Source organism: Giraffa tippelskirchi, chromosome 13, assembly GCF_054371585.1.
Source record: "Giraffa tippelskirchi isolate mGirTip1 chromosome 13, T2T-mGirTip1v1.2.pri, whole genome shotgun sequence".
Taxonomy (NCBI): domain Eukaryota; kingdom Metazoa; phylum Chordata; class Mammalia; order Artiodactyla; family Giraffidae; genus Giraffa; species Giraffa tippelskirchi.
Window position 1 is genome coordinate 16,114,526 of NC_137287.1, and position 56,426 is coordinate 16,170,951.

A 56,426-nucleotide genomic window follows, 5' to 3' on the forward strand; every position below is an offset into this window, starting at 1 on the left:
ACTCTACCCCAATTAAAAAAAAGTGATTCAAACGTGCAGTGAAGTTTGAGAACTGTATTTACCAAAGAGGATCACAGCAAGATCCCACCCCACAAGCTCTCCTGACAGTGCGGCCTTGACGCTCCCTCCATCAACTGGGGGATATAGGACTCTTTTCCTTCCGAACATGTGAGGACCTCTGCAATCGCCATGACTGATAGACCGTGGTGGAAGTGGTATTTCCTGAAACACCAAGTGCTTGGACCTTGTTGTTGTTGGTTCTTGGACTCCAGCCACCCTGTTGTAAGGAAGTTCAAGATAGCCCACGTGAAAGTCAACATCGAAAGGTCACGTGTTATTGGTGGTCTGACCTCTGGTGCGGCGGAAGTCCCAGCTGAAAGCCATCTCCAGCCTCCAGACATGTGAGTGGAGGGAGCCTAAAGAGGTAGGATCACCTTCAGCAACTGAATCTTCTCGGATGAGGCCTGAGATATTGTGCAATAGAGACAAGCCACCTCCAACTCCTGACCCGCAGAATATCTGGGTGCATAACCAAATAGCTGCTTCATACCATTATGTTTGGGGATGGTTTGTTGTTAGACCAGCCTTACTTAGAGTTTCCCCAGATCCATTCCAGATCCTGCCTGTAAACTTGGCTGTGACCTGGGACAAGTTATTATTTACTCTGTATTTTCATTTCCTCGACTGCAAACACTCACCTCCCAGAATGGTGTGGTGTGTTTTTTTGTTTGTTTGTTTGATTGATTTTTGGCCAAGCCTTGTGGATTTCGGGATCCTATTTCCCCGACCAGGGATGGAACTCATGGCCCCTGCAGTGGAAGCATGGAGTCTTAACCACTGGATCACCAGGAAGTCACCAGAATGGTGCTTTTATTGTTATTTTTTCTTTTGCTGCTTGAGGGACTTTAGTTCCCTGACTAGGGACTGAACACTGGCCCTCGGCAACAAAAGCAGTGAAAGCACACCTAAAATGGTTTGAGGATGCAAGGAAACTGTTTTTCAAGCACTTGACAGGGTACCCAAAAAAAATCTTAAGAAGGCAGCAGAGTGACAGCTGACAGCATGGGCTCCGGGCCCAGACTCTGTGGGTTCAAGTCCCAGCTCGCACACCATCTCTATCTGACCTTGGTCCAGTTATTTGACCTTTCTATGCCCCATATGTGAAGTAAGAGTGCTGATAACATTCAACATAGCATTATGGCTGTGACTGGGTTAATGTAAAATACATAGTAAACATCATGTGAGTGAGCTATTAAAACAAGGGTACAGCCCACATAGCTCAGGTGTGCAAGAAATGAGATCTGTCTGCTGTTTAACTGAATTGATATTTCCTGTTCTTTTTCTGCCGGCGGCAGGTGTTTGAAGGGGTCAGTTTGCCATTGTTTCCATGCCTTCTCCCAGGACTCCCCAGGAGCAGAGTTGAGAAGCAGCATGAATCCGCGTGGCCTTGGCATACCCTGGGTACATTGGAATCTGCCAAGACGTCCCCCCTTCTGCCTTCCTGTCCTTTCTGCCTGCCCTTTACTATCAGCCACACAGCACCTGCTCTAGTCTGTGTTCTCTGGGCCACCTCCCGCAGCCTTTGTGTCACACTGGGGTGCAGGGGCACTGCTGAGGTCTGTCCACCTGGAAAACGGGGTACAGTTCCTTCCATACCTCAGATCTCACCAAACTCTTCAGAACCATCAGGTCAGAGGAATCCTTTCTCAAGGACATGTCTGTTCAAAGATCTCCCTCTGTCCTTTCCAAATTGCCTCCTTCTTCCTTAACTTGGGGAGTATTTTATTTTATTTTTGGCTGTGCTGGGTCTTCACTGTGGCACACAGGGTTCTCTAGCTACAGCACGTGGGCTTAGTTGCCCCATGGCATAGCAGATCTTAGTTCCCCGACCAGGGATTGAACCCGTATCCCCTGCATTGGAAAGGGGGGTTCTTAATCACTGGACCACCAGGGAAGTATTTTAAAATTTGCCCGCTCCCCACCCCACCCACCCTGCTATTGCGTCCTCATGATTCTCTGTGCCTTGAATCCCCTGTGTTAGTCACTCAGTCATGTCTGACTCTTTGCGACCCCATGGACTGCAGCCCGCAAGGCTTCTCTGTCCGTGGGATTCTCCAGGGAAAAAGCGTGGATTGTCATTCTCTTCTCCAGGGGATCTTCCCGATCCAGGGATCGAACCCCGGTCTCCTGCGTTGCAGGCAGATTCTTTACCATCTGAGTCACCAGGGTTCTACCAGGAGTCCCCTAAGGCTGTTGAAGCAAAGAGGAAACTTCAATGACATCCCTTCTCTGTAGCCATGAAAGTCCACACTGATCAAACAGTGATGGGATGAGCATAAAAAGAAGAGGAAGAAAACTCCACCTGGATTTGTAGGGAAAAAAATGTCGACAATCACAATGACTTTTATTATCATACTGAATATTTACCAAAACCCTGTGGGAGGGAAAAGACCTGGGTCACGGGTTCACCAACTGTCAAGGGCTGAGCCAGGAGGAGACCAGGTGTGCTAACACCCATACCCAAGCTTTCTAGAGAGTTCTGTGGTCTTCAGGGAGTCCAGGGGGAGCAAGCTAAGAAGCAAGAGCACCTCACTCCCCTGAGGCCCTGTGCAAGCAGCCAGCCTGGACAGAGGAGACTGCTCCCCAGAGGCTGGACCAGGAATCCAGGTCTCTGCCAACCAGAAGCACTTTCTTTTCTTTGTAAAACAAGGTTCTTTTTGCTTCTCTGAGAACAAAAACAGCTGATGCTGTGGAGGCGCTACGGTAAAGAAACTGCCTGCCAATGCAGAAGACCGGGAGATATGGATTTGATTCCTGGGTGGGGAAGATCCCCGGAGGAGGGCACAGCAACCTACTCCAGTATTCTTGCCTGGAGAATCCCACGGACCGAGGAGCCTGGCAGGCTACAGTCCCTGGGGTCGCAAAGAGTGGGACATGACTGAGCACCGACTTAGCACATACCCACGCTGTGGAATCAGAAGATGACCCCTCACCTCTTGTTCTGTCCTCTTGACTGAACACATTCTCTTTCCAACTTTAGCAAAACACTGGAGTTATAAAATTAAGCACTTTGTGAAATGTTCGCACCAGCTCTGTGCAGCCTCGCCCTGTTATCTCTCTTTTGGAGAACAGTTGGGAGAGTTGTTAACTGCTTAAGGAAAGAATTATTTATTCCTTCAGCAGATATTTCCTGAGCTAGGGAATATTCTAAAAGCTACAGATACAGTGGTCAACGAGCTCTTTCCTTTTGGAACTTGTTGTGAGGGGCGGACAAACAAGAGGAAAAAAGCATGAATTTCACTGTGGCTTGTCCCTGGTGGCTCAGACAGTAAAGAATTCACCTGCAACGCAGGAGACACAGGTTTGATCCCTGGGTTGGGAAGACCCCCTGGAGAAGGGAATGGTCCACTCCAGTATTCCTGCCTGGAGAATTCCATGGAGAGAGGAGCCTGGGGGGCTATAGTCCAAGGAGTCGCCTCAAAGAGTCAGACACGACCGACCAACTAACACTTTCACTTCTATGCAATTTAAAATACCTTGGGTCTTCCCTGGTACCTCAATGGTAGAGAATCTGCCTTCCAATGCAGGAAACACAGGTTTGATCTTGGATTCAGCAAAATCTCACGTGCCTCAGAGCAACTAAGCCCATGTGCCACAACTTTTGAAACTGTGCTCTAGAGCCTGGGAGCGCAACCACTGAACCCTGGTGTGGGACTTCCATTGTGATACAGTAGTTAACACTCTCTGCTTGGATGTGGCATTCTAGGGCCTCAAACACCTGTGCCTTAGCATCAGCGTCCTCCGGTTCCTCTGCTTCAGAGCTGGCACCTGGCACTAAGTAGGTGCACAATTTCTGTAATATTCACAAATCAGTGCATCAGACATAGTCTTGATTAGGTGCTTCCCTGGTGGTTCAGTGATTGAGAATCCACCTGCTAGTGCAGGGAACATGGGTTCTATCCCCAGCCTGGGAAGATCCCACATGCTGTGGGGCAACTAAGCTCGTGTGCCACAACCACTGAGCCCACGTGCCTACAGCCCGTGCTTCGAGACAAGAGAAACCACTGCAATGAGAAGCCCTCGCATCGCAACTAGAGAGTAGCCCCTGCTCGCCACAACTAGAGAAAGCCTGAGTGCAGCAACAAAGACCCAGCGCAGCCAAAAATAAATTAAATATATATTTATAAACTGTGAGCATGCTCCATTTCTTGGAAGTGAACTGTCCACTTACCAAGGGGCTCCACATGCAGTGCTCAGGATTAAGTAACAGATACAGCAGTCAGGGGTGGTAGAGACTTCATGGCAACTGCCAGGTGAGGGGCCCAGGGTCGGCCTCAGAGGGTAGGGCTGCTGGAGGACTTGGTGTCTGTCCAGAGCCCGCTGTCTTTCTCAGACACCTGGCAGGGCCTGGCCCAGGGCTCAGCCCAGAGTCAGTCTTCATTCCAAGTTCTCTCCATAGGGAGGCCTGATGAACCCTCACCCAAACTAGGACGTGAGTTCCAACCAGTGGTGCTCAGATCCAAGGCTGTCCACCTGTGGCCCAGGGCCTGCTTGGCTGGCTGTCTCCCAGAGACCGTTGCTTCAGGCCCAGGCTCTGCTCCAGAGAGGCATGTCTCTGGTTTCCAGGCTCCTTTGGCCTGGGGACCCCCATTTGCACTCCATACCTGTCCAAACTTCCCAAGCTCTAACTGCAGCCTCTTCTGTTCTTTCCTTACTCACTCTCTCTTTTTTATATATATATAATTTTATTTATTTATTTTTGGCTGTGTGCTGGGTCTCCATTACTGTTCAGGCTTTTCTCTAGTTGCAGTGAGCAGGGACTACGCTTGGTTGCCATGTGCAGGCTTCTTGTTGTGGTGGCTTCTCTAGTTGTGGAGCACGGACTCTAGGCGCCCAGGCTTCAGTAGTTGCGGCACGTGGGCTCAATAGCTGTGGTTCCCAGGCTCTGGAGCACAGGCTCAGCAGTGGCGGTGCACGGGCAAGACATGTGGGATCTTCCCAGACCAGGGATCGAACCTATGTCTCCTGCACTGGCAGGCGAATTCCTTAACCACTGAACCACCAGGGAAGCCCTCTTCCTTACTCTCTTCTTGCAACTCTCCTTTAGCCTTTCTTTGCCCATTGATAACAATCATCCCAGAGTATTTATTAATGACAACTAGTGTTTCCTAAGAGCTTGTGGAGCAGGCCTTATACTACTATTAAGAGCTAAAACCTACAGCCTTACTATGTGCCAATCCCTGTTCTAAACACTTTACAAACAATAGCTCATTGAATCCTCTAAATAGTCTTATGAGTTTGGATTATTTTCCTCACTTTGTTTTCCTTTGGGCTGCGCTGGGTCTTTGTTGTGGCGCGGGCTATTTCTAGTTGCCATGTGGCCTTCTCTTGCTGCTGCGCAAGGGCTTCTCCCGGCAGTGGGTGGGCTTCTCTTGGGGAGCAGGGGCTTCCCCTGGAGTTCGTGCTTCTCTAGTTGCCCCGAGACATGTGGGATCTCAGTTACCTGAGCAGGAATCGAACCTATGTCTTCTGCATAGAAGGCAGATTCTTAACCGCTGGACCACCCGCGAAGTCCCCTTTCCTCACATTAGAGATGATGAAGCTAGGCACAGAGAGGTTATATAACTTGCTTAAGCTCACACAGCTACTCAGCAGCAGTGCCAGGCATTTATGTGTATAATTGTCACTGCTGTCCTAGCTGGCTGGCAGGAGTAGCGTCCTCACCTGGTAAAGGAAGCAAGCACAGGGAGGTTTCCTGCCTTGTCCAAGGTCACCCTGGAAACTCTTGGAGCTGCAAAAGGTCTGTCTGACTCCCCAGTGGAGCTTTGAGCCTTGAAACCCTCTACCTTCCTAATTTTGCCTTCTTGTTTGGGCTGAGAGGTGGGCAGGGCTGGGATGGCGGGCCTCATGTTCCCGATGGGGAAACTGAAGCCCGGAGTGTTTGGCCAGAGTGGAGTGGGGACTTGTGTTGGGACTTTTCACCCCCAGGCTGGTGTTTTTTCTCTGCAGCCCTGCCTCCTGGGCTTCGAACTCTTCCTTCCTGGCACTCAACAGAGCTGGCTTTCCCACCTCCTCACATTCCGCGAAGCTCAATCTTCCTGCCCCTGTATTCATACGTCATTTTCATAGAATGTCCAGTGATGAACGTCTTGTGGATGGCAAGGTGGCCCCTGCACCCCCTTTCTCTCAGCTCTCCCCACATGCCTTACATGACCTAGAGAGTGCCCCCTATGGGGAAAAAAAAAACAGGAGGGACTGAGGGTGAGAAGCCTTTTTTTCTTGCTAGACTTCTCCCACCTACCCCCAGGGTTGGTTGTAACATAAGAGATGCACCCAAGGTGGGTGGGAGGGGGCGTGGCACTCAAGCCGCCTCACTGCTGCCTTGAGCACAGGGCAGGGCGCTGCGACCCCAGTCGTGTCCAACTCTTTGCAACCCCAAGGACTGTAGCCCACCAGGCTCCTCTGTCTATGGGATTATCCTGGTAAGAATACTGGAATGGGTTGCCATTTCATCCTCCAGGGGATCTTCCCGACCCACAGATCGAACCCACGTCCCCTGCGTCTCCTGCTTTAGCAGGCAAATTCTTTTACCCCTGAGACCTTGCAGAGGAAACCATAGATGTGGCGAGGAGCAAGGTGTATGTGTACAAGGAGTACAATGACCAGAGCTGGGATGTAGAGCTTTATTCACCTCTCCTCTCGCGAGAGCTGATGGGCGCTGTGCCTAACCTCTGGGTCTTATCACTTGTGTTTTGAAGATGGCAGTGTGACCCCAGCTCCAACCTGGCCTCACCTCCCTCCTCAGTCTTCCTGCCTTCACTGAAGCCCATCTTGGTTTCACCAAGGGGTTAGTTCCAAACCTTGAAGCTGACATCATGGGGCACAGGGATTCCCCTGGCCAGCCCAGGCTGAAAACGAGGGACTTGAGTTCCAGTCTTCATTCTGCCACTGATCTGCTCTGTAATCTTGAACAAGACTTCCCCGCCCCGATTCTGTCCTGATGTCACATCTGAGGCCTCTAACTTCTGCTTCCTGAACTCAGGATTCCCATGCAACCCCATGGAGTGCCCCACATGGTCAGAGCTGTAACAGGGTTTGGAAAAAAAATCAGAAAAATTGGCGGATGGTTCCTTTCTCTCTCTCTGTTTTTTAATCATCTGGGTTTTAATTTCTCTATGTAATCATAGTGGCAACATTTGAAAATTGTTATCACTTTTCAATGAGGAAACTGAGGTCCAGAGCAGGCTAGTGACTCACCTGAGGTCACCAGGAGGATTAGCTGCACATCAGAGTCTAGAGCTCTTTCCAGCAGTTGTTATCCCTCACCACATCCCTTCCATTTCCTGCTGGCCCCAGCCCAAGCCTCAGCCCACCAGCCAAGATCCACTTGTGGAAGCTGAGGCCCAGGTGGGCAGACACAGGTCCATCCTTCAAGGATGTGGGCAGAGGCTGGCACTGCCTTCACTGGCCCTCTGGCTTTTTGCCAAGGATCTGCTAAGATCCCTCCCAGGGCCAGTGCCCAGCAGCCCAGGTGCCTCCTTACCCCCTCAGTACCTGGCTGAAGCCTTGGCCAGACTGAGAGAAAGCTGGCTATGAGACCTCAGGGCTTTGCTGGTCCCAGACCTTCTGTTTCATGCTGGAAGTTTACAGCTCACCAGCCATAAGCAAAACCTGGATTAGACACTTGTTGGCAGAAGACAGATTGGTTCAATGATTTATTGAGAACCTGCTCTTGTTAGCTATTGAGGATGCATCAGTGCATAGGACAGGCAAAAATTCCCATCCTTGTGGAACCCATATTCTAGTGCCTGGAGACAGAACCAAAAAAAAGAGACAGAGAGAGAGAATGTTCAATATCTAAAGACATTTGATATCTAAAGTACTATGCAGAAAAATAGTACAGGGAAGGGAATAGAGAGTTCCAGGGGCAGGGTCACCTTTTATCAGGGTAGTCAGTGAAGATCCTATTTGTGAAGGAGAGATTTGAGCACAGTAGTAAGGAGAGAGTGAGGTTTGCACACATGAAGCAGAACAGCAAGTGCAAAGGTCCTGAGGCAGGATGTCTAAGAGCCAGGAGGAGGCCAGTATGGCTGGAGAGGTATGAGTGAGGATAGAGTGGGCAAGACAAAGAAATCTGAGATGTCCACTGGAGACAAGATATATGGCAGGAGGGGATGAGCCATTCAGGGAAGAAAGCCCATGCCGAGGGATCTGGGTACAGGAAAGGTTGGGGAAAGGGACCTCCAGAGAAAGCAGTGAGGGCATTCTAGGCTGAGAGACCAGCCTGTGCAAAGGCAAAGAAGTAATTAGCGGAGCAAGAAGAGGGCTGGAGGGAGGTGTGAGGCTGGAGGAGTCCGCTGCAGCCAGATTGAGAAGGAGCAAGGGCCGGGAGGTCCCAGGGAACACAGAAGGTTGGGAAGGTCAGGAGGTTGTGGTCAGAGAGTGGAAGATGGGGTATGAGGTTTGAAAGGTAAAGCGGCTCTGGGTGATGGCAAAGAGTCAGGAGTGGCTGTGATTGGGGAGGGGGCGGAGTGTCCATGCCTCCAGGACAACGGCAGGGCTCAGGGATGTGAGGAAAACCAGTCAGGGCCTTGTCAGCATCAGTCTCAAGATGGATGGGACCCGACAGGGAGGAGCATCAGTTGCCTGGGATGTGGGGGAATGGGCTGCCACCACTGGGGGGCGCTGCAAAGGAACCTTGTCCTGGCTAGGCAGATGCCACCCGCCCTTCTTTTCCTTCTCTTCCAGTGGCCTTCTGCATGGTTCCTTGGCTGGTGCTGATACTTCCCTGGGAGTTGGTCCCTGGTGGCCCTGTGCATGGGCACGGCTGAGAAGGCAGGGTATAGGAAGGGGAAGCCCCTTTGGTTTCTGTAACACAGCCGGGGCCCAGCAGGGAAACCCCATGGGTCCTAAAAGGAAAGTGGCAGCAGTGGGCTTGGGGGAAGACCAAGAAACCCCATCTTCTCCTTGAAGATGGGAAATCCAGGGTGGGGCTGAGGGCAGAGCAACGCTGGAACGGAGATCTGTAACCAGCCCTGACAGCCGTCTACAGAGCAGAAACACCAGGGCAATTCAGGGACCTGGCCAAGCCCTGACCCTGACCTCACAGAACCCCAACCTGGCCATGGGCTGAGCCCTGACTCTGCTCATTCACTGAGCTCTCAAACCGGCCCAAGCCTGAGCCCTGACCTGAGTCACCCAAGCGGGCGGGACATTGGCCGCAGACTGAAGTTTGTGCCCCGTCTGGTCTGAGCTCTGAGCCCAACCCTGACTGGTCCCATGCAGGGCCCCCACGTCATTGATAGCTCTGACCCCAAACACAGACAGAGCCAGGGCGTTGACCCCAGATGAAGTTCCAAGTCTGGCCCTAGACCAAGTCCTGATCAAAGTTATAGCCTGAGCGCTAATCCTAGATCTGATTCTGGCTGAAGTCTGAGCTTGGCCCTGAATGAACCTGTTCTCATCCCGCCCTGACCCTGACTACAGACTGAACCCTTGACTCTTCCCAGACTGAGACCCTGCCTCCTCACACAAAGCCCCATCCCAGCCACCCACTGAATCCTGACTTCCCTGGCACTCCCTCGCTCAGCTATCTGGTAAACCAGGAGAGCATAAGGATGACTCAAAACCCCAAGTCCCTCTAATGGGCAATCCCCTTACCTGGCCATCCGTCTTTTGAAGGACAATGGACTGGTGATGGCACTGGGATGGTGGTGACAAAGAAGAGAAACAGGAGGGGGGCAGGAGTCTCTGGGACCTACCAGCAAGCAGAGTGGGGCGGCTCACCCAAGAGTGGGGAAGTAAGGGGATGGCTGGACTGTAGAGTGCAGCAGGGAGTCAGGAGCTGAGATTGACCGAAACCCCAGCTTCCCGCCACCCCCACTGCACCTCCCACCCTCTCTGGGAAGGGAAATTACATTTCCCCATTTTAGCAAGGGGTGGTGATGAGGGAGGACTCAGTGAACACAAAGCCGAAAGTAGAAGCAGGACGGAAAGTGAAACTGAGCGCAGCCCCCAGTATAAGACTCCCCCTGCCCGGGAGATGGCTGTCCAAGGAGGCTGGGCCCCGCCATGGGCCAGATGGCAGGCGACCTTGGCTGGCGTGAGTTTAAGGCCAGGGCTGGGGGCAGAGGGGTGGGGGCTTGGCTGAGACTGGGCAGAGGATGGGTAAACTTGACCACTGTGGATGGGGGCCAAGGGCTGAGGGGCTACTCTGTGGCCAAGACTAAGGAAACAGGCTGAGCAACTAACACACACACACACACACACACACACACACACAAGGATATAGGACACAGCTGGCTGAAGGATGGGAATGAGATAGGCATAACTTGAGGAGAGGGGCTGGGGCAAAGGCTAGGGCTGGGCAGAGGGTGGGGCAGGTTGGCTGGCATGAATGAGGGGACAGGAATAGAAGAGAGGAAATTTGGTGAGAGCTGGGCTGAAGATGGGAAGACCTGACTGGCATGAATGAGGAAAACTGGGCAGGCAGTTTGACCAGGATCAGGGCCAGGCAGATAAACTAAGCATTTATTTGGGATGAATGAGCCCCTGCTCAGTCAGCTTGGCTGAGAACTGGGACTGGCTAGAGGAAGGACAGAAGGAGCAGGGGCCAAGGAGTCAGCAGCCTTACTGGGTCAAGGGTGTGCAGTTTGAAGCTTGGAAGGAGGTTCAAGCTACTGTGGGTGATTGAAGGACTCAGGTTGGAACCAGGGCTATAGGCATAGGAGCTGATGGGAGGGTCAGGGTAGGGACCAAGGGCTGGAAGATAGGGACAGAACCCTCAAAGACTGGGTCCAAAACCCCAGTATTGGCTGCAGAGGGGAAGGAGAAGCCAAGGGAAGGGTCTGGGGGCTTCAGAGTCCAAGCAGAAAGCAGGAGGTCAGCAGGAAATGGCACAGCTCCGTTCTGAGTGGGCAATATATGGAACTAGGAAGGACCTCACTCTGTCTTAAGTATCCAGGGTGTCAGAGTGGCCCCCAAGCCACGGAGCCTGAATGCTGGAGATTAGAGACAAGACCCACCATCTCTGGAAGTCCATGGGGGTAGCGGAAGCACCCAGAAGTTCCCCTTAGTCTTTATTGAGAGGACATTTCAAGGAGCAGAGCTCAGGGTTTGGAGATCGAGAACAGATAGGAAAGAGGCAGGGAGAGAAGAGGGAGTCAAGAATAGACTTCGACTTAGTAAGCAGTTTTGGTTTGGGTTTCGAGTAGAGTTGTGCAACTGCCTAGGGATTGCTAGATTTCCTCTCCCTGAAGAAGAAACTGCCCTCTTCCCAGAGCTCCAGCCCCACTGCCCCTCTTCCTTCTTTCCAGGAAATGCAGGGCAGGAGGCACTTTCAGAGATCAGCCCATCTGACTCCCCCATTTTACAGATGGGAGCCCAAGGCACAGAGATCAGAGGTGGCTTGCTCAAGGGAAGAACCCGATTGAGAAACAGGGCTGCTGCCTCCCATTCCAGGTCCTTCTCCCTCTCCTGGGAGCCCTGTTTCTCCCACACTGCAGAGTGATCTACCTGCCTTGGAGGAGGCTGGACCCATCTGTCTTTCTGACTCCCTGAGAGAGAGCCTTCAGCATCACCAGCCCTCCCCTGGGGTCCTGGTTCAGGCCATCCAAGCCGCCTGGCTAAGCCCGGGGAATCATTGGCAGAATAGACTGTGCCCACTGCGGTGGAGGTGGTGGCCTTCCTCTGAGGTCCCTGGGGAAAGCACTCAGGCTCTGCATTTGGGCCAACCTGGATGCCAGTCCTGGTCCGTTCACCCTCTGGCAAGTCACCCTCCATCAAGTCACCCTCCCTGAGCCTCACTTTGAGAATAATAGCACCCAGTCTGCCTCACACCCTTGTGCAGTTTGTGCCCTGAGGAAGACACTTGCCCAAGGGAGTTAGTGGCGATCAAGATGCAGCCCAAGCTTTGCTTCAAAAGTGGGCACTCTGCACCAGGCTGTGTGTACCTGGGGAAGGGGTATTTTCCTTTCATTGAACGGAGATGCATGCGTGCGTGCATGTGTGCCAAGCTGCTTCAGTTGTGTCCGATTCTGTGCGACTCTATGGGCTGTAGCCCCCCAGGCTCCTCTGTCCGTGGGATTCTCCAGGCAAGAATACTGGAGTGGGTTGCCATGCCTTCCTCCAGGGGATCTTCCTGACCCAGGGATCGAACATGAGTCTCTTATGTCTCCTGCATTGGCAAGCAGTTCTTTACCACTTGCACCACCTGGGAAGCCCACAAGAGATGCCATATGGTGTCTCAATAGCTCATTAGTGGTTTTGAGGGGTCAGTGGGATGACACATAGCGCGTTCCTGTAGCACAGGCTCAGAAAAGGCACGGTCCCTTCCTTCCTTCACCCAAGTTCTCCTCAAGCTCGCCCCTCATCTTGTCCACTCCCCTCCCCCATCTCTCCAGGGCTCAGCCTTTTGCTGCTCTTCTTGCTTCTGGCTCGAGCTGGTGTCTGGGGATTCCCGAGGCCCCCGGGGAGGCCCCCCCTGAGCCTGCAGGAGTTGCAGAGGGAGTTCAAGGTCAGCCTGCAGCTCGCCAGGAAGCTGCTCTCCGCTGTTCGGGTCCAGGCTCATCACTTTGTGAGTTTCCCTAATGCAGCTGGCTCTGGGGATGGGAAGATCCCCAATCCCTTGGACCCCCACTTACAGACCTTGTCCCATAGGCTGAATCTCATCTGCCAGGAGTGAACCTTGACCTCCTGCCCCTGGGAGAGCAGCTCCCCAACGTTTCCACGACCTTCCAGGCCTGGCGTGGCCTCTCTGTGAGTGGGGGACTGGTGAGGTGGGGCAGGCAAACTGGCAATAAGGCTGGTCTGGGTCCATGGAGATAAAGTCCACTGAATTGAAGATGGATTTGGGGATAAATTGGAGGAGAGCATCTGGATGAGGCTGGATAGGTCACTGAGTATAAAGATGAGGCTGAAATAAAGAAATGGCATTAGGAAGATTGAGAATGAAGCTGAGCAAGGACAGAGGCCGGAATGGGAATAGAACAGGATTGGGGATAGAGATTAGTAGGGAGGAGGCATGCAGTTGTTATGACGAGTGAGAATGGTGAGAGGTTAGGAATGGGAAGAGGTTGGAAATGAGTGGAAATGAAGTGGGAGACACAGTAAATCTGAGGATTGCTGGTGAAGATGGGAATGGAATAGGGGTGGGTAGAGTTGGAGATTGGATGGAGATCCAGTGACAGTGAGGCTGGACACATGGAAGAGGGACGGCACTGGGATAAGAACGGGAATAAGGATGGGAAAGAAGTTGGAGACAGAATAAAAACAAGCGAGAAGATGGAGCTGGGATGGGATGGTAGAGAGGGAATGGAATGGGGTTGTAGATAAACAGTGACAGGAGGATGGAGATGCGGTTAGGGGTCAGAGATGAGTTTGGGCATAAGACTGAAAATGAGGTTGGGAAAGGAGCTAGGATAGAGATCAGAGACCATGGAGATAGGAACGGTGATGAGCACAAGAAAGAAGTACGGATGGAGATGGGGTTAAGGATGAGAATAGATATGGAGGGACTTCCCTGGTGGTCCAGTGGTTACGACTCCATGCTTCCACTGCAGGGGGTGTAGGCTCACTCCCTGGTTGGGGAACTAAGATCCTGCATGCGTGGTGTGGCCAAAAAAAAAAAAAAGCTCTACCAAGAATAGATTTGGTGATGAAATGGAGACCAGAGTTGTGTTGGGGATGGGACCCAGAGAGAGATGAGGTGGGTTGAAAGTGGACCCTTGGCCTGCAGGCCTTTCCTGATGCCTCCCTCCCCTGCCACAGGACCCAGAACGACTCTGCTTCCTCTCTCTGACACTTCGTCCCTTCCATACCCTGTTGGGAGGGCTGGGGAGACAGGAGTTCTGGACCAGTTCAGAGACGATGCAACTTCAGGCCACGAGGTTGGATCTCCGAGATTTGCAGCAGCATCTTCGCTTCCAGGTAGAGTGTCCATCCACCCTCCTCCACCCCCAGAGACCAACACACAAAACTAAGGCTCACTGGCTCCCTTTTTTTTTTTTGTACTTTTTTTTCATTGGCTTTCTTTTAAAACACTGCCCCTGCCCAGACATAGGGTGTCTGGAAGGAGATGCTCTGTGTGTGTTTGCGTGTGTGTGAGAGTGTGTGTGTAGGTGCACTAGGCCCTGGCTCTGTCCCCCGAATCTCTGCCTTCTCTTGGGGTCTTGGTCTTAAATGAGAGAAGCCAGGACAGCACCTGGCATCAGCAGGTCCTGCAGCCAATTAGGTTCCTTTCTCTCTCATCCTCTGACATCACCAGATTTTCTTGAACATTTCAAAGGGAAATAGGAATTTTATCCTTAATAAAAGAACAGAAAAGGAAGACAGCATAAAAACTAACCAGATCACCTTTATGTCCACTTCTGATCCTAAGACGACCCTTGAGAGAGGACCTTCCGGCTCCCTGGTGGCCTAGTGGGACTCCTACTAAGCCTCTTAGGACTCCAGACTTTCACTCCTGGGGACCAGGTTCAATCCCTGGTTGGAGATTGAACATCCTTCAAACCCTGGACCACAACCAAAAAAAAGAAAAAAGAGAGAGAAAGAGAGGACCTTCCAGAACCCCCAGTCCCCAGGGCAATCCTGGGAGAGTGACAGCCTGATCTGTGAACTCCGTCTTGCCTTGTGACTTCCAATTTTTTTTTTGAACCAAAAAAGGAATCAGGCAGTTCCCATGAAACGATGACATCATGGAAGATGTGAAGTAGGGGTTGTCCAGGGAAATCTTAACCTTGTGGTCTCTGATGTCACTCTACACCATGGGGCCCAGAAAGAGATAAGGTTTCACTTGGGGTCCCAGGCTGGCCATTCTCTGACCCCCTGGGCCTCTCCTTGCAGGTGCTGGCTGCAGGATTCAACCTTCCTGAAGAGCATGAGAATGAGGAGGAAAAAGGACTGCTCCCAGGGGCTCTGGGCACCCCCTTGCAGATATCTGCCCAGGTATCCTGGTCCCGGTTCCTCTACACCTACCGGTTGCTACACTCCCTGGAACTTGTCTTGTCTCGGACCGTGCGGGACTTGCTGCTGCTCTCCCGGGCCGGGAACTCAGTCCAGGCCTTGGGGTTCCCCACACCCAGCTTCCAGCCCTGATGGAGTGACCTCTTAGCTGAACCCATTAGGACTTGAGGACTGGAGTCTGGGCCATCAGACAGCCTCCAGCTCATTTGCCTTAGACAAGGCACAACCCCATCCCAAACCCTACCCAATAACTTAAGGCCCCTCCAGTCCTTGTCAGATATTTATTTCTTAGGTATTTATTTATTGTTTAGAAAAATGAAGGTTTATTTATTGTTTTGGGGGCTTGCTAGTCATCCTCAGACTAGGCCACCATGCTGTCTAATAAAGCACTCCCACCCTCTCTCTGCCTTGGTTTCTTTCCAGAGAAGGGGTGCCTGACACCCCAAGGGGCCCTGGTGCAGAGGCTGCAGCTTTTGGCCACCCAGGACTCCTCTCTGCTTCTCCATTTTGGGGGTTTTTGGCCCACCTTCTCCCACTCTGGCTTGTTCAGCTGGTGGTTGCCATAGTAACCAGCAGAGTTCCTGGACTCAGCTCCCTTTCTAGAAGTTCCAGGCAACCAGCATGCTTCCCTTTGATTGCAAATGGAGCTCCACAGTCCCTCCTGACACTTTCCTCCAGGCTGGCTTCAACCTCAGAGGTTTGGTTCCTCCTCCACAGTGCCGAGGGCCTGGTGGGGGACAGGGTTGGGGAGAGCAAAGAGTGGCCGTCCGAGAGGGAAGGCCGTGGGGAGAACTGTCTCTGTCTTCACTCGGTCATCTGAGCAGCCAAGATAGATTTAGGAGGCAGGCAAGGCAGGCCCTCAGAAAGAGGCAACCCCAGCAGGGCAGAGGTCCGTCAGCCACACTGGAGAGGCAGACTCCTTAAGTTCATGGTTCTCGCTGGCATTCGGTTCTGTCTGCTCTATGGACGACACACGCAGCAACTCAGGCCTGGGGGGGTGGGGGGGCGGTGAAAAGGACTCATCCAAAGTGGCAAAGGGAGTCAGGCTGAGCAGGGTTCAACCCAGCCATCCCAGCAAGCCTTGCTCGGCGCCTGGCTCCTGGGGCCTCGAATCCTGGTCATTGGGGCTTTGGCTGGCCCAGCCGGGCTCGCAGTTCCTGCATCATGCCTGGATGTGCCAGGCCAAACCTGCAGATGGAAGACAGGCCGTGGGGAGCTGGCCTCCAGGTGCTGTCGGCCTCTTCCCCAGGGCGGCTGGGTCACCCCACCCGGTGCTCACCCCTGTCCCAGGGGACTTCTCCTGGCTGGCAGTGGAGTCCCTTCAGGCCTGGGGGGCCTTGGCTCCAGCAGCTGTTCTGGCTGGATTCTCTGCTCTGGGGCTGATGGCTCCTCCTCAGGTGAGGGGCTGGGAGGCTCCTCGGGTGGCTCAGGGACCAGGGTCCGTCGGAAAGAGGGCCGGGAGCGGCGCTGCGAGGAGCTGCGGGACAAGAATACCCGGCTCCTCGAGACAGAGACGTCCAGGCGGGACCCGGGGAGCAGGGCCTATAGGGAAGAGGGCACAGGGTACCACGGGGCCGGCTACCGCTTTCGGATTTTGCTCCGTCCCGCCCTGGACCCTACCCGGAGCGCTCACCTCACCCCACTTGCCGTGAGCATCCTGTCCAGCACTCCCGTCAGCCTGCCCTCGTGGTCCAGGCTCAGCCTCCACAGGGTCCTCATTGGTCAACTGGTCCTCCAGGCCTTGGACATCCTCCAGGCCTTGGACATCCTCCAGGCCTTCTGGATCAGTCTCCGCGGCCTCTGCCTTTTGGCCTCCGGTCACCCCGGCATCCTCCACGTCAAGGGGCCTTTGTGGTTTTCCCTCCTCGGGGTGCTGGTTCCCACACTGCCCCTCACCACTCTGCCCCTGCTCCCTCACTCGCCATCCCGCAGCCTCTCGTTCCCACAGTGCCTGCGAGCCCAAGAGAAAGTCATCCACCCCACAGATTCCTTCTGCCCCTGCTGATTCCCCCAGCCCCGCTGGTTCTCCCTCTGGCTCACCCTCCAGGGTAGCCTCAGGAGCCTCTGCTTGGCTACCTTGGTCAGGAACCTCCTCCTCGGCTGAGCCCTCCAGGCCAAACTCCTGCCCCCTTCTCTTCTCTCCCTCTGCAGCCTCCACCAGCTCCTCACCTCTGTGAGCTTCCTCTCTCCCTTCCGAATCCCTACCTCTCCCAAAGGCATCCCCAGCCTCTCTTTCGGGCCCTTCCCCAGGCCCAAGGGCCCCTCCATCCAAAGCTGCCTTATCCTCCACCATCTTGGCAGCCAAAGAATTTGCCTCTGGGCCCTCACTGCTCTGGGGGCTCACAGCCTCCGCTTCCAGCCTCCAGCCTCTCCTGGAGGTTCTGTCCTCCCCGCAGGGCCCAGGGGCCTCCACCTCCTCCTCTTGGGTTTCTCTGGTGTCTGACTCTCCCAGGAACTGGCTGGTCCCTGCTTCTGCCCCGTGCCTTCTGCCCTGCTCCTGGTTCTCAGCTCCCGGGGCCTCCCCCTCCTCTGCTCCATGCCAGGCTTCCTTCCACTCCCCACCTGCCTCTGGGATCGCTGGTTGTGCCAACTCTTGGCCTCCTGCAGCCTCCACCACGGATGCCTGGCCTCTTATAGCCTCCTCCTCCCACTCTTCAGCATCTCCTTTTTCCTCCTGGGCATCGTCGCTCTCCACATCCTTTCTTCTGTTTTCCCAAGCTTCAGCCACAGAGCTGTTAGGCTTCACATGCCCCACATGCCTGGGATATTCCTGCAGGCTCCTCTCTGTCTCCTCTCTGCTCAGGGCTAGAATGCTCTGAAGCGCTTCTTTACCCACCTGCCCTTCCTCAAGTTGCTCTGTTGGGGTCTGGGGGCCTCCCATCAGCTCAGGTTCTTGGCCTTCAGTGACCCTGTGCTCAAGGCCACCCCGCTCCCCCTCCAATGCTTCATCCCCTGTCTGAGTCTCTTCCTCCCCCCTCCCCTCACTGAACTGCTGGGGCCTGGCCTCTGGGGTTGCCTCCAAGTCAGCATCTCCTTTAGCCTCATTGGCTACTTTGTCCTGGGGCAGCTCAGCCTCTGCAGCCGAGCAACTCTCCTTCTGCTCCTCAGCCTCCTCTGTTTGTACTACCTCCTTGAGACTGGCTTGACCAGCCTTGACCTCTGAGTCTTGCCTCCCCACGGCCTCTTCCTCAGCCCTATCTGCCTGGCCCTCAAAGCCCTCCCTTACCTCCCCCACTGACCTCTGACCTTCCTCAGCCTCCCTCCCTGCTGCCTGGCCTTTGGCTTCTTCTTCCACTCTCCCGCTTCCTAGGACCCGGGTCTGTTCAGGGAACAGGCTCGCTTCGGTCTCTCTATTCTCATCCATCTCCTCCTCCTGGTCTCTCTTGGAGGTCTCCTCTAGGGCCCAGACTCTCCCAGTACCCACTGGGATCCTTTCTCCTGGGACTGCCCCATATTCTGTCTCCTCGACTCCTGGGAGGTCAGCCTCCTCCCTGCCCGAGGCTTCCCCATCCTCAGATTCTGCCCCTGGCTCCTGCGTCCCCTGTGCCCTTGTGCTTCGGCCACACCTGACCACTATCACCCCTTCTTCCCTCCCAGCCCCTTTGGCCCCAGGGCCCTGGATCTCCTCTGCGGCTGCCTCACTGACCACCTGCTCTGACTCCTTGCCATCCCCTGCCACCTTGTGCCCATCAGCACCGGCCTTCCCCTCAGGCTCCTTGTGCCAGGTCCGCTCTGACTCCACCCCTCCGGCCACCCCTGGCTCTGCTGCCCTGACCTCTTCCTCCTCCCGTTCCCATGTTCTCAGTGTCTCCTCTCTCTTCACTTCCTGCTCATCATGCTCCTGGCTCTCCAGAGCTTGGCTCCTCCTATCCTGACCAGCCTCAGACCCTGCCTCAGACTTCTTTCTGGCCTCCAAGGGGATACCTGAATCCCGGCATCTGATGGCTTCGGCAGCCTCCCAGTCCTCAGTGTCTTGCCTCTCCGCTTGAGACCCACAGGAGCTGCCTTCTCCCCGACCCCAGGTCTGTTCTGTGGCTGAGCTTTCCTCCCAGCATCTTCCAGTCTCTCCAGGCTGTCTCAGCCCTCCATTCTCCTTGCTTTGACTGCCTCCAAGACCCTCCAGGGCCTCCTGGGCTTCCTCTTCCACCTTCCCCAGGGGCCTTCCTGCAGCCACCTCCCTCAGTTCCTCAGCTGCACATGCCTCCTTCCTCTCTACAGTGGGGACTTCATCTCCTATAAGGTAGGAAACAAAGGTGCTGAGAGACTCCTAGAAAAAAAGAGGGAGGGAGACAAAAGGCATTAAGGGGAGGCCCAAGCCCTCTCCCTGGGGGCCCTGGGCCAAAAGAACTCAGGATAAGAAAGAGGAGTTCTAGGATCAGGGGGAAGGAGGATGATAGGATCTGCAGAAGGAGTAGGAAAGGGCCTAGATGAGAGGTCTGTGGATGTGTTTGTGGGGATTAGGGGACTGAAATCCAGAGAAGATTGGGCTAACAGGCTGCCTGATCCTAGGGAAGGAATCTGGGTCTGAGGAAAGACTCAAAGGGAGAAAGGAAGGTGAGGCCCCAGAGAGCAGGGTGAAAGTCTCTGGCATCTCTATGCCCCTCTCACCAGTGCCCCGCTCAAGGCCTGATGCAGCCCAGGGAGATGTAGCCGGAGGAAATCCATCCTGTCTGTCTCTGTCTGTGGGTCCAGAAAACTGATAATGACTGTCCCCACCCACCGAACCAGTCTTCCCCAGGACCCAAGACACTTCCTCTTCCCCTGTCTCTTCCTGACGTATCCCCACCCCAAGCCCTGCCCACAGATGCTTCCAGCGCACGTTGGGAAATAGGTGTCTATCACATAAGGAACTCAGATGTGCATTCGGACTTAGAGGGCAAGGGAGGAAGACCGAAAGGGAAAAGTGGGAGCCGGAGACCTCAGAATTGGGGTCTGCTAAGGCGGTATGGGGCAACTGCAGCTCAAGTGACTCAGGTCTTGTATTTACACCTCGGCCATTTCCGTCTCCCCCCAAAGCCACAGCCTCTCGGTGAGAGGAAGCTGGGGTTTGTGGTTCCTGTTTTGCCTGGGGACAAGGAGTAGGAGTGAGCAGGGGGCTGGTAAGAGCTCTGGTTTCTCATTTCAGGGTCATTAATGCTTCCCCAAGAGGAAGAAAGAGCTGGATTGGTGGCTCCAATGCCCATTTGCTCATCTGTAGTCATTCTTGCAAAACGAAACTTGGCTACACTTTGTATTGTGGCTATTCACGTCTACCTCCCACCTTCCTTTGAGTTCCTTGAAGGAGGAGGCCATGTATGACATGTTGCTGAGTTTTCTAGAGCCCAGTATCGGTAGTAGGATCCTGTTTTTCATTGGTTGAGTGATCTGGGGAGCAGACCAAAGGGGGTACATTTCAAACAGCAAGTCTGAGGGCCTGGTGGGGAAAAAGAGCTGGGAGAGATGGGCACTGACTGTTGCAAGCCCACAAGAGAGATTAGCAGGGGAAGGACGTGGTGAAGAAAATGCAGGATGCTGCTTTACCACCTAAAGGAAGGTAAGAGAATAATTGGTCCTTATTTGGGACTACATGAAATGACTTTAATCTACACCTCGTCCTCTATCCCCTCCCGGAGCCTCACTTTCCAAATTTTCAATGAGAGGAACTAGATGAGATTGCAGACTCAGAATCTCGGGCCTCAGAATCATTTTGTCTAAGCACCCTTAATGCAGGCAGGAATCTGCAGCCAGCTCAGCCAGCTCCCCTGCCCCTGGTGCTCTATTTCTTAATGCCGAGTTTCTAGAGTCACCTTTAGGTCTGATGTTGTATGATCATCAGTAGCTTTCCTTTTTTGTTTTCTCATCTGTAAAATCAGGGTTGAACTACCTTGGTTCTAAGATAAATTAAGAAAAGAGTTCTCTTAACCACCTTGGATACTGCCAAGAGATAATTCATGAAATCTTTTTAGGTGGGTGCTATCTTTACTTACAGTTTCTAAAGCAATCTAAAGGCAACAGATAGGAATAAGAATGATGCGAAGCCGCTGCCTTTGTTGTCAGCCAGAAACAGTCTGGGATAGCTGTGTGGCCATATTTGTTTCTGGCAGTTGCAGGCCGTGAGAGGAGCTGAAGCCGTTGGCAGCCATGACTAGTGCTGGCGCGACGTTCAAGGCCTTGGGCGCTGCTACCTAACATCATGGCTTTTCTTGCTTATCCTATGCACACCAGTTTTAAACCGGTGGTTCCAGGGTTCTCCCAGCCTCTATCTCTCCTACGCCCCGAAGCTGGGAAGATCTAAAACGAAGGCAGAGAGAAGACCCGGAAGTGGTGAGGAGCTTGAGGCACGTGATGAGGGACCCACCGGTGCTATCACGTGACTGTCTGTTTAAGGGTGCCGGTGCGAAATGTTCAGCTGCTCTTAAAGGTATAGGCTGCAGGGCCCCCTGCTTTAGAGGGCGCGGGGGCAAAGTCCGACAGCAGGGCGTGGTGGGGCGTGCGAGGGCGGGAGATAGAGCCCAGGGTTAGGGTCGTGGCTCGCGGGGCGTGAGTGCAGCGGAGGAGTCGGAGCTGGGACGGCAATGGGGCGTTGATCCCTCTTACCTGTCTCAGACCCTCATCCGTCCCATTGGAGCCAACTTTAAACTTTCACTGACTTCGAACTCCCGGGGGGACCAGAACTTGATGCCATGGGAGGCTGTGCGGGCTCGCCGCGGCGCCTTTCGAATTCCGAGGGTGAGTATAGCCGCCGACCCTCACGGGATTGACTTCCTCTGTCCTCGTAAGGTACCTGACAGGCTCGGGCGCTGGTCGGTCCCGGGAGAATATTCGTGGGACCATCGTGCACCTGAGACTGGAGTGGGGATCATGCCCTCTTTTTCTCCCCCTTTCAGAGGAGGAGGCAGACCCGGCACCTCGGCCTCCGCTGCAGGACAGTCAGGGCGCCCATTGGAAGAACGCGGTGGGCTTCTGGTGAGTGGCCTGAATAAGTAAAAAGGGGGTAGGAAGAGGGAGGCAACAAGAGGAAAGAGGAAAGAGAGTTGAGCTTCAGAAAAGGAGCTGAATTCACAAAATATTTTTGTTGTTTGTTGTTTTAGTCGCTAAGTCGAGATTCTTTTGCAACCCAGTGAATGTAGCCTTCCAGGCAGGCTCCTTTGCCGGCGGGATTTTCCAGCAAGAATACTGGAGTGGATTGCCATTTGCTTCTCCAGGGGATCTTTCCCACCTAGGGATGGAACCCACATTTCCTGCCTTGGCAGGCGGATTCTTTACCACTGAGCCACCAGGGAAGGTTTTTTTTTTTTTGCCCTGAGGTCAACTGTAAATTTTCCACATTTCACTCATTCACTTTCACCTTTTGGTCAGATCCGCATATCACCTGGAGGGTTATTTTCTTCTAGTTTTTACTACAATCAACTCAGCCTTTAAATTTGTAAATACGTGTATTTTTTAAAAGAAAAATGTAAGTCAGTATTCTGGATGGAAAGCCAGTATTTTCTTAATGCACTTTTGAATAAATGCATCACTAACTTTTAAAAGTCATCTGTCTACCTCCTGAAATCATTCAAACACTGAGTCTTGGGAGATAATTTTAGCATTAACTTAAACATCAAGGGGGCTTCCCCGGTGGCTCAGCAGTACAGAATCCACCTGCCAAGCAGGAGAACTAGGTTCAGTCCCTGGGTCGGGAAGAACCCCTGGAGAAGGAAATGGCAACCCACCCCAGTATCCTTACCTGGAAAATCCCACGGACAGAGGAGCCTGGCGGGCTACAGTCCAGGCGTCGCAGAGTCAGACACAACTTGGTAGTGTTTACAACAACAGCAACAAGCATCAGGGACTTGGGTAGCAGGTTGGATTGGAAGTGAGGCTTCTCTCTCTGAGCCTCAGTTTCTCAGCAGTAAAATGGGAGGAGCAGCAGTACCACTTCGTAGGCTTGTGAAAAGGACACATGAAATTCTATTGCTGTGCCCTGTTCCCTACCCATCACTGACAGCAGCTGTGGGAGATGAGAGTAAGTGAACAAGATCCTTCATATATCATAAAGGGTATTATCTTGTTTTGATCTCTACATCACTCTGTGAGATAGTCAGCAGGGAAATTTGTGCCCCTATTTTACACATGACTCGACTGAGGCCACTCAAGTAGGAAGTGGCATACTTGGGACCTGAACATAGTCCTTTGGGTTTCAAGCCCCCAGGATCTTTCTACTGTACCACAGTTGGAGACAGTGGATCCGTGGATGAGAAATGCCCCAAGAACTGAGTCATGGTGGGAGCTTGGAGGAGAGAATCATCAAGGATGACTTCCTTCTCTTCCTGGGAGAGGTCTCGGAGATTAGATATGAACCTAAGTTTGTCATCCCGAGGCCTGTATTTCGAACCCTCCCACCACATGGGCTTGTGGTCTGAAGACAGGAAAAAGAAGACATGGGAAAGGGGGAGGTTTGGTGCTAGGACGGTGGATAGATTGTAGTCCTAAATAGAGGTTATGATCTATTCTCATTTGTCAAGTGTATCTCAATAAAACTGGGGGTGGGGGATCTGTCCTGCTCACTCCAGGATCTTGGGCCTCTGCAACAACTTCTCTTATGTGGTGATGCTCAGCGCTGCCCATGACATCCTTAGTCACCAGAGAACACCTGGGAATCAGAGCCATGTAAGTGACCCTCTCTACCACCACCACATTGAGGCCCTCTGGGAAGATGAGGGACTCACCTTGGGCAGAGACCCACTTGAAACACTCATGGAATGGGGTGGCTAAGGGGTGAGGCAAGATGGCTAAAGTTCCCAGACCTCAGAGCAGTAATGGCCTTTAAGAATCAATTGGTATGGCCTTCCCTGGTGGCTCTGTGGTAAAGAATTGGCCTGCCAGTGCAGGAGACAAGGGTTCAATCCCTGATCTGAGAAGATCCCACATGCCGCAGAGCTACAGCTATTGAGCCTGTGCTCTGGAGCCCAGGAGCTGCAACTATTGAGCCTGTGGGCCGCCACTCCTGAATGCTGAGTGCCCTAGAGCCCCTGCTCCACAACCAGAGGGGCTACCACAGTGAGAAGCCTGCCCACTGCAACTAGAGAGTAGCCCCTACTTGCCACAACTAGAAAAAAGACTGAGCAACAATGAAGGCCCAGCACAGCCAAAAATAAATAAAATGTAAAGCTTTTTTTTTTTTAGAAAAGAATCAGTTGGTTTCTTGCAAACCAATTGCAAACTCAAATGTTGGCTGGGTGGGACTACGGTCTAAAGCATGGTTTTTTAACCCCAGCATTGTTGACATTTTGGGCTGGATAATTCTTTGTTGAGTGACTTTCCTATGGATCATACGATGTTTAACAGCATCTCTGGCCTCTACCCACTGGACACTAATAGAATGTCCCTGACCCTCCAGTTGATGACAACCAAGAATGTCTCCTGCTGCTGCTGCTAAATCGCTTCAGTCGTGTCCAACTCTGTGCGACCCCATAGATGGCAGCCCATCAGGCTTCGCCGTCCCTGGGATTCTCCAGGCAAGAATACTGGAGTGGATTGCCATTTCCTTCTCCAGTGCATGAAAGGGAAAAGTGAAAGTGAAGTCGCTCAGTCGTGTCCGACTCTTAGCGACCCCATGGACTGTAGCCTACCAGGCTCCTCCGTCCATGGGATTTTCCAGGCAAGAGTACTGGAGTGGGGTGCCATTGCCTTCTCCGAGAATGTCTCCAGACATGACCAAATGTTCCCTGGAGGGTATAATCACCTTTGGTTGAGAACCTCTTGTGTATCCTGAGCTGGAGGAGACAGGCCTAAGAGGGGCAGCTACCATCTTGCAGGTTCAACAGGGAATTTGGTCCAAGATCAAATTTTTCTGGAAACATAGGTTTTTAAAATGAAAATTGCCAAGTGTGTTACCCAAATAAAGTCCATTTACAGGGCCCTCTTTGGCACGTTGATCATTAATTTGAGACTCCTGTGGAAAAGTGAGGTCTTAAGAGGCCAGGGCTGACCCAAGGACATCCTTCAAGTCAGAGCAGAGCTGGGAATGGAACCAGGCCTTGTTTGTCTGCCCTCCTGCCTCCCTGGGTGAAAAACTTTCTTCTCTCCCATCAGGTGGACCCAGACCCAACGCCCACTTCCCACAATAGCTCATCTCGATTTGACTGCAACCCTGTCTCCACAGCAGTGAGTACCCATCTGGTCTTCCCCTTCCCCTTCCTCTGGGTCTATAGATCCCACTCACTCAGAACCCAGCACCCATGATTCTAATCATTAAGGCTGCCATCTACTGAGCACTTCCTGTGTGCAGCAGGATTAGCTTATTGAATCCATATAGCAGTACTGTGAGTTAGGCTCTATAATTATCTCCATTTTCTAAATAAACTGAAACTCAGAGAATGTGAATACTGAACCCATAGCTCAGGAGCAGCAGAGCTGGGACTGGGATCCAGACCTGTGTTTGTAGCCTGTCTAACCAGGTTTCTGTCTTTTCCTGGCCACTGGGTTGGGAGGCTTGTCCCTGGGAAGGTCTGGGGTCTCATTCGATTCTCTGATCCCAGGCGGTGCTTCTGGCCGACATCCTTCCCACCCTCGTCATCAAATTGCTGGCTCCTCTTGGCCTTCATCTGCTGCCCTACAGGTCTGGGTGTGGGTGGCGGGAAGAAAGGCAGGTGGGGTCTGTGAGTGGGGAGGCGGGGAGGGCTGGGGAGCTGAGAGTCGTAGCTGACCATCCCCGTCCCCCACCTCCCTTCAGCCCCCGGGTGCTCACCAGTGGGATCTGTGCTGCGGGAAGCTTCCTCCTAGTTGCCTTTTCTCATTCGGTGACGATCAGCCTGTGTGGTGAGTGGGAGGTTTTATGTCAAGTGGGGGGTTCAAAGGCCCCAAAACAGACAGGGTAGTCTCCCCAACTTCCCAGAGGAGAAAGATCATTTTTTGTAACCCTCAGACACCTGCTAAGACTGTCACGGTAGGAGATGGGAGATGAGGTCAATCTGGAGGGATAGGTAGGAGAGATGGGAGAAAATGGACAGAATAGATGGAGATCGAGATGAGCAGTCACCAAGAGTTTGTGATGGAGGTGGAGGAGGCATCAAGGACAGGGAATTCTTGAGAATTCCCTGGCGGTCCAGTGGTTAGGACTCAGCGCTTTCATTGCTGTGGCCCAGGTTGGAAAACTGGTTGGGGAACTAAGATCCTGGAAGCTGCACGTCTAGCCAAAACAAACAAAAAGAATGAGTTCTTGCTCTTGGTTTGATAGCTGGGTGGGTGGAGGGTGCCATTCCCTATGAGGGGACGTACAGAGGAAGTGGCTTGGTTCTACTTCACATCTGGAGCCCAGCCTATCCAAGGGAGCTGTTTTTATTTATTTGATTTTTGGCTGTGTGGGGTCTTCCTTGTGGCATGAGGGCTTTCTCTAGTTTGCGGCATGTGAGGTCTTCTCTAGTTGTAGCTTGGTGTTCTCTTGTTGCGGAGTATGAAGTTAGTTGCTTGGCATCATGTGGGATCTTAGTTCCCTGACCAGGGATTGAACCCACATCCCCTACATTGGAAGGCGGATTCTAAACCACTGGATCACCAGGGAAGTCCCAAGAGATCTCTTTTCAGCCCCTCTATGTGGATGCAGAGGAGGCTGTGGCCACACCTGCTTAGGGGATTGAGGCTGTCGGGAAAAGGCTAGGTGTGGCCACTGCCATGCTTGTCCCCCCCCAGGTGTGGTCTTGGCTAGCATCTCTTCAGGTCTGGGAGAAGTGACCTTCCTCTCCCTCACTGCCTTCTACCCCAGGTAAGCAGGCAGAGCAGGGAGTGAGGGGAGACGGGGGTCCTGCTGCTGGCTTTGGTCCTGCCTAGTGCTACTCTGTTCTCCTTTTCAGGGCCGTGATCTCCTGCTGGTCCTCAGGTACTGGGGGAGCAGGGCTGCTAGGGGCACTGTCTTACCTGGGCCTCACACAGGCTGGCCTCTCTCCCCAGCACACCCTGCTGTCCATGCTGGGTATCCCCACCCTGCTGCTGGCCAGGTAAGCGGCCCTGGGCTGGGAGGAAGAGGGATTCGAGGAGCAAGAACTTGACTGTGATCCCGATCTTCAGATCCCTACAGCCAAGTGGGAGGATGTGTGTTCTGGTCTCTGACAGGCCTGGGTTTGAATTCTGGAGCCTGCTCCTTGTTAGCTGTGTTATATGGGACAAGTTGCTTTGCATCTCTGACCCTCAGTTTTCCTGCAGGTGGACTCTGTTCATTTTGTGTGTATTTTCATGTGTGTTAGGAAAACATTTTCATTGGTCGATCAAACCTGTGATTTCACAGATGATCGCTTAGGACCAGGCCATGTAGAAAAAGGGAATCAATTGAAAGGGAAATACTAAGTGAAAAATAAGATATTCAGGAGAGATATAGACATGGCAAATATTATGAAGGCAAAACATGAGTGACTGAACTTTCGGAAGTTTTGGTCTAGTACAGGATGAGCACATCATAAATGGAAGCTGGAGCGATTATTGGGACTTCCCTGTGGCTCAGTGCTCAAGAATCCACCTGCCAATGCAGGAAACGCGGGTTCGATCCCTGGGTGGGGAAGATCCCCTGGAGAAGGAAATGGCAACCCACTCCAGTATTCTTGCCTGAGAAATCCCATGGACAGAGGAGCCTGGCGGGCTACAGTTCATGGGGTCATAAAGACTGTGAGATGACTTGGTGACTAAACAAGAGTGATTATTAGAAAAATAACAAGAAGGCAGAGCTGACATGCTTGTTGTGAGCCAAGAGTCAAAATGAGGGCCTGTGGATTAGAAACAACAAGGATATACATATAAGCTCTAAAGAAAGAAGCATTTTTGCACAGTTGGAGGCTCTCTGGCCGGGTTTGAGGTGTCTTGGAGGAGAGGAGGAATGATGGGGGCTCTCCTGGGAAGGAGCGGCCTTTCCAGCCCAACAGAGGCTCTTCAATCTTCTCATTCTGTCCATTTCTAGCTATTTCTTGTTGCTCACGTCTCCTGAGCCACAGGATCCCGGAGGGGGAGAGGATTCGGACACAGCAGCTCGGCAGCCCCTGATTAACAACGAGGCCTCAGAGTCGAAGCCAGGTAGGAGACTCAGGAGCCCCTCAGAGCGGCGGTCAGTTTCCCTCTCTGGGTTTCAGTCTTTTCCTTTCTACTGTGGGCAGTTTGGAGGGGACGTGGATGGGCATGTCGGTTATGATGAGAGCCAATCACATTCATCTATTCAAGAAACACTCATCTTTGGGACTTCCCTGGCAGTCCAGTGGTTCAGACTCTGCGCTTCCAATGCAAGGGGCATGGGTTCAGTTCCTGGTCAGGGAACTAACTTTCCATATGCCGTGCAGTATGGCCAAAAAAATTAATCAAGTACTATGTGTTGTGTCACTTGTGAACAAATAACCAGATCAGAAACTCCTTTTCACATGTTGTTGATAAGTATTAGAAGAGCATAACAGAGTGATGTGGCTGGAAATGACATGGTGGGAAGGAGAGGGGTTCTACTTAGAGAAGGTGCTCATCGAAGGCCTTTTTGAGGACATCTCATTGGGCTGAAATATGAAAGTCAAGGAGTCAGCTCTGTGTACATCAGGGTGAATAGGTTCCAGGCAGAGGGACTAGCAAGTGTTAAGGCCTTGCGGTGGGAATGAGCTTGGATGTTCAAAGAAACAGAAAGACGGGCCCAGTGTGGCTGGGGGCAGGGCCCTGTATACCACCATCAAGCTGTAAGCTGTACAGGGACCTCCCTGATGGTCCAGTGGTTAAGACTCTGCCTTCCAATGCAAATTGGCACGGGTTCAATCCCTGGTCAGGGAATTAAGATCCCACATGCTGAACTGTGTGGCAGCAAAAGAAAAAAAAGGCTATACGGGAGTCATGAAAAAGTCTTTTATCTGGGTACTTTTTTTTTTTAAATCATGGTAATATCCATACCATGAAGTTTACCAGTTTAACCATATTGAATTGTACAGTTAGTGGCCTGTGTGCATTCACACTATAGTGTTGGCTGGTTGAGTCCTGCACACCAGCACCCCTTTTTCTGAGTCAAGGTGCTGACCTCACCTGCCCTTCTCTCCCTGCCACCCTGCAGGCTCTGGCTCACCCCTCTCCCTTCAGGAAAGGTGGACCGTGTTTAAGGTACAGACGGTGGCTGTGGCGTGTCCCCCTCAGCCAGCGTTCATCACCCGCCTCCCACTCACGTCTCCTGACTTTTCCAGGGCCTGTTGCACTACATCGTCCCCTTGGTACTGGTTTACTTTGCTGAGTATTTCATCAACCAGGGACTTGTGAGTGAGGGCTGCCAGGAGGGGTGTGGGAACAGTGATGGAGGTGGGGACTCACACGGCCCTGTCCATCTCCCCTGTCTGCTCTTTGCTGCAGTTTGAACTCCTCTTCTTCCGGAACACGTTCCTGACTCATGCTCAGCAGTACCGCTGGTGAGAAGTGTGGGGGTGGGTGGCAGGACCGGCACGGGGCTGGGGGCGCCCCTTGATGATAAGGACTGGGGTTGGGAGGGGCTGCCCTGCCGAGGAGGCACCAGAGGGGCTTCCTCCTTCTCCATGCCCCATCGAAGGTACCAGATGCTGTACCAGGCCGGCGTCTTTGCCTCCCGCTCCTCCCTCCGCTGCTGTCGCATCCGCCGCACGTGTGTCCTGGCCTTGCTGCAGGTACTGAGCTCCTGGCCCTCACTCTCCTCCTCCCTTGGCTCCCAGCTTCCCCAGGTTCCGTCATTTCCCTTCCTCAGCAGGGGTTATTGATTGCATCCCATCATGTTCTAATCATGGGGAACGGAGGCCATCAGGGGTCTATGTAAGATGCATGGCCTCAGGTGCCCAGCAAACCCCAGTGCAGATCCCAGCTTCTATACTCAGTAGCTGTGTGATTTAGGGCAGGTCTCTGAACTAATCTTGAACCTCAGTTTCCTCATCTGTAAACCGGGCATGGTTGTAAGAAATGGAAATGTGAAGCATGAAAGAGCGAGATTGTGTATCATGTCTTAATCAGTTAGATGGCTGTTTACCCAAGCCTCATGCAAAGAGACAGACTTCCAAAGAATGTTTCTAACAATCAGAAAACCTCCTGTTCTTTTATCCTGAATGGTTACATAGAACCAGTGAGTTTGTGAGTAAAGCAGGTTGTTTATCTCAAGACTGGTGAGCAAATTCATGGCAAAGGTCATGTAAGTGATTAAGCTTTAAATGAGCAAAAACACCTTTCCATACAACAATTTTAATGAAAGGAGTTTTACGTAACCAGCAATCATGTTTCATTGTCATGCAATTAAAGCCACTGAAGGTAACTAATAAACCTTCGACTTGTTTTTTAGAAGAAAACATGATTTTAAACATTCATGTCTTTTTATTTGTTGCTAAATGGCAGAGTTCTTGGTCAAACAAAAATAAGTCCTTATTGTGTGCTCAGCTGCTCAGTCGTGTCCAACTGTTTGCGATCCCATGGACTGTAGCCTGCCCGTTTGCTCTGTCTAGGGGATTTTTTCCAGGCAAGAGTACTGGAGCGAGTTGCCATTTCCTTCTCCAGGGGATCTTCCAAAACCCAGTGATTAAATCCACATCTCCTGCTTGGCAGACGGATTCTTTACCACTGAGCCATCAGGGAAGCCCAAAACAAGTGGTTGGCAACTCCAAATTATTTTAATATCCCTCTGGACCATGCTCTTGGGAATAGAAAGAAAGAAAGAAAGTGAAGTTGCTCAGTCGTGTCTGACTCTTTGAGAGTCCATGGACTGTAGCCTGCCAGACTCTTCCGTCCATGAAATTTTCCAGGCAAGGATACTGGAGTGGGTTGCCATTTTCCTTCTCCGGGAGATCTTCCCTACCTAGGGATTGAACCTGGGTCTCTGCAGGCAGACTCTTTACTCTCTGAGCCACCAAGGAAGCCCAGAAGGGCATATAAAAAGGTGACCTTTAAAATAAACCTCACAAAGGTCCATCTAGTCAAAGTTATGGTTTTTCCAGTAGTCATTTATGGATGTGAGAGTTGGACTATAAAGAAAGCTGAGCACTAAAGAATTGATGCTTTTGAACTGTTGTGTTGGAGAAGACTCTTGAGAGTCCCTTGGACTGCAAGGAGATCCAACCAGTCCATCCTAAAGGAAATCAGTCCTGAATATTCATTGGAAGGACTGATGCTGAAGCTAAAACTCCAATGCTTTGGCCACCTGATGTGAATAACTGATTCACTGGAAAAGACCCTGATGCTGGGAAAGATTGAAGGCGGGAGGCGAAGGGGAAGACAGAGGATGAGATGGTTGGATGGCATCACTGATGTGATGGACATGAGTTTGAGTAGGCTCCGGGAGTTGGTGAGGGACAGGGAAGCCTGGTGTGCTGCAGTCTATAGGGTCTCAAAGAGTCGGACACGACTGAGTGGCTGAATATACAGGAAAGCCCTTTGCCCTTTTTAATAACTTTAACTCACTTCTATGATGACAAGGTACAGAATTAGAATAGATTATACTTTAATGTTAAGTCAACTGCATGCAAATATCCTCTCAGTTTCTTCCTTATTTATTTAAACAGTACTGCCAGCCCAGGGCTTTGTACTTGCCAAATTCCGAATTGTATCAGTTCCTAACTCAGGATTCTTCGTTAGATGCCAGTGAAATGAGTCGCTTATGATTTTTGCTATAATTTAAACAAGGCCACTTCATAGAATTAGCAGCGTATAACCGTTTGATTCCATTACAGAAAGCATCTGGCCTTGATGTGCCAGATGAATGTGTCTGCAATATTGGTGAATGGTGTCTGAACACACCAGGGTGTGTTCTTTTAGATGCAGATCTCTGATCCCGCCTCTGGCTTCCTGAATTAGAACCTCTGAGGGCAAGGCCTGTGTAGGTAACAAAACCCACAGGTGATCTGTATGTATGGGCTTGGCCAAAAAGTTCGTTTGGGTTTCCCCATGCCGTCGTAGGGAAAACCTCGAATGACCTTTTTGGCCAACCCAATACATTAAGCATGTGAAGCACTGGGGTGGCCTACAGACTGGGGAGGCAAACTTACGTCCCACTGGGTCAGTAGGATGCCCTGAAGGACTAGGGCACGGAGGAAGGGACCTACACCCTTGGGTGAGGTCAACAAGCCTTCCTAGAAGGCAAGGGAACATCTAAGCCCCGGTTTCTCAATCTCGGCTTTATTGGCATTTTGGGCCTGGATGGTTCTTCGTTGTTAGGCTGCCCTGGGAGCCATAGGATGTTGAGCAGCGTCCCTGGCCTCTGCCCACTCCAGGCCCATAGCACCCTCTCTCCCCAGGTGTAACAGCCAGTAACATCTCTGGATGTTGCCACATGTCCCATAGGCGGCAGAGTCATGCCCATTTGAGAACCTCTGTTCTCACTTAGCCTCTGGTTGGTAAAATCGGGGGGAGGGGAGACCTCTCCACTCAGGGAGCCTTTGGGAGGAGGAATGAGATCATGGGAGTGAGAGTGGCCTTGATCCAAGCTGAGCTGTGAACAGTGGTGACTAGGAGAGCCCAAGTGGGGGACCGCAGACTAGCATCCCAGATGGTGGGAGTGACATGGGCACAGGGAGGAGGGGAGGAGACCCCCAGGGTCCAAGCTGCTGGGAAGCAGTAGGGAGAATGTCTCCCCCAGATCCCATGGTCCGATAGGCCAGCTGGGTGTTGGAATTTGGTCCCCGCCTGTCAGCCCTCACCTTCATCAGCATTCTCCCAGAACCAGGACCACTGGACAGGACAGCACCTCCCTTCTTGCCCTCCTCTGGTCCCAGGTTCATCCCTCTCCTCTCCCTGCACCCACAGTGCCTCAACCTGGCCTTCCTGCTGCTGGACGTGTGGCTGAGCTTCCTGCCGAGCATCTACCTTGTCTTCCTGATCATTGTGTATGAGGGGCTCCTAGGGGGTGCGGCCTACGTGAACACCTTTCACAACATTGCCCTGGAGGTCAGCACCAGCCAGGCGAGGGCTGTGGGTGGGCGGCCTCTCTGGGAAAAGTCCCAAGTAGGGGTGTTGAGGACTGAAGCCTTACCCTTGCTCCCCACCCTCCCCAGACCAGCGATGAGCACCGGGAATTTGCCATGGCAACCGCCTGCATCTCCGACACCTTAGGGATCTCACTCTCAGGGCTCCTGGCCCTGCCTCTGCATGACTTCCTCTGCCAACTCTCCTGACATTCTGACTCCTTGGGATAAAGGACACGCTGACCTGGGCCTCTACTGATAGGTGGGCAGGTTGTATTGACCCCATGCCCACCCAGATCCCATCTATGAGGTCTATCCCCAGCCTTCCCTACATGGCTGGGTTGTAGAAAAGTGCTGAGGCCCCATTCCCCTTGGATGGAGGGGCAGCAATTTTTCTACCACTACCAAGCTGGTTTCGGGGAGTTTCTTGCCATTAGGCCCTCAGAATAAATGCCTATTTTATCAATTGACTCTTGTGCCATTTTTCTCTCTGAAAGCATTTCCTGGGACTTCCCTGGTAGTCCAGTGGTTAAGACTTCACCTTCCAATGCAAGGGTTGGGGGTTCGATCCCTGGTTGGGGAGATAAGATCCCACATGCCTCTTGGGCAAAAAACTAAAACATAAAACAGAAGCAATATTGTAACAAATTCAATAAAGACTTTAAAAAACAAAACCATTTTCTTCTGTTTATAAAAATAGTAAGTTCACTATGGAATATATATAGGAGAGTGTAAAGGAAGCACTTCAGCAAATTGTCTAGTCTTTGAGGCTTTATTTGTTAATTCCTTTATTCATTTACTCATTCATTCACTGTGTGGGACAATCTGTATACCTTTTCTTCTGCCAACATATAAGTTTCCAAACCTACAGAGGCTGAAAGAACTGGCACAATGAGTACTGTTGTGTGCACCACCTGGCTTCTGCAGTGAATGTTTTGTTCCGTTTGCTTTGTCATGTTGCCAACCTTCCAGACACATCTAACCTTTCCTTAGTTCAACTTAGTTTTGTGATGTATTTCAAAGAAAGAGGGTGACTACAAAACATCTCCCTCTAAATGCTTCAACATGCACAGTTTTACCTAGAATCCTGTCTTGTTTACAGTCCTTTTTCAAGGTATTGTTTATATACAGTAAAACGCACAAATCTGTTACATATTTTCAAAGTAACTGAGGTTGACTTCGCAGTATTTCCCACACTTCATTATTACTGTCTCTACCATATTTGCTATACCTGTGCATAACAATACTTTATTAAGATTTTTCATTAAAGCAACTAACTTTTAATAAAATTTGGTTATTTTAAAGGGAAACAATGTTACTATTAAAATCATGAGTGGAAGGCTAGTTATGTATATTTTTTCAAGAACGTGTTAAAATATGTAGCTATTGGAATGTAAAATGAACATTCATGTACCCTCTGAGACTACCCCATCTCTATCTGTGTTTTTTTTGGCCCGCATTCAGGGAAAATGCCGACTAGGTGGTTGACAGCATGGGCTTTGGAGGTGGAGAAATGTGGTTTGGGGGTCCCAAATCCGCTATCTGGTAGTGCTAACATCTTGTGCAAATCTCTTCGTCTCTCTGAACCTCAATCTCTTGATCTGTCAAATGTTAATAAGACCAACACATCATGAAGTGGTTGTGGAAATGACATGAGCCCCTGGGAAAGTGTGACACTCAGTTAATGGTGGCTTAGATCATGTTGTGGTTTGATTCTACCTTTCACCTTGTCTGATTTCAGTGGTTCTCAGACTTTAGTATGCACTATGTTGTTGTTCAGTCGCCAAGTCAGTGTCGGACTCTTTGCGACCCCACGGACTGCAGCGCGACCTCTGTCCCTCACTATCTCCTGGAGTTTGCCCAAGTTCATGTCCATTGACTCGGTGATGCTATCCAGTTATCTCATCCTGTGCCGACCTCTTCTCCTTTTCCCTTCAATCTTCACCAGCATCAGGGTGTTTTCCAGTGAATGTGCACCATAAGGCTTGTTGAGAAATACAGATGGCTGAATTCATATCCAAAATATGTAAAGAAATAATACAATCCAGTAGCAAAAAAAAAAAAAAAAAGATAATCCAATTTAAAGTGGGCAAAGGAACTGAATAGATATTTCTCCAAAGAAATATGAAAGGTTAACAGGTCAACAGGTACTTGAAAACATGCTCAACATCACTAGTCATGGGAGTTCCCTGGTTGCCTAGTGGTTAGGATTCCTGGCTTTTAGTGCTGTGGCCTGAGTTCAGACCCTGGTCAGGGAACTGAAATCCCGCAAGCCAAGTGGTGCGGCCAAAACAAAACAAAAAAACCACTAGTCATTAGGGGAATGCAAATCAAAACCACAGTAACGTCACTTCACACCTCTTAGAATAGCCATCTTCAAAAAGACCAGAGATAACATGCTGGCAAGGATGAATAGTAAAGGGAACCCTTGGGCATTGGTGGGACTATAAATTTGCACAGCTGCTATGGAAAACGGTATAGAAGATCCTCACAAAATTAAAAGAACTATGATGCAGCAATTCCACTTCTGGGAATATATCTAAAGAAAATGAAAGCACTAATTTGAAAAGATACCTGGACTTCCCTGGTGACTCAGGGGATAAGAATTTGCCTGCCAATGCAGGGGGTATGGGTTTGATCCCTGGTCTGGGAAGACTCCACATGCTGTGGAGCATCTAAGCCTGAGTGCCACAGCTACTGAACCCGTTCATCCTAGAGCTGGTGCACCTCGAGGAAGGGTAGCCTGGATCACTGCAACTAGAGAAAGCAACGAAGACCAAGCGCAACCACAAATAAATAAAATTTTTAAAAAAGAAGATATCTGCACCCCTATGTTCATAGCAGCATTATTTACAATAGCCAAGACGTGGAAACAACCTAAGTATCCACTGATGGATAAGTGGATGAAGAAGTTGTGGCAAAAAAAAAAAAAAAATACACACACACACACGAATTCTACCATTTGCAGCTACATGGATGAAGCTTGAAGGTATTATGCTAGGTGAATAAGATTGACAGCAAAAGGCAAATACTGTAGGATTTCATTTATATGTGGAATTAAAAAAAAAACTTTTTTTCTTTTGTCTGGCTTTGTGGCTTGTGGGATCTTAGTTCCCCATCCAGGATTAAACCTGAACCACATCAATGAAAGGGCTAATTTATGATCCATGAACATGGGATGTCCTTCCCTTATTTATTAATGAAAGTGTTAGTCGTTCAGTCATGTTTGACTCTTTGCAACCCCATGGACTGTAGCCTGCCAGGCCCCTCTGTCCATAGGATGCTCCAGGCAAGAATACTGGCGTGGGTTGCCATTTCCTTCTTCAGGGGATCTTCCCGACCCAGGGATTGAACCCGGGTCTCCTGCATTGCAGGCAGATTCTTTATAGTCTGAGCCACCAGGGAAGCCCAATCTTCTTTATTTTCTTTCAACAATGTTTTATTGTTTTCATCATACACATTTTGTATCTCTTTTGTTAAATTTATGCCTAGGGACTTCCCTGGTGGTCTAGTGGTAAGGATTCTGCCTTCCAGTTCGGGGGACATAGGTTTGGTCCTTGGTCTGAGAACTAGAATCCTACATGCTGCACGCCAACTAAGTCTGCTCACTGCAGTGAAGACCCACCACAGCTAAAAAAAGATTAATTTTCGCCTAAATATTTACTGTTTTTGGTGCTTTTGTACATGGAATCACTGTCCTAATTTCCTTTCTGGGTTTTTCATTGCAAGTGTCTAAAAATACAATTGATTATTGTCCATTGATCTTTTTACCCTCCACCCCTGCTGAATTTGTTATTAGTTCAAATAGGTTTTTGTAGGTTCCTTAGGATTTTCTATATACAAGATTATGTTCTCTGCAAACCTTCCTAATCTGGATGCTTTTTGTATCATTTTCTGGTCTAATTGCCCTGGCTAGAACCTCTAGTACAACGTTGAATAGGAATGACAACAGTGGACATTCTTGTTTTGTTCCTGATCTTAGGGGAAAGCTTTCAGTCTTTCTGCATTAAGTGTGAAATTCAGTTCAGTTCAGTCACTTAGTTGTGTCCAACTCTTTGCAACCCCATGAATTGCAGCACGCCAGGGCTCCCTGTCCATCACCAACTCCCGGAGTTTACCCAAACCCATGTCCATCAAGTCAGTGATGCCATCCAACCATCTCATCCTCTGTCGTCCCCTCCTCCTCCTGCCCCCAATCCTTCCCAGCATTAGGGTCTTTTCCAATGAGTCAACTCTTCGCATGAGGTGGCCAAAGTATTGGAGTATGATATTAGCTGTGGATTTTTTATGGATGTCTTTTATTATATTGAGGAAGTTCCCTTCTATGCCTACTCTGTTAGGTGTTTTGATCATGAAGGGGTGAAAAATGTTGTCAAATGCTTTTTTTTTCATTTATTGAGATGATCATGTGGTTTTTAATTAAAACTAATTTTGCGAGACTTCCCTGGTGGTCCAGTGGCTAAGACTCCATGCTCCCAATGCAGGGGGCCTGGGTTCAATCCCTCATCAGGGAACTGGATCCCACAACTAAGAGTATGCCATAACTAAAGGTCCCATGTGCCACAACTTAGACCCTCTGCAGCCAGATAAAAATAACTTAAAAAAAAAAACCGGCTTTGCATTTCTGAGAAAACCCCACTTGGTTATGGTTTATGGTTCACGTATGAGATTTTCTAGTAATTTGCTGAGGACTTTTATGCCTATATTCATGAGAGAAATTGGTCTGTAATTTCCTTTTCTTGTGTCATTTTTGTTTGGTTTTAATATCCAGGCAGTGTGGGCCTCAGAGTATGAGTTGAGAAGTATTCCCTCTATTTTGAAGGAAGAGTTTGTAAGGAACTGGTGTTAATTCTTTAAATATTTGTAGAGTTAGGTAGTGAAACTGTGTGGATCTGGGCTTTTCTCTGTGGGTAAATTTTGCTTTTTTGTTATTGTTCTGTCGCTATTGTGCTGTCGTTATTGTTCTATCATGTCCAATTCTTTGCAACGCTATAGACAGCAGCATGCCAGGCTTCCTTGTCCTTCACTGTCTCCCGGAGTTTTTGCTACATGTGGCTTTTAAGCAGTTGAAATGTGGTTTGTATGACTGAGAAACTGAAATTTTAATTTCATTTAATATTAATGAGTTAAGTTAAATACAATAAACCACAGATGGTTGTTCTTACAGAACAGGTCTTGAACAGTGGTAGTCAATGGGGTGGTACTGCCCCCTATGGTCATTTTGGTAGTTTGTGGGATTTTGAATCTTATTGTAAATGGGGCAGAGAGCCTTTTAGAGGCTGAGGGCCAAGCCATCCTACTGTGTGCAACATGGTCCTGTGTGAAGAGTAATTTTCCTATGCCTGAGTGACTTTTCAGAGCCCCCCTCAAGACATCTAGCTCCATTTTACACGTGAACCCAGAGTATATCTTGCTTAGTTTTAATATACATGGATTTTCCAGGACCTCAAGTATCATGTTCATGGAAGGAAGACTGTATTTTGTTTTGTTTGAAGATTTATCAAGAGCTTGTTGCTATGTTTGAAAAATCCCCTTAGTAAAGGGAATACCCATTGCCTCATTCACTGTGATTCTAAGTATATATAAAAATGCTAAGTATACATATACATCCTTATTTCAAAATGTCAAACATGAAGAAAGAAATTCAACATTTGTTCATATGATAATTGTCATTTCATAAATCCAAACAATGTCACTGCAAATAGGTGCAATTTTCTATTTCTTTGTATCTTCTAAGGAACTGTCTCAACATTTACATACTTAAATACATATTTTTAAAACTTATTTATTTAACTGTGCTGGGTCTTAATTGCAGCCTGCAAACTCTTAGTTGCAGCATATGGGATCTAGCTCCCTGACCAGGGAGCGAACTCAGGGCCCCTGCATTGGGAGCCCTGAACCATAGCCACTGGACCACCAAGGAAGTCCCCAAATACATATTTTTAATGAAACTTTCCCCCTATTTTTCCTTTATAAACACACTTAGAGCATAGTAGCATTTACCGAAGCTGGATATACGCTTATTCTGTGACTCAGTTACCCGATCCAAGAGGATAAGTATTTATGTTCACAAAAAGACTCATATCAAAATGTTGATAAAAGCTTTATTCATAATAGCCTGAGACTGGAAACAGCCCAAATCAATGGGCAAATTTATACTTTGTGACGTATTCACACAGTTGAAGACTATTCAGCAATCAAAAAAGAAGGAAATTCCAGTTCATGTAACAACATGGATAAATCTTATAGGCTTCTGAAAGCAGCTAGACACAAAAAGAGAACATACCTTCTAATTCTATGTTTACATGAAACTCAAGAAAAGGCAAAACTAATAGATTATGGTAGAAGTCAAAGCAGTTGGTGTACTCAGCTGTATGTGTCTTCATTAATAATAATATTTATTGTCTTTCAGCAATAATAATGAAAATAACACATTACTGGACACTCAATCGCTCAGTCGTGTCCAACTCTTTGAGACCCTGTGGACTGTAGCTCGCCAGGCTCCTTTGTCCTTGAGGATTGTTCAGGCAAGAATACTGGAGTAGGTTGCCATGCCCTTCTCTAGGGTGTTCTTCCCAAACCAGGGATTGAACCCAGGTCTCCCGCATTGCAGGTAGATTCTTTACCGTTCAAGCCACCAGGGAAGCCCTTCTTGAACACATACTGTTGGAAATTCACTGAGGGGGCAACTAAGACATACAAAAAGACACTATCCATAACTTCAAGGAGCTCGATGGCTATTTGGGAAAATAAAACACACACAAAGTAAAACAGTGTGTGTCAGAAGGTTATCTATACATTTCATAAAATGCTTCAAGATATTTGTTTTAAAAGTGGGGCATTGCATCTGCCAGAGCTGAGACCTCGATGGCTAGAGTCAAGTGAGTAAGCATGGTACCCAGGATCTAGCCCCAGAAAGGCATCTTAACGCCATCCCCCGCCTCTGTTCTCTGCCTCCTCTCAGTCTACCCCTCTTCCAAATCATGATGTATCCTACTGTGGTCAATATTAGAAAATAAGACAATATGTTCAAAAGAGTCTTCTGTGGCCTCTAAATTAAGGGACCTAGTTTTCAAGACCTCACTCTGTCACTAGCTTAACCATTACCTGCCCTTGCAGAGTCTTGGTTTTTCTCATCTGTAAAATGAGGTTAGTAAAAGCAGCTTTTCCTGCCTACCTACAAGTTTGTTATGAGTTTCAAATGCCTTTATGCATTTGACATTGCGATTCAAGTGCCAGTAAAGATTATCATCTTTCTGCTTACTGGTTGCATTATTACAAGCACTGAGAGAGAAGCAATTTACTAAGGGCCATGTGACGCCCACAATGGATGGGAGATTCCAGACTGATCGAAGTTCCTCCAGTGTGTGCTTCTTGTTCTGGAACCATCAAAGACTGCAAAAAAAAAAAAAAAAAAAATCTAGGCATTAATGAAATTCATCCATTAAAAACATTCACATTCTGCTTGGCTCCAGTTAAGGAAACTAGTTACACTCAGGGAAGACATTCTTGGGTTTTTTATTCTGCTGCCCTCATTCCCATCCATCTTACTCACAAGACCAAGTTGTGGCAGCAATTCAAAAATTGTTAGGATCTAGCTCTAATACAGCCAACGTCCCAATAGTTCAGATGACTGTGAAATAATATTTGAGTTTAAATATAGGCTAGCAGTGTGATCCTGGGCAAGTCACTCGGCCTCTTAGGACATCAATATTCTCGTCTCTAAAGTTGGAATAGGGGGTTCCCTGGTGGTCCAGTGGTTAGGGCGCCACTCTTCCACTGCAGGGAGTGTGGGTTCGATCTCTGGTTGGGGAACTAAGACCCCACAAGCCAAGCAATGTGGAAAAAAAAAAAATTGGGGATGATCACACTTGCCTGGGACTTCCCTGGCCATCCAGTTGTTGAGACTTTACCTTCCAGTTCAGGGGGTGCGGTTTCATCCCCGGTCGGGGAACTAAGATCCCATATGCCTTGCGGCCAAAAAGCCAAATCACAAAGCAGAAGTGGTATTGCAACAAATTCAGCAAAGACTTTTAAAACATCTCCTTCTTCAGTCACTAAGGCGTGTCCAACTCTGCAACCCAATGGACTGTAGCCACCAGGCTCCTCTGTCCATGGGATTCTCCAGGCAAGGATACTGGAGTGGGTTGCCGTTGCTTTCAGTGGTACGATAGTCTGCCATTAAAAAGAATAAGAGGGAGGGAGGGATAAATTTGTAATCTGGAATTAACAGATATGCATTATTGTATATAGAGAAACAACCAGGACCTACCATGTAGCACAGGGGCCTATATTGAATGTCTTGTAATAATCTATAGTCGAAAGGAATCTGAAAGACTGCATAGTTACATGTATAACTGAACCACTTTGCTGGACACCTGAAACACTGTAAGTCAACTATACTGGAATTAAATAAAAATTTTTAAAAAGAATGAGAGATCCATAAGCATTATAGAATGTGCTGCAAGATATATGAACAATGAAATAAGATGCAGAAGAGCACATAAAGTATGACAGGACTTGTGTAAGAAAAGGAGTGGGGTATACATATATATATATACACACTCCATCTCTCTCTCTGGGTAGACAGATAGATGATTATAGATAGATAAATTATCAATAGATCTATCAACCTTTCTCTATACTTAGGCATAGATATGTAAAAGGATATAGATATGCGACCCCATGGACTGTAGCCCACCAGGCTCCTCTCTCCCTGGAATTCTCTAGGCAAGAATACTGGAGTGGGTAGCTATTCCCTTATCCAGGGGATCTTCCCAACCCAGGGATTGAACCCAGGTCCCCTACATTGCAGATGGATTCTTTACCATCTGAGCCACCTGGGAGGCCCAGGTAAATGCATGCTCATGTATAAAGATTTTATTGATAAGGATATATAAACAGAGACGGATATCCAGTATCACATATAGACATCCAAGAGATAGATCTTTACATAATCCTTATACAGATACATACACCCATATATCTATCTGGGTAGATAGATATATCTACCAATCTGAAGTTTGCATATATATCTATATTGTTTTATGTATCTATATCTATATAGAGAGAGAGATATCTGGAAGATTACATTGTAAACTGGTCATTATATTTGCTGCCAGGGAAAGAAGTTAAGGAACTGGAAATTGGGGTGAGAAAGAGATTTTTTTTCCCTCTGTATATTCTTTTGTAGGACTTCCCAGGTGGTGCAGTGGTAAAGAATCCACCTGCCAATGCAGAAAGCGCAGAAGACATGGGTTTAATTCCTGGGTTGGGAAGATCCCCTGGAGTAGGAAGTAGCAATCCACTCCAGAATTCTTGCCTGGAAAAGTCCATGGGTAGAGGAGTCAGGTGGGCTACAGTCCATGGGGCTGCAAAGAGTCGGACATGACTGAGCACATATTCTTTTGTATCATCTACATTTTGTAATCATATATGAATAGTATTTTCAAATAAAGGGAAATGATCCTGTAAAAGGGCCTGGAATGGTAGGTGCTTTAAAGAAATTTGTGAATGTCCAGTGAACATTTTTCATTTAACTAGGATGTCCCAAATGTATTTTTTTCTTGAAAATATAAATGAGCCACAGCAATATGGGGTATGTGGTATCTTATTAAGTTTTGACAATGCTTAGTGGATTGTGGGTACATAGATGTTCATTAAAATAATCTTTACTCTTATCTCTATGTTTGAAATATTTCACAATAAAAAAAAAAACTTAAGCGTACTCAGTCGTGACAGGAGGGAGATTACGAGAAGGGAGTATGGGGGGGATTCTGATCATCGTCTTTTTCTTGATGTGGGCATACAGGTGTGCTCGCTTCGTGGAAATGCATCAAGCTGTGCACTTACGATTTGTCACTCATCTGAATCTGTGCTACAGTTCAATAAAAATTCCACTAAAAAAGCCCCCTCCCTGTTAAATTGAAAAATTTCATAATGACTTAGTAAAGGATGAGTAAAAAATAGTTCGGATATGATTTTTTTTTTTCTTTGCACATGATCAGGGTCTTGGGAGTAACGAGAAACCACTCTAAAATCAGTAGCTTTACTTTAGTCTGAATTTGCATTTCTTCATCTTCAGTGACAGTGATCTTCAAATCACTCAGCCTCCTTTACCCTTTATTCAAGCTCCCTTGGCAATTTCAGTGCATTCCCTTTCTGTTTTGGGAGGTGAAGAGGTTGAGATCTGTGGGGAGAGAGGGAGGGAGAGAAAAAAGAAGAGAGAAAGAGAGACAGAAAGGAAAAGGGAGAAGGTGGAAGAAGAACAGGGGTGACAGGCCAGGATGTGTGGAAAGGCCCTGCCACATTCTAACCCCAATATACCAGCTGTTGAATGTGCCCTGAACTGTCCTGTCTCTAGGATTTTGTTCAGGCTGTTACCTCTACCTAAAGTGGCCTCCTCCTTTCCCCAGTTCAGTTCTGTTCAGTGACTCCGTCGTGTCCAACTCTGCGATCCCATAGACCGCAGCGCGCCAGGCTTCCCTGTCCATCACCAACTCCAGGAGCTTGCTCAAACCCATGTCCATCGAGTCAGTGATGCCATCCAACCATCTCATCCCCTGTCATCCCCTTCTCCTCCTGCCTTCAATCTTTCCCAGCATCAGGGTCTTTTCCAGTGAGTCAGTTCTTTGTATCAGGTGGCCAAAGTATTGGAACTTCAGCATCAGTCCTTCCAATGAATATTCAGGACTGATTTCCTTTAGGATGGACTGGGTGGATCTCCTTGCAGTCCAAGGGACTCTCAAGAGTCTTCTCCAACACCACAGTTCAAAAGCATCAGTTCTTCAGCATTCAGCTTTCTTTATGATCAAATTCTCACATCCATACATGACTACTAGAAAAACCATAGCTTTGACTAGATGGACCTTTGTCAGCAAAGTAATGTCTCTGCTTTTTAATATGCTGTCTAGGTTTGTCATAGCCTTTCTTCCAAGGAGCAAGTGTCTTTTAATTTCATAGCTGCAGTCACCACCTGCAGTGATTTTGGAGCCCAAGGAAATAAAGTCTGTCACTGTTTTCATCGCTTGCCCATCTATTTGCCATGAAGAAATGGGACCAGACGCCATGATCTTTGTTTTTTGAATGTTGGGTTTTAACAGTTTTAACAGCTTTTTCACTCTCCTCTTTCACCTTCATCAAGAGGTTCTTTAGTTCCTCTTTGCTTTCTGCCATAAGCCTGGTGTCATCTGTGTATCTGAGGTTATTGATATTTCTCCCGGCAATCTTGATTCCAGCTTGTGCTTCATCCAGCCCAGCATTTCGCATGATGTATTCTGCATATAAGTTAAATAAGCAGGGTGACAATATACAGCCTTGACGTACTCCTTTCCCAATTTGGAAACAGTCTGTTGTTCCATGTCCAATTCTAACTGTTCCTTCTTGACTTGCATACAGATTTCTCAGGAGGCAGGTAAGGTGGTCTAGTATTCCCATTTCTTAAAGAATTTTCCACAGTTTGTTGTGGTCCACACAGCCAAAGTCTTTGGCATAGTCAATAAAGCAGAAGTAGACGTTTTTCTGGAACTCTCTTGCTTTTTCAATGATCCAGTGGACGTTGGCAATTTGATCTCTGGTTCCTCTGCCTTTTCTAAATCCAGTTTGATGTCTGGAAGTTCTCGGTTCACGTACTGTTGAAGCCTTGCTTGGATAATTTTGAGCATTATTTTGCTAGCATGTGAGATGAATGCAATTGTGCAGTAGTTTGAACATTCTTTGGCATTGCCTTTCTTTGAGATTGGAATGAAAACTGACCTTTTCCAGTCCTGTGGCCACTGCTGGGTTTTCCAAATTTGCTAGCACATTGAGTGCAGCACTTTCACAGCATCATCTTTTAGGATTTGAAATAGCTCATTTGGAATTCCATCACCTCCACTAGCTTTGTTCATAGTGATGCTTCCTAAGGCCCACTTGACTTCACCCTCCAACAACACACTCCAACACACTCCAGCACTCCAAGATGTCTGGCTCTAGGTGAATGATCATACCATCGTGATTATCTGGGTCATGAAGATCTTTTTTGTATGGTTCTGTGTATTCTTGCCACCTCTTCTTAACGTCTTCTGCTTCTGTTAGGTCCATATCGCTTCTGTCCTATATTGTGCCCATCTTTGCATGAAATGTTCCCTTGGTAGCTATAATTTTCTTGAAGAGATCTCTAGTCTTTCCCATTCTATTGTTTTCCTCTATTTCTTTGCATTGATCACTGAAGAAGGCTTTCTTATTTTTCCTTGCTATTCTTTGGAACTCTGTGTTCAGATGGGTATATCTTTCCTCTTCTCCTTTGTCTTTAGCTTCTCTTCTTTTCTCAGCTATTTGTACAGCCTCCTTAGACAACCATTTTGCCATTTTGCATTTCTTTTCTTGGGGATGGTCTTGATCACTGCCTCCTATACAATGTTATGAACTTCTGCCCATAGTTCTTCAGACACTCTATCAGATCTAATCCTTTGAATCTATTTGTCACTTCCACTGTATAATCGTAAGGGATTTGATTTAGGTCATACCTGAATGGTCTAGTGGTTTTCTCTACTTTCTTCAATTTAAGTCTGAATTTGTCAATAAAGAGTTCATGATCTGAGCCACAGTCAGCTCCCAGTCTTGTCGAATAACCATTGACAGGAGAATGTTGGATCCCCCCTTTCCCCATGATCTGCTAAATCCCACTTTTCTTTCAAGGGAACATTGTACCCCCAGTGGTTAACAGTACCAGACAAGCAGCAAATGCTGAATGAATGAAACCCATCTTTTAAAAATGTAAGACAGTTACATAAGGATTTGTGGACTAATGAAAGAATACTAGCTAATAATTATTTTATGCTTATGTTGTACAAGGCACTATCCTGAATGCTTCACATATACTGTCACTTAATTCTCAAAACACCCTATGTGTTCAGTTGTGTCAGACTCTTTGCGACCCTATGGACTATAACCCACCAGGCTCCTCTGTCCATAGAATTTTCCAGGTAAGGATACTGGAGTGCGTTACCATTTACTCTTAGGGCTTCCCAGGTGGCGCTAGTGGTAAAGAACTTTCCTGCCAGTGCAGGAGACATAAAAGACTCGTGTTCGAATATTGGGTTGGGAAGATCCCCTGGAGGAGGGCATGGCAACCCACTCCAGTATTCTTGCCTGGAGAACCCCTAGGACATAGGAGCCTGATGAGCTACAGTCCATAGGGTCACAAATAGTCTGACGTAACTGAAGCGACTTAGCACGTGCATGAACTCCTGGGAACACTCTAGGAAGTAGGTTCTATTATGGTCCTTAGTTGGGGCGATTGAACCACAGAGAGGTTAGGAAATCTGCCTAGATTCACACACTAGTAAGTGACGGAGCTGGGATTAGAATAACAAAGTCCAATCTGAAGTTTGCTCTAAGCCTGGCTCTAAAACCTTGCAGCATTGAGGTAATGGATATCTTAATTAGCTTGACTGTAATCCCCTCAATCCTCTCACAATGTAGATCAAAATATCAAGTTGTGTCCCTTAAAGACAGAATTATTTATTTGATGATTATATCGCGATAAAGCTTAAAAGAAGTTTAAAAAAAAAAAAAAAAACTTTGCAGGTCATCAGCATCACGTCGGCGCTTTAAAGAGTAAACTCCTGACCCTGTGCTTCTAATTTCATAGGTGATGGGTGTGATGGGGAAACCATGGCAACAGTGACAGACTTTATTTTCTTGGGCTCCAAAATTACTGCAGATGGTGATTGCAGCTATGAAATTAAAAGACACTCGCCCCTTGGAAGAAAAGCTATGACAAACCTAGACAGCATATTAAAAAGCAGAGACATTACTTTGCTGACAAATGTCCATCTAGTCAAAGCTATGGTTTTTCTAGTAGTCATGTATGGATGTGAGAATTTGATCATAAAGAAAGCTGAATGCTGAAGAACTGATGCTTTTGAACTGTGGTGTTGGAGAAGACTCTTGAGAGTCCTTTGGATTGCAAGGAGATCCACCCAGTCCATCCTAAAGGAAATCAGTCCTGAATATTCATTGGAAGGACTGATGCTGAAGCTGAAGCTCCAGTACTTTGGCCACCTGATGCGAAGAGCTGACTCACTGGAAAAGACCCTGATTCTGGGAAAGATTGAAGGCAGGAGGAGAAGGGGACGACAGAGGATGAGATAGTTGGATGGCATCCCTGACTCGATAGACCTGAGTTTGAGAAGCTCCTGGAGTTGGTGATGGACAGGGAAGCCTAGCATGCCGCAGTCCCTGGGGTCGCAAAGAGTCGGACACTACTGAGCGACTGTACTGAAGCGCTGTAGGATTTGGGAATCTCTAGAACGCGGGTTTGGAGAAGGAAATGGCAACCCACTCCAGTGTTCTTGCCTGGAGAATCCCAGGGACGGCGGAGCCTGGTGGGCTGCCGTCTATGGGGTCGCACAGAGTCGGACACGACTGAAGCGACGCAGCAGCAGCAGCAGCAGCAGCAGCAGAACGCGGGTTTGGTCAAAATTACTTCAGGGCCTGCGTGGCGCGAGGGCCACTGGGAGTTGTAGTCACACAGTACAGTTCGTCGGCGACTCCCGGAAGTGACGCAAAGTCCCGCTTTCTCGCCGCGTTTTCGCTGCTTTGGTTAGGAAGTGTGACTTGGGACCTCAGCTGGTACGTACTTTGTGGGCCTCGTGCTTCGGAAAGGGGGAGCCGGGTGAGCATATGTGCGGGGACGGTAAGGGTGGGGATCTGGAGATGGCGGCCCCGTCCCCTTACCGGAGCCCGTGACTTTGGGTCTCTTCCACAGATCCGGCCGCAGCCGCTCAGCGCCGTCGCCATGTCGCGGTTTTTTACCACGGGTTCGGACAGCGAGTCTGAGTCGTCCCTGTCCGGGGAGGAGCTCGTCACCAAACCTGTCGGGGGTAACTACGGCAAACAGTGAGTGAGGGCCTAGGCCATGGGGACCACTCGGGGTTGGGGAGGGCGGGGGTTGCGGAGTTCAGCAGGCTATGGAAGGCCACGTATACGCGAGAGGAAAGGGGAATGGGAGTGGGGGTGGTGAGAGCGGGTTCTAAATATGTTGAGAGTTTAAGGGACTGAAGCAGTGTTTGGGGAGAAGATCGTAACGCTTAGGGTGCTGTGAATTGTGGGAATCCTCCCACCAGGCAAAGGATAGAGTCACCAGAAGAGATTTCCCACTGGCTAAATCTGTTGCATCAGTGAGAAACCTCAAATACTTTCTTGATGTTTGGGAGTTCCTTGATGTGACTCTGAGGTTTTTAAACATCTATTAGTATTTTCCTGTTTTGTTGTTGTTTAGTCGCTAAGTCCTGTCGGGACTCTTTTTACCACCCCTGGACTGTAGCCCACTGGGCTCCTCTTGTCCATGGGATTCTCCAGGCAAGAATACTGGAGTGGGTTGCTGTTTCCTTCTCCAGGGATCCTCCCACCTCAGGGATGGAACCCGCATCTCCTGCGTTAGCAGGCGGATTCTTTACCTCTGAGCCACCCGAGAATCCCCCTCCTGTTGTTTACCTCCTTTTAAATACTATTCTCCCATCTTTGCAAATTAAAATTCTGTTCTCCCTTCAAAACATTGAAATGTTGTTCCTCAAACTTCCATCAAACATGCCACCTTCGTTATTTTTGTCGTATACCTGTGCTTAAGAATATATATACATTACCGTTTCAGAGTCTTGTTTCAGCATAAAATTCATTTTTAAACATGAAGAGAAAGAATCTACATATATCCATATGAACATAGTTTAATATCTGTGTCGCAAGTGGAAAATCACATTACTTGTTATAAAATAGGAAATAATTGGAAAAGTTAATAAGGTGGAAAGAAAAGAGATATTGTTACCAGCTGAATTCTGTCTGTGGTCTGGTTTTTAATTATTAAAGAAAAATAACTAGAAATGGAGGTGTCAAAGCCATTAAGGCTCTTTCCTTGTCCTCTCACACTATGGGAAACATTGCTTTCCAGGACCTAGTTCAGGTACCACCTTTTCTATTCATTCTAGGTAAGGTACCTTTTCTCTTGACTTTTAGTAATTCTTAGTGACCCGTGTCTTCACCTAATATTTTTTGACACAGTAAATAAGCACTTTCGTTTGTTTATGTTTGAGGATGGAGACGGTCATCTCATCCTTGTATGAGTTACAACATTTGACAAACACCCTCACTTGAAGTGAGCTAAAAAGATTGAGTTCTATATGATGAGGCCATGAAGAGGAAGAGTGAAACAGAATGGGTGTGGTAGGAATGGGCCTAAGTTATTCAGTTCCACCTGCCCTGTTGGAGGAGGAAAAGAGAGATCATTTGGAAAGAGTGGAGTTAGGAACAGAAGTTAATAGTCTCTGTTCATTTCAAATAGGCCATTGTTGCTGAGTGAGGATGAAGAAGATACCAAGAGAGTTGTCCGAAGTGCCAAGGATAAAAGGTGAGGCTGTGGGGAGGCTGGGTGATGGGGAGTCTCTGGGGCAGTGTTGGGTTTTCTGGTTGGTGATGGTGGGCATGTCCAATGTGATATTGGGCTCTCAAACCAGGTTTGAGGAACTGACCAACCTTATCCGGACCATCCGTAATGCCATGAAGATTCGGGATGTCACCAAGTGCCTGGAAGAGTTTGAGCTCTTGGGAAAAGCATATGGGAAGGCCAAGAGCATTGTGGACAAGGAAGGTGTCCCCCGGTTCTACATCCGGATCCTAGCTGACCTGGAGGACTATCTTAATGAGGTGTGATTCCTGTGGTTGCTGGGGGATCCAGAAGGGGACTGTGGACCTGGAACTCTCTCCTAACCCATATCCAGAGATCATGTCTCCTCTTGAGTTGTTTGCCAGATACTCAGTGTTTCCCAGAACATAAGAAATAGGGGGGATGAAGCAAGAAGAGGGACTTTTTTAGGCTGAGGATTTTAATCATACTTATTCTTGTATTACATTTTTATTTGTGGTTTTGTACTTTTTGTAGCAATACATACATAAAGGGTCGTTAAGCGACATAAGTTAATATGTGCAGTTGTTAAGTAGTACAGATGTATGTAGATAGCAAGACTCAACAGTGTGAAGCCTGAAGTTGAGAGAAGACTGCTTAATCTCAGATCTACATTCTCTCTTTCTTCACTGTTCTTTCCTTCAGCTATGGGAAGATAAAGAAGGAAAGAAGAAGATGAACAAGAATAATGCCAAGGCCCTGAGCACTCTGCGCCAGAAGATCCGAAAATACAACCGAGATTTTGAGTCTCATATTACAAATTACAAGCAGGTGAGGGTGCTAGAGGGAGACTTTTTAAACTGTGGGGACAGTGACCCCCATGACTGAAACAAAGCATTTGCACGTCTGACCTGTGTGATTGGGGAAGGAATCATGATGACAGCTCTGTGGGGTGGAGTGGGTGGGATGGAGTAGTGACTGGCAGGCATCCTTAATTTTCTCATTTCCCTCTGTCAAGAACCCTGAACAGTCTGCAGATGAAGATGCTGAGAAGAACGAGGAGGATTCAGAAGGTGAGTGAGAAAACCCTTGGTTGCAACTGGTTAGGAGGTCAAAAGGGCTTTCCCGGTGGCTCAGCAGTAAAGAATCTTCCTGCAGTGCAGGAGATGCGGGTTCAATCCCTGGGTCGAGAAGATGTGCTGGAGAAGGAAATGGCAACCGACTCGAGTCTTCTTGCCTGGGAAATCCCATGGACAGAGGAGCCTGCCTGGCTGCAGTCCCTGGGGTCGGCAAAAGTCTAATGTGATTGAGCACAAAGCACGAGGAGATCTAAAATTTGGGATTTCCTTGGCTTGTTTTCTTGGTTGCCATTCACCTCTTCACCATTCTGTTTTTTTCCTCTCTCCCCTTCCCTACCAGGCTCTTCAGATGAAGATGAGGATGATGACGGAGTCACTGCTGCAGCTTTTCTAAAGAAGAAATCAGAAGCCCCTTCTGGGGAGAGTCGAAAGTTCCTCAAAAAGGAGGTTAGAGCCAGGGTTACACTAAGGGGTGGTTTCCTTGCTGTGGACCGCGCTTGGGTCTCTAGGGAGAAGAGGAGACTCACAGGGGCCTAGAGTTAGGAGAGGAGGGGGATAAGCTGAGTATGATCTCAGGACAGGTCTCCTCTTCCATTAGAGCATAGAGTGACTTGGAATCAGGAGAACTAGATTCTGGTCCCAGCTCTGCCTCTGGGGAGCTATGTGTCCCTGGAGCAAGTCACCACTTCTCTCTGGGTCTTGGTGGTCCAGTCCAGCTCTTAATGTCCTGATTCGACCACTCATTCTGCTCCTAAGAATCTTTAGAACACGGGTCAGCGGGGAGAGCAGAGACACCACCAGTCAGTCTTCCCACTGTCTTTCTTCTGGTCTTTTTTTCTTTTAAGGATGAAGATGAGGACTCAGAAGATTCAGAAGATTCAGAAGCTTGGGATACAAGTTCCACATCTTCTGATTCAGACTCAGAAGAGGAAGAAGGGAAACAGACTGTGCTGGCCTCAAGGTTCCTTAAAAAGTAAGAAAAGTAGTGGTACTTCAGGCTACAGGGGAAAGGGCAGGAAGCCTTTAAAGTCATCTTGAAAGTTATTACTCCTTCTCTGGAGTCCCGTTTATTTATTTTCCATTTCAGTTTTAATTTTTATTTATTTTTACAGTAAAGCATGTTTTATTGAAGTATAGTTGCTATATAGTATATAAGTTAAAGGTGTACAATACAATGATTCATAATTTTTTTAAAAATCTATTTATTTTTGGCTGCACTGGGTCTTCGTTGCTGCTCGTGTGCTTTCTCTAGTTCTGGCGAGCAGGGTCTACTCTCTAGTTGCAGTGTGTGGGCTTCTGATTGCGATGGCTTCTAGTGTTGCAGAGCATGGGCTCTAGGCACATGCTGGCTCATTAGCTGTGATGCACAGGCTCAGTTGCCCTGCAGCTTGTGGAATCTTCCTGGACCAGGGATTGAACCCATGTCCCCTGCATTGGCAGGTGGATTCTTAACCACTGGACCACGAGGGAAGTCCAGTGATCCATAATTTTTAAAAGTTATACTCCATTTATAGAGTATAAAATATTTGCTCTGTTCCTGGTGTTATACACTATGTCCTTGTAGCTTATTTTTTACTTGGGCAGCAGAGGATGAGATGGTTAGATAGCATCACCAACTCAGTGGAATTTCAACAAACTCCAGGAGATAGTGGAGGACAGGGGAGCCTGGCATGCTACAGTCCTTGGGGTTGCAAAGAGTCGGACATGGTGACTGAGCCACAAAAACAAAGTAGTTTGTACCTCTTATTCCCCTGCCCCTTTATTGCCTCTCCCCCTGTGAAGTCCTTTTAGGTTGTAGAGGCTAACAGAGGGATCTCAAAGTCAAGTATATTAGTTGGCTGAGGTTATGAAGCTACTGTGTCCTGCAGATGAATTTGAAGGCTCCAGTCTCCAGATATTTAACCACAGCAATACTCACTGCCTGTGGACTGAGTGTTTTATCTTTCTTTGATGCTGATCGTTGTTTACTTGCTAAGTCATGTCCAACTCTTTTGCAACCCTATGGACTGTAGCCTGCCAGGCTTCTCTGTCCATGGGAATTCTCTAGGCAAGAATATTAGAGTGGGTTGCCATTTTCTTCTCCAGGGATCGAACTTGTGTCTCCTGCTTGGCAGGCGATTCTTTACCTCTGAGCTACCAGGGAAGCCCCTGAATGACTGTATAATATTGGATAAACTATTTAACATTTCTAGTCTTCAATTTTCTTATTTGTAAAAGGGAGTGGTACTTGACCCTGTCTTAAGGATGCTTGTAAGAATACAGCAGAGTGATACACCCACGCAGCCCAGGACTGGGGTTGGTGAGTCCTCAGTGATAGTTGCTTCTCTTGTCCCTCTTCCTGAGCACTTAGTATAGAGCATGTAGACTGCAGCAAGCCTTCCTGATTTTTACTAGTACCATCATGGAATGGGGGAGGGGTCTGATTTGAATTCTGGTCTTAGCCCATTCTACTTTAGTTGCTGTCAACTCGGGTGAGTCACTTAACTTTCTTCGATCTTTCTCCTTCCTTCTTTGAATTCAAGTGATAGCTATCCCTGCATAGTCTATAGGAGTCAAGTATAAAGCTCAGTGATAACTGGCAGGAATACTGATGCTCTAAGGGTTGCTTTTCTGCTTTCAAAAGTTGGAGTTATGCTGCTTCAGGTATTAGTTCTGTGACATTACAAGGGTCTAGACAGAGCCATTTTACTGAGAAACATTTTTCATTGTGTGCTCTAGGGAGCAACTGTGGTCAGGTTCAGGAAGTGTGGTATATCTCTGTGTTTTTTTAATTACCAACACTTCTGACACCAATGTGTGTCAGTTTTTTTCTCATACCAGTTAGTTCTCCAACTCTCTGGACACCAGATGGGTTTTCAGTACTCAATTCAATTCTAGCACTAACTCCCCAAAGTTAGCGTAGACCCCACAAGACTGCCACCATTTTAGATGCCAGTTGTTAAGTTCCAAGTTTGACTCCTATACTTCTGGCCAACCAGTTCTAAATTCAGAGAGTTCTCACAGCCCCTTCCTCAGGTTCAATAATTTGCAAGGTCCACCCACAGGAACTCAGGAAAGCTCTTTACTTAACTGTTGTTTTTGTTTGTTCAGTTGCTAAGTCATGTCTGACTCTTTGCAGCCCCATGGACTGCAGCTGTCCAGTCTTCCCTGTCCTGTACTATCTCTAGAGTTTGCTCAAGTTCACGTCCACTGAGTCAGTGATGCTATCCAACCTTCTCATCCTCTGCTGCCCTCTTCTCCTTTTGCCTTCAATCCTTCCCAGCATCAAGGTCTTTACTTACTGTTAACCAGCTTGTTATAAAGGATACAACTCAGAAACTGCCAAATGGAAGTGCTTCATAGGACAGGATATGGGAGAAGGGGCATGGAGCTTTGATGTCCTCTCTGAGGGCACCATCCTCCTAGCACCTCCGTCGTTCACCAGCCAGGAGCTCCTCCATCCAGACTGTCATGTAGAGGTTTTTATAGAGGCATCATTATGTGCCCATGATCGCTTAAATGGTTGATCGCTTTAATTGATCATGGGCTTCATTTCCAGTCCCTCTCCTGTTCTCCATTGGTCAGAAGGTGGGGCTGTAAGTTCCAACCCTCTGATCATGCCTGGGTCTTTCTGGCAACCAGCCCCCATCCTGAAACCTTTCTCGAAGCCTGCCAGATCCTCATTAGAGCGAAAGATGATCCTACTGCTTGGGAAATTCCAAGGGATTTAGGAGCTCTGAGCCAGGAATTGAGGACAAAGACCAAATAAATATTTCTTATTACACCACAGTATTATATTGCCGCCTTGGAGGATTTGCAACCATGCATCAGTTAAGCAAATTCAATCCACTTAACTTTATTAACCATCTCTTAAGTTTGCTTTATTGTGAAACTCATCTTTTAAGCCTGTTGATATCCTATAGAACTGTCACCCTTATTATTGGTTCATAGCTTTTGTATCTCCTTTATGGATTTGTCTTTCAGTTATTGGGTATTGATGTCTCCACTGTTGTGGCCAATGTGTGTCAATGTACACTTCACCTGTGTGCTGCACAAAGGCACACAGGAGTCAAGTTGGACTGCGGAGACAAGTTGGACTCTAAAGTTAAACTTATCACAAGAAAAAAAAGCTACAAACCAGTATCTTTCATGAAATTTAGATTTTAAAATCCTCAACGAAAACCTCAAAGAGAGGTTTAACTTTCAGAATTATTTTTCAGAATAATTATTTTTAAGATTGTGAAGTGAGAGTTGCTCAGTCGTGTCTAATTCTTTGCAACCCCAAGGACTATACAGTCCATGGAGTTTTCCAGGCCAGAATACTGGAGTGGGTAGCCTTTCCCTTCTCCAGCGAGTCTTCCTGACCCAGGAGTCGAACCAGGGTCTCCTGCTTTGCAGGCGATTCTTTACTGACTGAGCTATAGGAATGCACCACCCCCTTTTTTTAAGATTAATCCTGTCTTTATTAATTTTTCACTTTAGAGATTACCCTTGATAGATTTTTTTTTTTTAAACCTATGAAAGTTTACTTTGTATACCTAACCTCACCCAGAGGAGGGGCCCCCCACCACCACCAAAAGAAATTTAGATTTATTTAAAATTTCATTGTCAGTGGTTGGGTTAACTGCGGGATCCTCAAAGGCCTTATTGACATTAAGAGCTTTTGGTTTTGTAGTGTTAAAGGATAATTCAGATACACTGTTTTATTTGTATAACAAGATAGACCAATTTTTAAGATTGATTTACAAGCCAGGACAGAAGAGAATTTGTATAAGAAAGAGGAACAAAGAGAGAAGGGAAGAACCACAGGCAGCGGTGGGAATATTGAATTTTGTTTGCACATTTGTGTGTGTGTAAACTCATTAGCTATCTAAGCCAACCAAGGTTAATTGCAGTTCTTAATGGGTTATCTAGAAACATGACAGGCTGTCCCCTATAATGTCTGCCAGCATCCTTTTTGAACATCTCCATATTAAGCCAGTCTATGCCCTTTCCCTCAAGAATTTCTCGCTTTCATCTTTTGGTCAAAACAAGCACATAAAGAAACAGGTTTAATCTCAAGAGCTTCAGTCTCTTGATGTGGGGTAATAAGGTTGTCTAGCAACATTAAAGCACCTGGATATTAGTGGGTTTGGGCAGAAAATGAGGACAGTCACATATATAATAAACATTTAGGATCTTTAGTCTGTTTAATTTTCTAGTCAGGCTAAGTCTGTCTAGGAGAATGTCATTAAGAATCAGTTGAGTGAACTTTTAATCAAGTGGCTGTTTTCTTAATTAATTGTTTTTCCAAAATATTTATCCAGGTACAGTAAGTTCATTTACTGCACATCTTTATTCACCTTGACTGACCAGTATTTGAAATCAGTTTTGTTTTGGATTAATTCTTTTTCTTTTTTAAAAATTTTTAGCCGAGACACATAGCTTGGGGGATCTTAGTTCCCCAATCAGGGATTGAACCCATGCACTTGACAGTGTAAGCTCAGAGTCCTGACCTCTGGATTGTCAGGGAATTCCCTGTTTAGGGTTAGTTCTTACTTAAGGAATTTGTTAGTTTGGGGCTAAAATTTTGAATTATTTGTTATTTTGAATCATACTGGAAGTAAATTAGAAATCGTGTATTTGTGTTTCTGAATTTGTAGTTGGGGTAGAAATTCTTAAGTACAAACTGAGGAAATCTAGTATGTGTATGTCTAAGGGGTGCTAGATAAGAGTTGTGGTAAAGAGGGTGTGGAATGGTCCTTTTCAGTGTAGTTTTGTTGTTGTTCATTCGCTAAGTCGTGTCCTACTCTTTGCGACCCCATAGACTGCAGCACATCAGGCTCCCTGTTCTACATTATCTCCCAGCATTTGTTCAAATTCATGTCCGTTGAGTTGGTGTTGCTGTCGAACCATCTCAATTTCTTAGGTGTGTATTTAGGTAGAGATATATCTGGTAGTGTCCTAGAAAAGTAGCTAGTATGTGTTGAATATATACCTGAGAGCAGAAATGTTAGTTTTGTGATAATTTCTAACAAGATTTGAATATATCAAGATATAATCTGTCATAGGGGAGAGATCAAGTCAAATTTTAGGTCTTTCAGTTAGCATTTCATAGGGTGAGAGTTCATTATTTTTTTGATGTGTGAATCACAGTATCTTGAGGGTTTAGAGTAA

General features: G+C 48.2%; 4 protein-coding genes across 16 annotated transcripts in view; 3 read left to right on the forward strand and 1 right to left on the reverse strand.

Annotated features, from left to right (window-relative positions):
- The first annotated feature begins 9,949 nt into the window (after positions 1-9,949).
- IL27 (interleukin 27) lies at positions 9,950-15,361 on the forward strand. The gene is made up of 5 exons (XM_081553230.1): positions 9,950-10,102; positions 12,402-12,574; positions 12,658-12,756; positions 13,768-13,926; positions 14,842-15,361. The coding sequence occupies exons 1-5, from the start codon at positions 10,072-10,074 to the stop codon at positions 15,091-15,093; spliced, it is 714 nt and encodes a 237-aa protein (XP_081409356.1). The 5' UTR covers positions 9,950-10,071; the 3' UTR covers positions 15,094-15,361.
- APOBR (apolipoprotein B receptor) lies at positions 15,235-19,639 on the reverse strand. Its single transcript, XM_081553215.1, has 4 exons — positions 19,570-19,639; positions 16,595-19,228; positions 16,241-16,503; positions 15,235-16,149 (listed from the first exon to the last, which is right to left on the reverse strand). Exons 1-4 carry the CDS (start codon positions 19,624-19,626, stop codon positions 16,080-16,082), a joined length of 3,024 nt encoding a protein of 1,007 aa, XP_081409341.1. The 5' UTR covers positions 19,627-19,639; the 3' UTR covers positions 15,235-16,079.
- Positions 18,748-33,301, forward strand: CLN3 (CLN3 lysosomal/endosomal transmembrane protein, battenin). Of its 12 annotated transcripts, none has more exons than XM_081553226.1 (18): positions 20,013-20,494; positions 21,166-21,361; positions 21,547-21,669; positions 21,828-21,906; positions 22,836-22,948; positions 23,496-23,592; positions 25,018-25,089; positions 25,464-25,543; positions 25,658-25,743; positions 26,614-26,686; positions 26,775-26,918; positions 27,869-27,981; positions 28,985-29,031; positions 29,112-29,180; positions 29,275-29,330; positions 29,468-29,561; positions 32,674-32,814; positions 32,922-33,301. In XM_081553226.1, exons 6-18 carry the CDS (start codon positions 23,533-23,535, stop codon positions 33,039-33,041), a joined length of 1,155 nt encoding a protein of 384 aa, XP_081409352.1. In that variant the 5' UTR covers positions 20,013-20,494; positions 21,166-21,361; positions 21,547-21,669; positions 21,828-21,906; positions 22,836-22,948; positions 23,496-23,532; the 3' UTR covers positions 33,042-33,301. The 12 variants fall into 12 exon arrangements, with proteins under 12 accessions (XP_081409349.1, XP_081409352.1, XP_081409351.1 ...); XM_081553225.1 differs by lacking the exon at positions 22,836-22,948 and adding an exon at positions 24,323-24,440; XM_081553229.1 differs by having other exon boundaries at positions 21,166-21,264.
- Positions 33,302-47,389: 14,088 nt separating this feature from the next.
- LOC145531267 (eukaryotic translation initiation factor 3 subunit C) overlaps positions 47,390-56,426 on the forward strand; it is a 19,851-nt gene continuing 10,814 nt past the window's right edge. Inside the window, exons 1-8 of one of the 2 annotated variants that reach the window (XM_081553233.1) lie at positions 47,390-47,490; positions 47,584-47,714; positions 49,153-49,218; positions 49,325-49,514; positions 49,918-50,043; positions 50,231-50,285; positions 50,632-50,738; positions 51,137-51,264. In XM_081553233.1, coding sequence (XP_081409359.1) covers positions 47,614-47,714; positions 49,153-49,218; positions 49,325-49,514; positions 49,918-50,043; positions 50,231-50,285; positions 50,632-50,738; positions 51,137-51,264 — 773 coding nt within the window. In that variant the 5' untranslated portion in view covers positions 47,390-47,490; positions 47,584-47,613. The remainder of the gene's footprint in view (positions 47,491-47,583; positions 47,715-49,152; positions 49,219-49,324; positions 49,515-49,917; positions 50,044-50,230; positions 50,286-50,631; positions 50,739-51,136; positions 51,265-56,426) is intronic. The other variant, XM_081553232.1, reaches the window with a different exon arrangement.

What these genes read in the sequence shown, in the direction of transcription:
- IL27 (XM_081553230.1), top strand. Translation starts at nt 10,072, where the DNA reads ATGGGCCAGATGGCAGGCGACCTTGGCTGGC. An exon ending in GGGTCCAGGCTCATCACTTT is followed by an intron (nt 12,575 to 12,657) that starts GTGAGTTTCCCT and finishes CTTGTCCCATAG; the next exon opens with GCTGAATCTCATCTGCCAGG. An exon ending in AGCAGCATCTTCGCTTCCAG is followed by an intron (nt 13,927 to 14,841) that starts GTAGAGTGTCCA and finishes CTCTCCTTGCAG; the next exon opens with GTGCTGGCTGCAGGATTCAA.
- APOBR (XM_081553215.1), bottom strand. Translation starts at nt 19,626, where the DNA reads ATGGATTTCCTCCGGCTACATCTCCCTGGGCTGCATCAGGCCTTGAGC. An exon ending in AGGCCTTGAGCGGGGCACTG is followed by an intron (nt 19,229 to 19,569) that starts GTGAGAGGGGCA and finishes CTTTTTTTCTAG; the next exon opens with GAGTCTCTCAGCACCTTTGT. An exon ending in CTCACGGCAAGTGGGGTGAG is followed by an intron (nt 16,504 to 16,594) that starts GTGAGCGCTCCG and finishes TCTTCCCTATAG; the next exon opens with GCCCTGCTCCCCGGGTCCCG.
- CLN3 (XM_081553223.1), top strand. Translation starts at nt 21,624, where the DNA reads ATGGGAGGCTGTGCGGGCTCGCCGCGGCGCCTTTCGAATTCCGAGG. An exon ending in CTCACTGCCTTCTACCCCAG is followed by an intron (nt 26,687 to 26,774) that starts GTAAGCAGGCAG and finishes TCTCCTTTTCAG; the next exon opens with GGCCGTGATCTCCTGCTGGT. An exon ending in GTGTCCTGGCCTTGCTGCAG is followed by an intron (nt 29,562 to 32,673) that starts GTACTGAGCTCC and finishes CTGCACCCACAG; the next exon opens with TGCCTCAACCTGGCCTTCCT.